This window comes from Triticum aestivum, chromosome 7A (assembly GCF_018294505.1).
Source record: "Triticum aestivum cultivar Chinese Spring chromosome 7A, IWGSC CS RefSeq v2.1, whole genome shotgun sequence".
Lineage (NCBI taxonomy): Eukaryota > Viridiplantae > Streptophyta > Magnoliopsida > Poales > Poaceae > Triticum > Triticum aestivum.
In genome coordinates, this window is record NC_057812.1 from 162,812,433 (window position 1) to 162,884,521 (window position 72,089).

The window sequence follows — 72,089 nt, forward strand, 5'->3', positions numbered from 1 at the left end:
AGATGGTTATGTTTCCTAACCATAGACATGAGTTGTCATTTGATTAACGGGGTCACATCATTAGGAGAATGATGTGATTGACATGACCCATTCCGTTAGCTTAGCACACGATCGTTTAGTGTTCTGCTATTGTTTTTCTTCATGACTTATACATGTTCCTATGACTATGAGATCATGCAACTCCCGTTTACCGGAGGAACACTTTGTGTGCTACCAAACATCACAACGTAACTGGGTGATTATAAAGGTGCTCTACAGGTGTCTCCAAAGGTACTTGTTGGGTTGGCGTATTTCGAGATTAGGATTTGTCACTCCGATTGTCGGAGAGGTATCTCTGGGCCCTCTCGGTAATGCACATCACTTAAGCCTTGCAAGCATTGCAACTAATGAGTTAGTTGTGGGATGATGTATTACGGAACAAGTAAAGAGACTTGCCGGTAATGATATGGAACTAGGTATTGATATACCGACGATCGAATCTCGGGCAAGTAACATACCGATGACAAAGGGAACAACGCATGTTGTTGTGCAGTTTGACCGATAAAGATCTTCGTAGAATATGTGGGAGCCAATATGAGCATCCAGGTTCCGCTATTGGTTCTTGACCGAAGACGTGTCTTGGCCATGTCTACATAGTTCTCAAACCCGTAGGGTCCGCACGCTTAATGTTACGATGACGGTTATATTATGAGTTTATATGTTATGATGTACCGAAGGTTGTTCAGAGTCCCGGATGTGATCAAGGACATGACGAGGAGTCTCGAAATGGTCGATACATGAAGATTGATATATTGGAAGCCTATGTTTGGATATGGAAGTGTTCCGGGTGAAATCGGGATTTTACCGGAGTACCGAGAGGTTACCGGAACCCCCGGGAGCTTAATGGGACTATATGGGCCTTAGTGGAAATAGAGGGAAGCAAGGGGAGTGTGGGGCGCGCCCCCAAGGCCCAAACCGAATTGGTTTAGGGCAAGGGGGGCCGGCCCCCTCTTTCCTTCTTCTCCTCTCTCTTTCCTTCTCCCGAATCCTATTCCAACTAGGAAAGGGGGGAGTCCTACTCCCGGTGGGAGTAGGACTCCTCCTGGCGCTCCCTCTCCTTGGCCGGCCGCACCCCCTTGCTCCATTATATACGGGGGCAGGGGGGCACCCCAGAGACACAACAATTGATTGTTTGATCCTTTAGCCGTGTGCGGTGCCCCCCTCCACCATAGTCCACCTCGATATTACTGTAGCGGTGCTTAGGCGAAGCCCTGTGTTGGTAGAACATCAACGTCGTCACCACGCCGTCGTGCTGACGAAACTCTCCCTCAACACTCAGCTGGATCGGAGTTCGAGGGACGTCATCGGGCTGAACGTGTGCTAAACTCGGAGGTGCCGTGCGTTTGGTACTTGATCGGTCGGATCATGAAGACGTACGACTACATCAACTGTGTTGTGCTAACGCTTCCGCTTTCGGTTTACGAGGGTACGTATACAACACTCTCCCCTCTCGTTGCTATGCATCACCATGATCTTGCGTGTGCATAGGAATTTTTTTGAAATTACTACGTTCCCCAACAATGGCATCCGAGCCAGGTTTTATGCGTTGATGTAATATGCACGAGTAGAGCACAAGTGAGTTGTCGGCGATATAAGTCATACTGCTTACCAGCATGTCATACTTTGGTTCGGCGGTATTGTTGGATGAAGCGGCCCGGACCGACATTACGCGTACGCTTACGCGAGACTGGTTCTACTAACGTCCTTTGCACACAGGTGGCTGGCGGGTGTCAGTTTCTCCAACTTTAGTTGAACCGAGTGTGGCTACGCCCGGTCCTTGCGAAGGTTAAAACAACACTAACTTGACAAACTATCATTGTGGTTTTGATGCATATGTAAGAACGGTTCTTGCTAAAGCCCGTAGCAGCCACGTAAAACTTGCAAACAACAAAGTAGAGGACGTCTAACTTGTTTTTGCAGGGCATGTTGTGATGTGATATGGTCAAGACATGATGCTAAATTTTATTGTATGAGATGATCATGTTTTGTAACCAAGTTATCGGCAACTCGCAGGAGCCATATAGTTGTCACTTTATTGTATGCAATGCAATCGCCCTGTAATGCTTTACTTTATCACTAAGCGGTAGCGATAGTCGTGGAAGCATAAGATTGGCGAGACGACAACGATGCTACGATGGAGATCAAGGTGTCGCACCGGTGACGATGGTGATCATGACGGTGCTTCGGAGATGGAGATCACAAGCACAAGATGATGATGGCCATATCATATCATTTATATTGATTACATGTGATGTTTATCTTTTATGCATCTTATCTTGCTTTGTTTGACGGTAGCATTATAAGATGATCTCTCACTAAATTTCAAGATAAAAGTGTTCTCCCTGAGTATGCACCGTTGCCAAAGTTCGTCGTGCCCAGACACCACGTGATGATCGGGTGTGATAAGCTCTACGTCCATCTACAGCAGGTGCAAGCCAGTTTTGCACACACAGAATACTCAGGTTCAACTTGACGAGCCTAGCATATGCAGATATGGCCTCGGAACACTGAGACCGAAAGGTCGAGCGTGAATCATATAGTAGATATGATCAACATAGTGATGTTCACCATTGAAAAGTACTCCATTTCACATGATGATCGGTTATGGTTTAGTTGATTTGGATGACGTGATCACTTAGAAGATTAGAGGGATGTCTTTCTAAGTGGGAGTTCTTAAGTAATATGATTAATTGAACTTAAATTTATCATGAACTTAGTACCTGATAGTATCTTGCTTGTCAATGTTTGATTGTAGATAGATGGCCCATGATGTTGTTCCATTGAATTTTAATGCGTTCCTTGAGAAAGCGAAGTTGAAAGATGATGGTAGAAATTACACGGACTGGGTCCGTAACTTGAGGATTATCCTCATTGCTGCTCAGAAGAATTACGTCATGGAAGCACCGCTGAGTGCCAGGCCTGCTGCTGATGCAACTGCAGACGTTAAGAACGCCTTGTAGAGCGAAGCTGATGACTACTCGATAGTTCAGTGTGCCATGCTTTACGGCTTAGAACCGGGACTTCAACGATGTTTTGAACGTCATGGAGCATATGGGATGTTCTAGGAGTTGAAGTTAATATTTCAAGCAAATGCCCGGATTGAGTGATATGAACTCTCCAATAAGTTCTACAGCTGCAAGATGGAGGAGAATAGTTCTGTCAGTGAGCATATACTCAGAATGTCTGGGTACCATAATCACTTGACTCAGCCGGGAGTTAATCTTCTGGTTGATATGTCATTGACAGAGTTCTTCATTCACTGCCACCAAGCTACAAAAGCTTCGTGATGAACTATAATATGCAAGGGATGAATAAAACAATTCCTGAGCTCTTCGCAATTCTAAAAGCTGCGGAGGTAGAAATCAAGAAGGAGCATCAAGTGTCGATGGTCAATAAGACCACCAGTTTCAAGAAAAAGGGTAAAGGGAAGAAGAAGGGGAACTTCAAGAAGAACAGCAAGCAAGTTGCTGCTTAGGAGAAGAAACCCAAGTCGGGACCTAAGCCTGAGACTGAGTGCTTCTACTGCAAGCAGACTGGTCACTGGAAGCGAAACTACCCCAAGTATTTGGCGGATAAGAAGGATGGCAAGGTGAACAAAGGTATATGTGATATACATGTTATTGATGTGTACCTTACTAGAGCTCAAAGTAGCACCTGGGTATTTGATACTAGTTCTTTTGCTAATATTTGCAACTCGAAACAGGGACTACAGATTAAGCGAACAGTAGCAAAGGACGAGGTGACAGTGCGCGTGGGAAGTGGTTCCAAAGTCGATGTGATCGCGGTCGGCACGCTACCTCTACATCTACCTTCGGGATTAGTATTAGACCTAAATAATTGTTATTTGGTGCCAGCATTGAGCATGAACATTATATCTGGATCTTGTTTAATGCAAGACGGTTATTCATTTAAATCAGAGAATAATGGTTGTTCTATTTATATGAGTAATATATCTGTTATGGTCATGCACCCTTGAAGAGTGGTCTATTTTTGATGAATCTCGATAGTAGTGATACACATATTCATAATGTTGAAGCCAAAAGATGCAGAGTTGATAATGATAGTGCAACTTATTTGTGGCACTGCCGTTTAGGTCATATCGGTATAAAGCGCATGAAGAAACTCCATACTGATGGACTTTTGGAACCACTTGAATATGAATCACTTGGTACTTGCGAACCGTGCCTCATGGGCAAGATGACTAAAACGTCGTTCTTCGGTACTATGGAGAGAGCAACAGGTTTGTTGGAAATCATACATACATATGTATGTGGTCCGATGAATGTCGAGGCTTGTGGCAGATATCGTTATTTTCTCACCTTCACAGATGATTTCAGCAGATATGGGTATATCTACTTAATGAAGCATAAATCTGAAACATTTGAAAAGTTCAAAGAATTTCAGAGTGAAGTTGAAAATCATCATAACAAGAAGATAAAGTTTCTACGATTTGATCATGGAGGAGAATATTTGAGTTACGAGTTTGGTCTACATTTGAAACAATGCGGAATAGTTTCACAACTCACGCCACCCGGAACACCACAGCGTAATGGTGTGTCCGAACGTCGTAATCGTACTTTACTAGATATGGTGTGATCTATGATGTCTCTTACAGATTTACCGCTATCATTTTGGGGTTATGCTTTAGATATGGCCGCATTCACGTTAAATAGGGCACCATCGAAATCCGTTGAGACGACGCCTTATGAACTGTGATTTGGCAAGAAACCAAAGTTGTCATTTCTGAAAGTTTGGGGCTGCGATGCTTATGTGAAAAAGCTTCAACCTGATAAGCTCGAACCCAAATCGGAGAAATGTGTCTTCATAGGATACCCAAAGGAGACTGTTGGGTATACCTTCTATCACAGATCCGAAGGCAAGACATTCGTTGCTAAGAATGGATCCTTTCTAGAGAATGAGTTTCTCTCGAAAGAAGTGAGCGGGAGGAAAGTGGAACTTGATGAGGTAACTATACCTGCTCCTCTATTGGAAAGTAGTTCATCATAGAAACCGGTTTCTGTGACGCCTACACCAATTAGTGAGGAAGTTAATGATGATGATCATGGAACTTCAGATCAAGTTACTACTGAACCTCGTAGAACAACCAGAGTAAGATCCGCACCAGAGTGGTACGGTAATCCTGTTCTGGAAGTCATGCTACTAGATCATGATGAACCTACGAACTATGAAGAAATGATGGTGAGCCCAGATTCCGCAAAATGGCTTGAGGCCATGAAATCTGAGATGGGATCCATGTATGAGAACAAAGTATGGACTTTGGTTGACTTGCCCGATGATCGGCAAGCAATTGAGAATAAATGGATCTTCAAGAAGAAGACTGACGCTGACGGTAATGTTACTATCTACAAAGCTCGACTTGTTGCGAAAGGTTTTCGACAAGTTCAAGGGATTGACTACGATGAGACTTTCTCACCCGTAGCGATGCTTAAGTCTGTCCGAATCATGTTAGCAATTGCCGCATTTTATGATTATGAAATTTGGCAAATGGATGTCAAAACTGCATTCCTGAATGGATTTCTGGAAGAAGAGTTGTATATGATGCAACCAGAAGGTTTTGTCGATCCAAAGGAAGCTAACAAAGTGTGCAAGCTCCAGCGATCCATTTATGGACTGGTGCAAGCCTCTCGGAGTTGGAATAAACGCTTTGATAGTGTGATCAAAGCATTTGGTTTTATACAGACTTTTGGAGAAGCCTGTATTTACAAGAAAGTGAGTGGGAGCTCTGTAGCATTTCTGATATTATATGTGGATGACATATTGCTGATTGGAAATGATATAGAATTTCTGGATAGCATAAAGGGATACTTGAATAAGAGTTTTTCAATGAAAGACCTCGGTGAAGCTGCTTACATATTGGGCATCAAGATCTATAGAGATAGATCAAGACGCTTAATTGGACTTTCACAAAGCACATACCTTGACAAAGTTTTGAAGAAGTTCAAAATGGATCAAGCAAAGAAAGGGTTCTTGCCTGTGTTACAAGGTGTGAAGTTGAGTAAGACTCAATGCCCGACCACTGCAGAAGATAGAGAGAAAATGAAAGATGTTCCCTATGCTTCAGCCATAGGCTCTATCATGTATGCAATGCTGTGTACCAGACCTGATGTGTGCCTTGCTATAAGTCTAGCAGGGAGGTACCAAAGTAATCCAGGAGTGGATCACTGGACACGGTCAAGAACATCCTGAAATACCTGAAAAGGACTAAGGATATGTTTCTCGTATATGGAGGTGACAAAGAGCTCATCGTAAACGGTTACGTTGATGCAAGCTTTGACACTGATCCGGACGATTCTAAATCGCAAACCGGATACGTGTTTACATTAAACGGTGGAGCTGTCAGTTGGTGCAGTTCTAAACAAAGCGTTGTGGCGGGATCTACATGTGAAGCGGAGTACATAGCTGCTTCGGAAGCAGCAAATGAAGGAGTCTGGATGAAGGAGTTCATATCCGATCTAGGTGTCATACCTAGTGCATCGGGTCCAATGAAAATCTTTTGTGACAATACTGGTGCAATTGCCTTGGCGAAGGAATCCAGATTTCACAAGAGAACCAAACACATCAAGAGACGCTTCAATTCCATCCGGGATTTAGTCCAGGTGGGAGACATAGAAATTTGCAAGATACATACGGATCTGAATGTTGCAGACCCGTTGACTAAGCCTCTTCCACGAGCAAAACATGATCACACCAAGGCTCCATGGGTGTTAGAATCATTACTGTGTAATCTAGATTATTGACTCTAGTGCAAGTGGGAGACTGAAGGAAATATGCCCTAGAGGCAATAATAAAGTTATTATTTATTTCCTTATATCATGATAAATGTTTATTATTCATGCTAGAATTGTATTAACCGGAAACATAATACATGTGTGAATACATAGACAAACAGATTGTCACTAGTATGCCTCTACTTGACTAGCTCGTTGATCAAAGATGGTTATGTTTCCTAACCATAGACATGAGTTGTCATTTGATTAACGGGGTCACATCATTAGGAGAATGATGTGATTGACATGACCCATTCCGTTAGCTTAGCACACGATCGTTTAGTATTCTGCTATTGCTTTCTTCATGACTTATACATGTTCCTATGACTATGAGATTATGCAACTCCCATTTACCGGAGGAACACCTTGTGTGCTACCAAATGTCACAACGTAACTGGGTGATTATAAAGGTGCTCTACAGGTGTCTCCAAAGGTACTTGTTGGGTTGGCGTATTTCGAGATTAGGATTTGTCACTCCGATTGTCGGAGAGGTATCTCTGGGCCCTCTCGGTAATGCACATCACTTAAGCCTTGCAAGCATTGCAACTAATAAGTTAGTTGCGGGATGATGTATTACGGAATGAGTAAAGAGACTTGCCGGTAACGAGATTGAACTAGGTATTGAGATACCGACGACCGAATCTCGGGCAAGTAACATACCGATGACAAAGGGAACAACGTATGTTGTTGTGTGGTTTGACCGATAAAGATCTTCGCAGAATATGTGGGAGCCAATATGAGCATCCAGGTTCCGCTATTGGTTATTGACCGGAGACATGTCTCGGTCATATCTACATAGTTCTCAAACCCGTAGGGTCCACACGCTTAACGTTACGATGACGGTTATATTATGAGTTTATATGTTTTGATGTACCAAAGGTTGTTCGGAGTCCCGGATGTGATCAAGGACATGAAGAGGAGTCTCGAAATGGTCGAGACATGAAGATTGATATATTGGAAGCCTATGTTTGGATATCGGTAGCGTTCCGGGTGAAATCGGGATTTTACTGGAGTACCGGGAGGCTACCGGAACCCCCTGGGAGCTTAATGGGCCTATATGGGCCTTAGCGGAAATAGAGGGAAGCAAGGGGAGTGTGGGGCGCGCCCCCAAGGCCCAAACCGAATTGGTTTAGGGCAAGGGGGGCCGGCCCCCTCTTTCCTTCTTCTCCTCTCTCTTTCCTTCTCCCGAATCCTATTCCAACTAGGAAAGGGTGGGAGTAGGACTCCTCCTGGCGCGCCCTCAACCTGGCCGGCCGCACCCCCCTTGCTCGTGTATATACGGGGGCAGGGGGCACCCCAGAGACACAACAATTCATCTTTGATCCTTTAGCCGTGTGTGGTGCCCCCTCCACTATAGTCCACCTCGATATTACTGTAGCGGTGCTTGGGCGAAGCCCTGCGTCGGTAGAACATCAACATCGTCACCACACTGTCGTGCTGACGAAACTCTCCCTCAACACTCGGCTGGATCGGAGTTCGAGGGACGTCATCGAGCTGAACGTGTGCTGAACTCGGAGGTGCCGTGCGTTCCGTACTTCATCAGTCGGATCGTGAAGACGTACGACTACATCAACCGCGTTGTGCTAACGCTTCCGCTTTCGGTCTACGAGGGTACGTAGACAACACTCTCCCCTCTCGTTGCTATGCATCACCATGATCTTGCGTGTGCGTAGGAATTTTTTTGAAATTACTACGTTCCCCAACACATACTTAGTGCAAAATGAAGGCTAGCAAAAGATTGAGAAGCGACCAACCAAGAAATGAATAATCTCATAAGCGAGCATTAAGCATAATTAACACAGAATAATGCACCACAAGTAGGATGTAATTTCATTGCATTACTATTGACTTTCGTGCTTGCATAGGGAATCACAAACCTTAACACCAATATTCTTACTAAAGAAAAATTACTCACATATCACATCATCATATCTCAAAACTATTACAAGGAATCAAGTTTATTTTGTCTAGTGTTCTTCATGGAAGTTTTTATTATATCCTTCTTGGATATCTATCACTTTGGGACTAATTTTCATGTGTTGCTTTTGATAGCTCAAACAAATATAAGTAAATATCATGAGCATAATATTTCTTTCTCTCAAATTAATTCAAGTGAAGCAAGAGAGAATTTCTTCAAAATTTACTAACTCTCAAATTAATCTTAGTGAAGCATGAGAGCATTTCTTCAAAAAATACTAAAGCACACCGTGCTAAAAAAGATATAAGTGAAGCACTAGAGCAAGTCCATAGCTCATAAAGATTTAAGTGAAGCATAGAGAGAAATTCAAACAAGTCATGGCATAATTTTGGCTCTCTCAAATAGGTGTGTCCATCAAGGATTCATGACTTAGAACACAAAGCAAAACAATCAAAGAATCATATCATACAAGATGCTCCAACCAAAACTCCTAGTATGTGACGAATAAAAATATAGCTTCAAGTAAGATACCAATGGTCGTTAGAAGAAAGAGGGATGCCACTCGGGGGCATCCCCAAGCTTAGTTGCTTGCTTCTTTTTGGATAATAGCTTGGGATGCCATGGTAATCCTCAAGCTTAAGCTCTTCTTACTCCTTATTCCTTCATCCATCGTAACATCACCCAAAACTTGAAAACTTCAATCACACAAAACTCAACAAAACCTTCACGAGATCCGTTAGTATAAGAAAGCAGATCACTACTATAAGTACTGTTGCAAACCAATTCATATTTTATTCTTGCATTATATCTATTGTATTCCAACTTTTCTATGGCGATACTCATTAAAGAAAACTATAGAATCATCAAAACAAGCACACAACGCAAAGAAAATAGAATTTGTCAAAAACAGAACAATCCGTAGCAATCTCCAAACTTTCAATACTTCTGTAACTCCAAAAGTTCTAAAAAATTAGGACGTCCTAGGTAATTTGTATATCAAACTTGTGTAAAAAATTCAGGATTTTATCGCGCCTCTGTGATTTTAAATAATTATGTGACTGTCGCACAAAGTTTCTGTTTTTCAGCAAGATCAAACAACTATCAACCAAGAAGATCCTAAAGGCTTTGCTTGGCACAAACAGCAATTAAAACACACAAAACACAATCATAATAGTAGCATGTGCAAACACTCAAGAACAGAAAGCAAAAAGAAAAAATAAATTTTATTCATTGGGTTGCCTCCCAACAAGCGCTATTATTTCACGCCCCTAGCTAGGCATAAAGCAAGGACCTGAGTTTTGTCATCTTTCTTCTTAGTTTCTTTAGAGGTATTTTTGTCATGAGGTTTTGTAAAGACAACATAACACATATTGTCCATAGAAACTTTGGCACTATTAAGTTGCTTATCATGATAACCTGTTTGATTTCCGGTAACAATCCAAGAATAATGTTCATTAACATTATTAAAAACCTGATCGATTATACCTAAAATAGGGACTTCATTTTTAAGATTGTTATCAAATATTTTATTATATCCAAGCAAATGTCTTTACACATAATCGCTATTGTAAAGAATTTCATCTATCGCCAATTTTTCACGATTCATACCATAAAAATCAAAGATTTCCCTAGGTTCCCGTATTATATAGTCAAACTCATTCATAAGGACAAGAGTGGCTAACTTTTTGCTTTGGTTTTTTTTATAATGGGTAGCTGACAAAACAATCTTTGCAAGGTAGGATGAGTACGGATAAATTTAGTTTCAAGCTTCAGAACTAGCGCTGAAATAGCATCCGCATAAGATCTGGTAGTTCTAAGTATAGGAGCATCATCAAGACTTAGATTTCCAACACAATTGAAAAATTCTCGGATATGTTCCTTTCCCATAATAGTCCCTTGCCCCAAAATAAATGTTCTAGCATCCAGATTTCCCGTACATCCCATCTTAGGAATTAGGCCATAATATTTTGGTGCCACGTCGAAATCACTCATGATTGCGAGCAAATGATAGATCTGACGAGAAAACGGCGTGCGAAAAAGAGGGCGAATAAAACAACAATTTTTTGTGAAGTGGGGGAGAGGAAAATGAGAGGCAAATAGTGTAAATTGCAAGGAGATGAGATTTGTGATTAGGAACCTGGTATATGTTGAAGATCCTCCCCGGCCACGGCGCCAGAAAATCCTTTTGATGCGGCTCGAAGCAACGTCGGTATTTCGCCAAAGAGGAAGGGATGATGCAGCACAACGGCGGTAGGTATTTCCCTCAGTGATATAACCAAGGTTATCGAACCAGTAGGAGAACCAAGCAACACAACGTAAGCATCACCTGCACACAGATAACAAATACTCGCAACCCGACGTGTTAAAGGGGTTGTCAATCCCTTTCGGGTAATGGCGCAGAAATTGCGCGGAGCTAGGAGAAAGTTGTAAATATTGATAGATCGAACGCCAAATAAAATAAAAGTGCAGCAAGGTATTTTTGTATTTTTGCTTTAATATATCTGAAAATAAAAGCAAAGGAAAATAGATCACAAAGGCAAATATATTAAAGAAGAGACCCGGGGGTCGTAGGTTTCAGTAGTTGCTTCTCTCGAGAAAAATAGCAAACAGTGGGTGAACAAATTACTGTTGGGCAATTGATAGAACTTCAAATAATCATGACGATGTCTAGGCAATGATCATTATATAGGCATCACGTCCAAGATTAGTAGACCGACTCCTGCCTGCATCTACTACTATTACTCCACACATCGACCGCTCTCCAGCATGCATCTAGTGTATTAAGTTCATGGAGAAACAGAGTAATGCGATAAGAACGATGACATGATGTAGACAAGATCTATTTATGTAGAAATAGACCCCATCATTTTACCCTTAGTAGCAACGATACATACGCGTCGGTTCCCCTTCTGTCACTGGGATCAAGCACCGTAAGATCGAATCCACTACAAAGCACATCTTCCCATTGCAAGATAAATAGATCGAGTTGGCCAAACAAAACCCAAATATCAGTGAAGAAATATGAGGCTATAAGCAATCATGCATATAAGAGATCAAAGAAGACTCAAATAACTTTCATGGATATAAAAAGATAGATCTGATCATAAACTCAAAGTTCATCGGATCCCAACAAACACACCGCAAAAGGACTTACATCATATGGATCTCCAAGAGACCATTATATTGAGAATCAAAAGAGAGAGAGAGAGAGAGAGGAAGCCATCTAGCTACTAACTACGGACCCGTAGGTCTACAAAGAACTACTCACGCATCATCGGAGAGGCACCGATGGAAGTGGTGAACCCCTCCGCGATGGTGTTTAGATTGGATCTCGTGGTTCTACACTCTGCGGCGGCTGCAATTGATTTTCATCAAGTCCCCTAGTTTTTCTGGAATATTGTGGTATTTATAGAGCAAAGAGGCGTTTCGGAGGGGCACCCGAGGTGGGCACAACCCGCCAGGGTGCGCCTCGGCCCCCAGGCACGCCATGGTGGGTTGTGCTCCCCTCTGAGCACCCCCAGGCGCTTCTCCGGCCCACTGGATGTCTTCTGGTCCAAAAAAATCCTCAAAAAGTTTCGTTGCGTTTGGACTCAGTATGGTATTGATTTCCTGCGATGTAAAAAACATGCAAAAAACAGCAACTAGCACTTGGCACTATGTCAATAGGTTAGTACCAGAAAATGATATAAAATGATTGTAAAACATCCAAGAATGATAATATAACAACATGGAACAATCAAAAATTATAGATATGTTGGAGACGTATCAACATCTCCAAGCTTAATTCCTGCTCGTCCTCGAGTAGGTAAATGATAAAAATAGAATTTTCGATGTGGAATGCTGCCTAACATGTCATCTCATATTCTTTTCTTTATAGCATGGACATTTGGACTTTTATATGGTTCAAAGAAATTGTCTAGTTTTGACATGACGACTTAAATACTCAAGCATATCAACAACCATGTCTTTCAAAATATCATCGCTAAAATAAGTTATTTCTAGCCCACCATGCTCAAACATTGATCCATTCATGAAACACACTCGCATATTAACTACATCCAATACTCAAGTACGATCATAATACCTCCTAGTTGGTGCTTTTATAAGAGAAGATGGAGACTCAAATTAAAAATTGCATAAAGTAAAAAGAAAGGCCCTTCACAGAGGGAAGTAGGGATTTGTAGAGGTGCTAGAGCTCAAAGCGAAAAAACTTAGAGATAAAAAACATTTTGGGAGGTCTGCTTTTCCCACCAACGAAAACGACTTAGAGTTCCGAACACTTTCCATGCTAGATATGTCATAGGCGGTTCCCAAATAGAAAATAAGGTTTATTCCTTTTCCACCATACTTTCACTTTCCATGGCTAACCGTATCCACGGGTGCCCTCCATACTAACACTTTCCAAGGAATTTATTATTTGACAACATAAAGTAAATTCATTTTTTATTTCAGAACTAGGCATCCCTAATACCTTTGCCTTACTCTCGTGCAATGACAAGTGAATAAACACTCATCGTGAGAATAACACATCTACCATGGAAAATATTACCCACCCGTAATGCCCTCGATGCGGCTATATCTCCCACGTGTCGAAGCACGACTTAGAGGCATAACCGCATTGAAAGCAATGTCGCAAGTGAGGTAATCGTCACACAACCCATGTAATACATAAGGGAAAGAGATACATAGTTGGCTTACAATCGCCACTTCACACAATACATGAATAAAGCATTACATCATCCAGATACACTCAAGGTCCGACTATGGAACCAAAATAAAAGAAGACTACCCCAAATGCAACACAGATCCTCGATCGTCCCAACTGGGCTCCACTACTGATCATCTGGAAATGGAACAACATAGCAAACACAATCTTCATAGAGCTCCTCCTTGAGCATCAGTTGCGTCACCTGCACGGTATCATCGGCACCTGCAAACTGGTTTTTGGAAGTATCTGTGAGTCACGGGGACTCAGCAATCTCACACCCTTGCGATCAAGACTATTTAAGCTTATAGGTAGGGTAAAAGGTATGAGGTGGAGCTGCAGCAAGCGACTAGCATATATGGTGGCTAACAAACGCAAATGAGAGCGAGAAGAGAAGGCAAAGCACGGTCAAGAAACTATGATCAAGAAGTGATCCTAGAACAACCTACGTCAAGCATAACTCCAACACCGTGTTCACTTCCCGGACACCGCCGGAAAGAGACCAACACGGTTACACACGCGGTTGATGTATTTTAAATTAAGATCAACTTCAGGTTTTCTACAACCGGACATTAACAAATTCCCATCTGCCCATAACCGCGGGCACGGCTTTCGAAAGTTCAAAACCCTGCAGGGGTGTCCCAACTTAGCCCATCACAAGCTCTCACGGTCAACGAAGGATATTCCTTCTCCCAAGACAATCCGATCAGACTCGGCATCCCAGTTACAAGACATCCTCGACAATGGTAAAACAAGTCCAGCAAGACCACCTACTGTGCCGACAAATCCCGATAGGAGCTGCACATATCTCGTTCTCAGGGCACACCGGATAAGCTAAGCGTACGGGAGCCAACGTAACCCGAGTTGCCAAGGGACGGCCCCGCACGGTGCTCTGGGTTGGACCAACACTTAGACAAGCACTGGCCCGGGGGTTTAAAAATAAAGATGACCCTTGGGCTGGCCTAACCCAAGGGAAAAAAGAGGCTAGGTGGCGAATGGTAAAACCAATATTGGGCCTTGCTGGAGGAGTTTTATTCAAGGCGTGTCAAGGTGTTCCCATTATAACCCAATCATGTAAGGGACGCAAATCCGGGAACATAACACCGATATGACGGAAACTAGGGCGGCAAGAGTGGAACAAAACACCATTCATAAGGCCGAGCCTTCCACCCTTTACCAAGTATATAGATGCATTAATTAAATAAGAGATATTGTGATATCCCAACAAAAAAACCATGTTCCAAACATGGAACAAGCTCCAATCTTCACCTGCAACTAACAACGCTATAAGAGGGGCTGAGCAAAGCGGTAACATAGCCAAACAACAGTTTGCTAGGACAAGGTGGTTAGAGGCTTGGCTTAACAATATGGAAGGCATGATAAGCAAGTGGTAGGTATCGCAGCATAGGCATAGCAAAAGAGCGAGCAACTAGCAAGCAAAGATAGAAGTGATTTCGAGGGTATGGTCATCTTGCCTGAGATCCCGCAAGGAAGAAGAACGAGTCCATGAAGAAGACAAACGGATGAAGTAGAACGGATCCTCACAAACGCGACGTTATCGGAACTAACCCGAAGAAGCAACACCAGAAAGAAGCAAACAACATAGTAAACAACCACCACATAAACATGGCATGATGCACATTCAAGTATGATGCATGTCCGGTTTAACGAGGCATGGCATGGCAAAGTGCACAAACAATCCTACAAATTAAGTGGAGCTCAACATGCAATGGAGTTGCATATTGAAGAAAACACCACATGACTTATTTAGTTCTCTCTCGTTTATGTACTCAACAATATTAAATGTTGTTAAGCATGTCAAGAGGTGAAACATAAAGGAATTATCTATCTAAACAATTTTAAATGGGGCTGGATATAACAAACAACAAATCCGATAAGTTCCCATATGCCTTAGTAATTTATTGCAACAACATTTTAAACATTTTAATTGTTGATATCATGATGCGGATGACATGGACAAGTTTATGCAATTTTTATTAAAGTTGACAAGAGCAATATGAAGCATTTGTCACCGTCGTGGAAAGGAAAAGGTGTGCCACGGCAACGATAATGAAATGGTGCCACACAACGTTCCGGTTCCGGCAACTCATTGAGACGTTGGTGCAAAAGAAAGTGTGGCGGGAGCGTGCAAAAGATGGAAGGTGGGGTGCTCCCGGTTACCGGGTTCCCACATGATGGTGACAAGGTAAAAGAGGGCAACGTGCACCGACAAATCGAGCATGGTGCAAGCACGAGCAACTCATACATCGCAAGCATTCGCTCAAGGACGTCGTCTCGGGGTTATACCTTCGAAGCGTGCAAGCAGGACAGTTCTCGTTCGGTGCAAAGTAGAGGAAGTAGACGTTCTCGCGATGGCGGTAGTGGAAGTAGTCGTTCTTGCACGCTCTAGGGTCGACGGTAGAGGTTCTCGCGACCTCAGCGGCGGTAGTGGAACATGTTTATCGTTGCACGAGTTTCCATAGACGTTCATGTCATCGGTGTCGTGGTACTTGTGGCCTTCAGACTTTCCGGTCCCGTTCTTGCGACGGTAGTCGTTCACGTTCGTTTCGGAGAGGTACTTGATGACTCCAACGTCTTTCGGGGCGACGATAGTTGTACACACGAAGGTAGTCGAACTTGATGGATCCGAGGGCTCCGGCCATCGGGGTACTTGGCGCAACATCGGTCCTCGAGGTCGTCGTGTACACGTTCACATAGTAGTCGTACACATCGACGGTAGTGGTACATGTCAACGGTCATCATGGTACTTCGTTCTGGTCCTATAGTCGTACTAGGCATCGGTGGACCTTCGAGTGTCACGACCGGTTTTCCAATAAAACACTTATTGAAAGGCCGACCCTTGTATTGACCAGTACAGAAGAATCCTTCTTACCGGTAGACAAATCCTTGATACAAAAATCCAGAAGTACTAAATATTATACAAGGTTGAGTGGAGGCTGCTCAACAATTTATTACAAGTACACCGATATTACACATAAAGGCGGATATGACACAAAGGCATGGTGGCATAACTACTGACTCATAATAAAAGTGGTGGTGGGTATGTCACAGTCAAGTGGGTGACATGACTCCTGTAGCGACCAGACCTCTAACGGTCCAATCTCTGTGCTCCGGTGTCATCCCTGGATCAGTAATGCTGACACCACACAGTACTTGAAGGATTTATAACAGAGTAGCAATCACACACTTATTACATTGAGTGTCTCAATAGAGAACTTATTACAAAAATATGGCTTAAGGCCATCTAATAACGATAACAGCGGAAGGCTTGGAAGATAAGTGAGTCCATCAACTCCAACGACATCACTGAGTATAGAACCACGACCTAAAACTCCTTAATCATCGTCTGAAAAGTCTGCAACATTAACGTTGCAGCCCGAAAATGGGTCAGCACATGGAATATGCTGGCAAGGTAACACATAGAGAATAATGGAAAGACACAGCTATTCTACATGCATATTTGGCTGGTGGAAAGCTCTATGGTTACAATTTTGCGTAAAGCCAATTTTTCCCTACTGCAAAGGAATAAATTTGTTTAACTATTATGGTGGTTGTTAAACATTGAGAATGGTTGACAGCATTCTCAATCCCAATTAAGTAACATCATTAAACAAACCCATCAAATTAAATTTATAGTAACATGTTGAGATTCACATGATAATCCAGGTTCTAGATACTCAAGATGTCCATAACCGGGGACACGGCTAACCATGATTAGTTTATACACTCTGCAGAGGTTTGCGCACTTTTCCCCACAAGACTCGATCGCCTCCGTTTGGTTTCTCGCACTACACGGTGTTTGAGAAACGGATGACCGAGACATAGTCTTTCAGAAGCACTAGCACCTTACGATGGGTAGACCGTACCACCTACATCCCCTACATCTGCTAGTCTACCACTGTAAGAGTTCGTACGACTTAGTCAACTATGCTAGAGCCCATAATAGCTTGTGGCTGCACACGGAAGTTTCTAGCATGAATAATCTCATGATCCCTTTGAGCCTGGGTGGCGGTCCAAAAGAAAACAGGCAATCCTGGAATACCCAGGTGCCTCAATCCACCCAGATGTGTATTTAAGTTGCCACCTTAGATAAACCATTGATTTAAACATCTCACATCTGTCATGGATATCACTCACCCAATCCACGTCTACTAGCATAGCATAGCAATAATAAGCAAACGTAGAAGTAACTCCCAAAGGTTTGATAATAAATAGGTAATAGGTACTACCTCAACTACTTCCCAAACCCACAATTAATTAGATCCTAATCATGCAATGTGTAAGGATTGATCTAATGCAATAAAACTGGGTAGTAGAAGGTATGATCAAAGTGTTACTTGCCTTGCTGATGATCCGGGAAACCTAGCGATTCGAAGTAACAAGCGGCGCACTCCGGGAACTCTATCGTAAACAAACAAGCATACAATAAGTACTCAACTAATGCATAGGTAAAACTCAAATAAGAGATCTAACCAGAAGGTTCAACTTAAGAACTCCGGTTGGCAAAAAGAATCAAATCGAACGAAGCAACGAAAAACAAACGGCAAAAGAAACAGGCTCCATTTACTATTCTTGATCTAAGGCAATTTTTTACAAAAGCAAAAACTTGTTTAAGTTGGTTAAACGGAAAGAGGGTTTCGAGACAAAACTCCAGGCGCTTGAATCGCCTGATTCCGATAAACAAGCGAAAAGATAAACTAAAACGAAAATCGGATCAGAAATCGTGATCAGAAAAAATCGCGGATTTAATCCGAGAAAAAGAAAAATGACAAACAGTTTAACGAACAAACGTTCATTAACTAAATCTAAATGAAGAACGCGTTCGTTAAAATGAACGAACGAGCGAACGCTCGCTAATTAGCCTAAACCGGAAAAAAACCGATCTAAGGAAAAAAACGAAACAAACAAAAAAACCGACGAAAACCGAACGGTTTTTCCGAGAAAACCGGCAGCGGGATCGAGGTATACCTCGGGCGGCGGGACGGCGGCGACGGCTCCGTCGAGGCGGCGGCGGGGTCCGGCGGGGCGGCGGCGGGCGGCGTCGGGCGCGGCGGCGGGGTCCGGCAGGGCGGCAGCGGCGGGCGCGGGGTTCGTGGCGGGGCGGCTAGGGTTTCGGCCTGGGGTGGGCCGGCGGCTTATAAAGGCTGGGTCCGGGGAGTCCGGGCCTAGCACGGCCTGTAGGTCGGTTCGGACGTTTTTTCAAAAAAAACTTACGCTCGGAAAAAAACAAAATGACTACTAAACGGACTCCAAAAATCCCGAAATAAATTTTTCCCTGGCTTCTAAAATCAAGCCGCACAGGATGAACATTTATTTGGGGCCTAAATGTAATTTTGAAAAATGCGCATTTTTCCTAAATTCAAATAAAATAGCAAATAAAACCAAATAAAATCTTATTTGATTTTTTTATTAAAATCCTCAATATTTCTTTATTTTGGGAAAGTCATTTTATTCCCTCTCTCATATTTTTGTAATAGAAATAATTGAAGATAAAATAAATAAAATCAAATGATCCTATTTTCAAAATTTGAGACAACTCAAATATGAAAATAACGAAATCCCCAACTCTCTCCGAGGGTCCTTGAGTTGCGAAAAATTTCTAGGATCAACCAAAATGCAATAAATATGATATGCAATGATGATCTAGTGTATAACATTCCAAATTCAAAATTTGGGATGTTACAAACCTACCCCCCTTAAGATGAATCTCGCCCTCGAGATTTGGGTTGGCTAGAAAATAGGTGAGGGTGGTCCTTCAGCAAATCTTCCTCTCGTTCCCAGGTGGCTTCATCCTCCGTGTGGTGGCTCCACTGAACCTTGCAAAACTTGATAACCTTGCTGCGGGTGACTCGACTGGCATACTCTAGAATCTTAACTGGTTTCTCCTCATAGGTCAAATCACTGTCCAACTGAATTGCTTCCAGTGGTACCGTATCTCTCAGCGGTATGTCGGCCATCTCTGCATGGCACTTCTTCAACTGGGATACATGGAACACGTCGTGAACTCCTGACAATCCTTCGGGCAATTCCAACTTATAGGCAACTTCTCCCATACGCTCCAAAACTTGGTATGGGCCTACAAAACGTGGTGCTAACTTTCCCTTAACTCCAAAGCGCTCAACTCCTCGAAGTGGTGATACTCGAAGATAGACTCGGTCTCCGACTTCGTAAACTGTCTCCTTGCGTTTAGAATCTGCATAACTCTTCTGCCTGGATTGAGCTACCTTCAGCCTGTCGCGAATTAATTTCACTTTCTATTCAGACTCCTTTATTAGATCCGGTCCAAACAACTGGCGATCTCCAACTTCATCCCAGGACAATGGGTTCCTGCACCTCCTTCCGTACAAGGCTTCGATAGGGGCCATCTTCAAACTGGAGTGATAGCTATTGTTGTAAGAGAATTCTGCATACGGCAAATTCTCGTCCCAAGTAGATCCGTAATCTAGCGCACAAGCTCTTAGCATATCCTCCAAGATCTAGTTGACTCTCTCAGTCTGTCCATCTGTCTGCGGGTGGAAAGCTGTGCTAAACTCCAGTCTGGTTCCCAAAGTCTCATGCAACTGATTCCAGAACTTTGAAGTAAACTGGGTTCCTCTATCTGATACAATGCTCCTTGGAACTCCATGCAGTCATACGATCCTGGTCATGTATATCTTTGCCAACTTTACACTGGTATAGGTAGTCTTCACTGGAATGAAATGAGCTACCTTTGTCAAACGATCGACTACAACCCATATCGAGTCATAGCCTGAACGTGTTCTGGGCAATCCTATAATAAAATCCATGCCTAGCTTATCCCACTTCTATTCGGGTATCGGCAGTGGTTGTGGCAATCCTGCTGGCTTCTGATGCTCTGCCTTCACTCTCTGACATACATCACAAACTGCTACGTACTCCGCAATATCCTTCTTCATTCCGGTCCACCAGAAAATATCCTTCAAATCCAAATACATTTTGGTATTTCCTGGGTGAATCGAATATGGTGAATCATGGGCCTCTTGCAGAATTAGCTTCCTAATCTCCGGATCATTTGGTACATAGACACGGTCTTCAAACCATAAGGTATCGTGCTCGTCCTCACGAAATCCCTTAGCTTTTCCTTTGCTAATTTTCTCCTTAAGAGAAGCAATCTCCTTGTCAGTCCTTTGGGCTTCTCTAATTTTATCCATCAATGTAGACTGAATCTCCAATGCTGCTACATAGCCTCTTGGAACTATTTCTAAACATAACTCTCGAAGATTTTCGGCTAACTCCCTTGGTAATTCTCCCGTCATTAGGGTGTTGACATGGCTCTTACGGCTTAATGCGTCAGCTACTACGTTGGCCTTTCCAGGGTGATAATGCAATTTCATATCATAATCCTTGATGAGCTCCAACCATCTCCTTTGTCTGAGGTTTAACTCATTCTGTGTGAAAATATACTTCAAACTCTTGTGATCCGTATACACTTCGCAATGGTTTCCAATCAGAAAATGTCTCCAAGTCTTCAGTGCATGCACTACGGCTGCTAACTCCAAATCATGTGTAGCATAATTCAACTCATGAGGCTTAAGCTGTCGTGAGGCATATGAAACAACTCTCCCTTCCTGCATAAGCACTGCTCCAAGTCCTCGATGTGAAGCGTCGCAATACAACTCATAATCCTTGGTCTGGTATGGCAAAATCAACACTGGTGAAGTAACCAAATGTTTCTTCAACTCCTGAAAACTAGCCTCACATTCCTCCATCCGTATGAACTTGGTATCCTTCTTCAACAACTCAGTCATAGGCTTCGCAATCTTTGAGAAATTCTCAATAAACCTCCGGTAGTATCATGCGAGTCCAAGAAAACTCCAGATCTCTCCCACGGTGGTTGGTGCTTCCCACTTGGTCACGATATCAACTTTAGTGGGATCTACTACTATACCTTCTCCGGATATAACGTGTCCGAGAAATCAAACTTTCTTCAACCAAAACTCACATTTGCTGAATTTGGCATATAATTGATGTTCTCTAAGCTTTCCAAGAACCAAACGCAAATGTTCCTTATGCTCCTCTTCATTCTTTGAGTAAACCAGGATATCATCAATGAACACTACGACGAACTTATCCAAGAACTCCATAAACACCTTGTTCATCATGTTCATAAAATATGCAGGTGCGTTAGTCAGACCAAATGACATAACGGTATACTCGTACAGCCCATACCTGGTGGTAAAAGCCGTCTTGGGTATATCCTGTTCCCGAATCTTCAACTGGTGGTATCCTGATCGCAGATCGATCTTGGAAAATACCTTAGCTCCTTGCAATCGATCAAACAGATCATTGATCATCGGTAGTGGGTACTTGTTCTTGATGGTTACTTCATTCAATCCTCGATAATCGACAACCATCCTTAACGATCCATCCTTCTTCTCCACTAGAAGTACTGGCGATCCCCAAGGTGAAGAACTTGGGCGAATATAACCTTTATCCAGTAACTCCTTAATTTGCTTCTTAATTTCCACCAAATCCTTTGCAGGCATCCTATATGGTCTCTTTGATATTGGCCCTGTGCCTGGCAATAGCTCAATCAAAAACTCAATATCTCTATCCGGCAGCATGCCTGGCAACTCTTCTGGAAATACTTCGGGGAAATCCTTCACTACTGGTACTTCCTCCTGCACAAGTCCGGTTAAACAATTTACTTGAGTCCTCTTTGGCACATGTCGGGATACATACTTGATCCTTCTCCCTTCTAGGGTGGTAAGCAAAATTGACTTACTAGCACATTCAATATTCCCTTCATACTTTGATAACCAATCCATGCCTAATATCACATCCAATCCTTGGGATTCCAATACTATTAGGTCCGAGGGAAAAACATAGTTACCAATCCTTAATGGTAACCGATCACACCATAGACTAGCCATATATTCTGCTCCAGGCGAGGTTACTAACATGGGTGACCTAAGGGCTTGGGTTGGCAGTTTATACTTATCCACAAATCCCCTTGATATGTATGAATGCGATGCACCAGTATCGAAAAGAACGAGTGCAGTAAATGACTTAACCAAAAACTTACCGATTACTGCATCCGGCTGCTCTTCAACCTCCTCCACATTAACGTGGTTCACCTGTCCCCTGTTGAAAGGGTTCGGCTTCTTCCCAGAGCTTCCATTGCGATTCCCATTCTGTGATTCAGGACATTCATTGGCATAATGTCCGGTCTTCTGGCACTTAAAGCAAGTGACTTGGCTCAGGTCTTTCTTGGCTGGGGTTGATGGGTTGGTGCGGTTCTGGCCGTTGCTTCCTCCATTCCCATTACCATTCTTGGGGCCATTGTGATTGTGTGAGCTACCTCCTCCATGGGTATGCTGAAAATGTCCTCCCGGTCTAGGGGTAAAACGTGGCTTCTGCTGAGCTCCTGAATTGTACTTTCCATGTGCATACTTCCTCTTGCGACTTTCAATTTACTGCTGCTTCCCTTCAATCATAAGAGCACGATCTACCAACTCCTGGTAGTTGTTGAAGGTTGCTACCATCAACTGCATGCTCAACTCATCATTCAGTCCTTCCAGAAACTTCTCCTGCTTTGCTGCATCCGTAGCAACGTCATCTGGGGCATAACGTGCTAATTTACTAAAGTCCTCCACATACTGGCCAACTGTCCGTCCTCCTTGGCGCAAGTTGCGAAACTCTCGCTTCTTCATGGCCATAGCTCCTGCTGAAACATGGGCAGTTCGAAAAGCCTGCTGAAACTGGTCCCATGTGATAGTATCGACAGGGAAAGTGGCTGTGAAATTCTCCCACCATGATGCTGCGGGTCCTTCAAGCTGATGTGCGGCAAACTTCACCTTCTCCGCATCAGTGCATCCTGCTGTGGTCAACTCTCTAGCTGTCTTGCGGAGCCAATCATCTGCTACTATCGGCTCGGTGCTACTGGAAAACACCGGCGGATTCAGCCTAAGAAAACGGGCTAAGTGATCAACAGGTGGTGGTGGTGGTGGGTTGTTGTTGTTGTTCCCCTGATTCTGATTCTGGACTAGCAACTGCATCAATGTGTTCTGCTGCTGGATCAACTGGGTGAGCTCCGGTGGAAAGGTAAATCCGGGGTCACGTCTCGGAGGCATCTGAGGGTTTAGAAAAGATGAGATTTAAGAATAGAGGGGGTCTAAAGAGAAAACACTACCCATATGCACATGAGGCAAAAGCAAACAATTCACTTCATTCAATCAAACAAGGGCATACAATCGATCTAACTATCGCAAAAGTGCTCGGACTACTATATTTACATGGTGGACTACTACTACTGATGAGGTGGTCTACTAGAAATATTCTTTGGTTGCAGACTCCATGATATCTGCTCCAGCTTCATCAACATAGTCATCATCGCTATCATCTGGATCCGAGTCGGTGTCGTCGATGATGATGTAGTCTTCCGGGCGAATCTCCTTGGGTTCTTCGTCTTCTTCTACTGGTGTAGGGCCTCCCATAAATATTCCGATCTTCTTGATCAGATCGTCATTCTTCCCCACTAATACTTCGATTTCCTCTTCATAATCTTCACGTGTAGCCTTGAGTTCTTCCTCCAGTTCCTTGATTCTTGTCCTTGCCTTCTTCAGGTCTATCATGTCGGCGCACATCTGGTTCTCCTGACGTCGAATGTGCTGGTTTAACTCCTGGATAAAAGCTGCAATTGATCTATCCTTTCTGGTGCTGATCATCTCCCAGTGCTCATCTCGGCGCCCACAAATCTGGTAGATAGTATCCTTGAGATCATTTCGGTAGACTTCTCCAATGCGTCCCATGGCGATGTGAGCTGCCATGCTCTTTCCTAGACTCCAAGTTGGTGCATCAAAGAAAACTCTATGGGCTCAGTGACTGGCATGAACGTCCTTCCTGGAACTTGAACTTGAATCATCCAGCGCTCTTCTTCAGGTAAAGTGGCGTTGTAGGTTCCGGTGAAGCTTGGTACTCCTATGTTCAGATATCTAGTGACTTCCTTCAAGTGACGTCCAAAGGGTGTATCTTCATCCGGTTGCATGAACTTGTTCCTTGCATCCACCATCCTAAAGAGTAGAAAAGATGAGAGGTCACAAGAGAAGAGAGTGAGTAGTGATCTAGGTCTTTAGCTTAGTGGTCGTGTCCTACAGTCAGCGTGTGCTCTGATACCATCTTGTAGCGACCAGACCTCAAACGGTCCAATCTCTGTGCTCCGGTGTCATCCCTGGATCAGTAATGCTGACACCACACAGTACTTGAAGGATTTATAACAGAGTAGCAATCACACACTTATTACATCGACTGTCTCAATAGAGAACTTATTACAAAAAAATATGGCTTAAGGCCATCTAATAACGATAACAGTGGAAGGCTTGGAAGATAAGTGAGTCCATCAACTCCAACGGCATCACTGAGTATAGAACCACGACCTAAAACTCCTTAATCGTCGTCTGAAAAGTCTGCAACATTAATGTTGCAGCCTGAAAACGGGTCAGCACATGGAATATGCTGGCAAGGTAACACATAGAGAATAATGGAAAGACACAGCTATTCTACATGCATATTTGGCTGGTGGAAAGCTCTATGGTTACAGTTTTGCGTAAAGCCAATTTTTCCCTACTGCAAAGGAATAAATTTGTTTAACTATTATGGTGGTTGTTAAACATTGAGAATGGTTGACAGCATTCTCAATCCCAATTAAGTAACATCATTAAACAAACCCATCAAATTAAATTTATAGTAACATGTTGAGATTCACATGATAATCCAGGTACTAGATACTCAAGATGTCCATAACCGGGGACACGGCTAACCATGATTAGTTTATACACTCTGCAGAGGTTTGCGCACTTTTCCCCACAAGACTCGATCTCCTCCGTTGGTTTCTCGCACTACACGGTGTTTGAGAAACGGATGACCGAGACATAGTCTTTCAGAAGCGCTAGCACCTTACGATGGGTAGACCGTACCACCTACATCCCCTACATCTGCTAGTCTACCACTGTAAGAGTTTGCACAACTTAGTCAACTATGCTAGAGCCCATAATAGCTTGTGGCTGCACACGGAAGTTTCTAGCATGAATAATCTCATGATCCCTTTGAGCCTGGGTGGCGGTCCAAAAGAAAACAGGCAATCCTGGAATACCCAGGTACCTCAATCCACCCAGATGTGTATTTAAGTTGCCACCTTAGATAAACCATTGATTTAAAAATCTCACATCTGTCATGGATATCACTCACCCAATCCACGTCTACTAGCATAGCATAGCAATAATAAGCAAACGTAGAAGTAACTCCCAAAGGTTTGATAATAAACAGGTAATAGGTACTACCTCAACTACTTCCCAAACCCACAATTTAATTAGATCCTAATCATGCAATGTGTAAGGATTGATCTAATGCAATAAAACTGGGTAGTAGAAGGTATGATCAAAGTGTTACTTGCCTTGCTGATGATCCGGGAAACCTAACGATTCGAATTAACAAGTGGCGCACTCCGGCTACTCTATCGCAAACAAACAAGCATACAATAAGTACTCAACTAATGCACATGTAAAACTCAAATAAGAGATCTAACCAGAAGGTTCAACTTAAGAACTCTGGTTGGCAAAAAGAATCAAATCGAATGAAGCAACGAAAAAACAAACGGCAAAAGAAACAGGCTTCGTTTACTATTCTGGATCTAAGGCAATTTTTACAGAAGCAAAAACTTGTTTAAGTTGGTTAAACTGAAAGAGGGTTTCGAGACGAAACTCCAGGCGCTTGAATTGCCTGATTCCGATAAACGAGCGAAAAGATAAACTAAAACGAAAATCAGATCAGAAATCGCGATCAGAAAAAATCATGGATTTAATCCGAGAAAAAGAAAAACGACGAACAGTTTAACGAACGAATGTTCGTTAACTGAATCTAAACGAAGAACGTGCTCGTTAAAACGAACGAACGAGCGAACGCTTGCTAATTAGCCTAAACTGGAAAAAAACCGATCTAAGGAAAAAATGAAACAAACAAAAAAACCGATGAAAACCGAACGGTTTTTCCGGGAAAACCGGCGGCGGGATCGAGGTAAACTCGGGCGGCGGGACGGCGGCGGCGGCGGGCGGCGGCGGCGGGGTCCGGCGGGGCAGCGGCGGGCGCGGGGTTCGTGGCGGGGTGGCTAGGGTTTCGGCCCGGGGTGGGCCGGTGGCTTATAAAGGCTGGGTCCGGGGAGTCCGGGCCTAGCACGGCCCGTAGGTCGGTTCGGACGTTTTTTTAACTTACGCTCAAAAAAAAACAAAAGGACTACTAAACGGACTCCAAAAATCCCGAAATAAATTTTCCCCGGCTTCTAAAATCAAGCCGCACAGGATGAACATTTATTTGGGGCCTAAATGCAATTTTGAAAAACGCGCATTTTTCCTAAATTCAATTAAAATATCAAATAAAACCAAATAAAATCTTATTTGATTTTTTATTAAATCCTCAATATTTCTTTATTTTGGGAAAGTCATTTTATTCCCTCTCTCATATTTTTGTAATAGAAATAATTGAAGATAAAATAAATAAAATCAAATGATCCTATTTTCAAAATTTGAGACAACTCAAATATGAAAGTAACGAAATCCCCAACTCTCTCCGAGGGTCCTTGAGTTGCGAAAAATTTCTAGGATCAACTCAAATGCAATAAATATGACATGCAATGATGATCTAGTGTATAACATTCCAAATTGAAAATTTGGGATGTTACAACTCCTAAATCTTACAGCTCATCAAGCGTCGGAGTGAGGCTCGATGATTTTATTTGGGTAGCAGAAGCGTATATAATACAAGTGATCAACTCCAAGATCGCACGGGACTGATTGGGACTCCTCTAGGTGTCTGGCTCGCAATCGAACTCTTCATCCATAAGATCGCCTTCGTCAACATCTGGCCAAATCAACAAGCCAGGTGAGTACTTTGAATGTACTTGGAAGACAGTTTGAACTTAAGATATAACAAATGCAAACATGATGCACATGAGCAGATTAGTAATACACATTCAGATAATAAATTTGCACTGCACGATAAATAAAAGGAAGTCAGGCGGTAGTCCTCCCGAAATCCCAATAAAATAACTGAAGACCGATCGGGTGTCTGAAAACGACGCCTCGAAAGGTAAAAATAAATTAACATGCCGCAGTCGGGCGTTGGGGCGACACCACATAAAGGGCTTATATTAAATAGTAAATAATAGTGCGTGCAACAGTCGGACGTCTAAGCGACATCCCGAAAAGGTATTATAATGAAAGTAAATAACAAGGGTTCCACAGTCGGACGTCTGAGCGACATCACATAAAGGGCTTATATCGAAAGTAAACAACAAGAATGCCACAGTCAGACGTCTGAGCGACATCTCGAAAAGGTATTATAATGAAAGTAAACAAAAAGAATGCCACAGTCGCACGTCTGAGCGACATCACATAAAGGGCTTATATCAAAAGTAAATAACAAGAATGCCACAGTCGGACGTCTGAGAGACATCACATAAAGGGATTATATTGAAAGTAAACAACAAGAATGCCACAGTCGGACGTCTGAGCGACATCACATAAAGGGCTTATAGTTCATCATTCGAATTCAAGTAGTTCATGAATTTAAACCATCACAAGGAAACACTCAGCGCATAATGATAAACTGGTTAGTCCGTTCACAGGAATAACATTCAGCCGAGTTTACCACTCTCAGTTTCATGCTTATTCTCCAGAGACTGACACTGAGACGGATACTGAGATAGACACGGAGACTGACACTAATATGTTGATCAAAGTCCTTGACCATGGACACGGTTACTCGGATGGTTATGAGTCTGCAGAGTGTGCACTATTATTCCACAGCCAACGGATTTCAGTAGTCATGAAGGACTAGTTCCGTTTATGGTATTTTAGAAGAAACACACCTGACCAGTACACACCCATTTCACATTCTGCTGCCAGGGGTCACCCTAGGCAACGTTCAAGAAAAACTTTGAGACAGGGAGGCTACAACCTCGAATAGCATGGGATCAAATTTATATTCGCGCGCTCTAAGGGGTGCCCCCCTCTCGGTCCCAACCAGAAACACCCATGCCCCCTGGCCGGATGACAGGCTTTAATCCAGGGCCATGGAACCCTCATCACGGCCCCTCTATTTGGTGTGTACAAGGAGAGAGGTTTACAACTTACTAAACCGCATTCCTTGCAGAAAGCATGTGGTAACACGGACGGGGACGAACGGGAACAAAACTTGTTCCATGTTAACACTGGAGTTACGCGGTTGACAAAAGACTGGCATGCTTCAACAATACCAGCTTACAACCTATCATGCCACCACATGATCAGCTTATCTCACCACCATATGAATACATCAAACTTCGAAGCTCACCTGTAGCTTGCCTTGCATGCAATATAAGATTCACAATATGCTCATATAACCATGCCATGAGAAAAATTACTCGAGCAAACATGCAAAACACTCATCATATCAAAGGTTCAAACATGCTTGCCTGGTTCGGAGTAGTCGGAGTCTAGCTCGCGAAGTTCGCTGTTCCGTCACCTCCTCCGGTATCTACGGTATAAAGAAATCGCACACTAACATAAATACCGTGTGTGCATAAAAATTGTTCCAAAAATTTATCAAATAAATATGATAAAACACTAGACAGAAAGATAAAGATGACAGAAAAAGAATCAATTCAAAATCATCTTTTGTTAAAAAGTTATAAGGGTTTTATTCTAGGGACTCGTCTGTAATGAAACAGAAAGTTTCCAGGGGTTAGTTTATAAAAACTGAAAAGAATTCAGTTAGCAATAAGCCAACCCAATGGGAATGCGTACTTTGCCCGAAGGCGTTTTTCCAGGAAAACGGTTCGAATAGAAAAGGAGAGGCTGACGAGGGGGTCCCACCCGTCAGGTTTAAATTTTGAAATAGAGCCCACCGGCGTCCGAAGGCCGCGGTGGTCGCCGGCGTCGATCCACGGCGAGGTAGGGGGAAAAGCAGGTACCTACGGGTTCAGGGGGCTCTTCCGCACCCGAGGGTGGTGGAGTTGGTCGACGGCGAGCACCACATCGATGGCGGCTTCTACTCCGGCGGATGGTGGTTCGGGCGGTAGTGGATCTCGCCGGGGAGGGCTGCAGATGTCAAATTGAGGCTCGGGTTAGAGGAGTGGGTGCACTAGGAGGCGACTGGCACGGTCTGGGAGGCGGGGGTGGTCTCACCAAAGGGAATCGTGCCGGAGTCCGAAGCGGATCGGGGCGGCCGGAGTCGGGGAAGAAGGCCTCCCCGAGGTATCCCTAGTAGCTAGGCGGGGCTCTGGTGAGGTGGAGGTGTGGTGCAGCGTCGAAGGCGAGCTCGAGGGCTCCTTTAATTTATAGCAGATCCGAGGCGGTTGCCGTGAACGGGATAACTCCAGTGGCGATTACGGTGAGGCATTGGCCGAACGGGGGTTTTAGGTGATTGGGCATCAACGTGTTGGTCTACTGGTTCCATCCAGAGGCTAAACTGGGCAAGACTTGGGCGACACTCCAAGCCCTCGACGGAACAACTCACTGGCATGTCGGCAGCAGAGAGCGTGCTCTACGCTTCTGTGGCCACGGCGATGGTGCTGCAGCATGCACAGGGAAGGAGACAGCCACACGGAGGCCTCTGGTGGTGTGGGCGGTGCCGGACGGCTCCGTTCTGCAGGGCTGGCCCCTGTTGGCCGCCAGGGGTGGCTCTGCCACCGCGGAAGACGCCGGCGTTGGCGGGACACATCGCCACTGACGCTTGTGCCCGTCCAAACGACCGTGCGACACTCTGGATAAGGAGGGGGAACAGGGAGCAAGGCGCCACTGCAGTTACTGGCGAGATCGACGCCGTGCTCTGAAGAAAATGACGCTGTCGACAGAACCCAACACCGAAACTCTGAATTCTTCTGAATTTGAATAGCACTAATGCATGCCAACTGTTCGATGAAATGACTTTGGCATGTGGAAAATTTTTCTGGAGCTGATCTTTGGTGAGGTGGTCTCTTGATGCATCTAGGGGCTGCCTGAATTATCTCAGATTTTTAGGAAGAGAAAACAAATTAATTTCACCAAAAATGGCAAATCTGGTCCAAACTTGCAGTGGGCAAATTTTGAAAAATTTGAACTATGGACCAGTGGATCTTGATGGATCTTGGTTGAGGGTGCTAAGGACTAGTCAGAGGAGTTTAATTGGAGTCAAAACTCAAAGGGAAAATGGCAGTTCCTTTGTAAACCACCAAAGTCCAAATAAATGACAGAAAATGATTTTGAGGGCAAAATAAATAGAAATAAAATTTAAAAGGGGTTGAGACTTGCTGGAATAGGATGCTTGGCTTCACTCAAAGTGGGTAGATAGTTTTGGAAGAAAATTTTCTTCAAAGGCCATGGCAAGAGGATACCTTTTGAAGGGGAAAGAATAAATCAAAAAATTTATTGGAATCCTTTTTAATGAAAAGTATTGCAAAAACCTTCCAATGTTATTTGGGTTGAGCTAACACAAGATGAAAAATCCTTCAAGACCAAAAATCAAGGTTGAGAAGAACACCAAAAATATTTGCCATAAATTTTTTGAGAAGGAGAGGTTTTTAGAAAATAATTTAAATAACCCCCTTCGAAATTAGAGAACAAAATACTTGATAAAACCAAATCAAAATTTTTTGGAGTGTTACAACACCTACCCCCTTAGGAAAAATCTCGTCCCCGAGATTTCAGCTGATCCTCAAATAGGTGTGGGTACTCTGCCTGAAGAAAGTCCTCTCTTTCCCATGTCGCTTCATCCTCGGTGTGATTGCTCCACTGAACCTTGAAAAACTTGATTGTCTTCTGACTGTCCTCCTTTCAGACTCCTCTAATATTTTTATTGGACGTTCCCTATAGGTGAGGTTTGGTTGCATGTCAATGCTCTCATGTGATACATGCTTTTCTGGGTTGCTTACGCATTTCCTCAACTGTGAGACGTGGAACACGTCGTGGACGTCTGACAGCTCTTTGGGGAGGTCTAGCTGGTAGGCTACTGTGCCTCTTCGTGCGACCACACAGAAGGGTCCAATAAATCTTGGTGCTAGCTTTCCTTTAACTTTGAACCGTTGCAGGCCCCTCATAGGAGATACTCGTAGATACACATATTCACCGGGTTCAAAGCTGACTTCACGATGTTTTTGATCGTAATAACTCTTTTGTCGGCTCTGAGCTATCTTGAGTCAGTCCCTGATTAGTCTAACTTTCTCCTCAACCTCCTTGAGCATGTCTGGGCCGAAGATACGACTGTCTCCTGTTTTTGACCAATTTAATGGGGTATGACATCTCCGCCCGTACAAGGCTTCAAAAGGTGCCAGTTGTAGACTGGATTGGTAACTGTTGTTGTATGCGAACTTGGCGTATGGCAAGCTTTCTTCCCAACTGGTTCCATAGGTGAGAACACATGCTTTCAGCATGTCCTCTAAAATTTGGTTCACGCGTTCAGTTTGTCCATCAGTCTGGGGGTGGTATGCTGTACTGAATGCTAGTTGAGTTCCCAGAGCCTGTTGTAAATGATCCCAGAATTTTGAGACGAATTGAGTGCCTCTGTCGGATATTATAGTCTTTGGAACCCCATGCAGACAAACTATACGGGAGAGATAAAGCTTGGCAAGCTTCTGAGTGGTGTGGGTTGTCTTTACTGGGATGAAATGTGCCACCTTGGTTAATCTATCTGTGATGACCCGTATGGCATCATTTCTGTGTTGTGACCGAGGTAGTCCGACAATAAAATCCATTCCAATTTCTTCCCATTTCCACTCAGGTATCCTGTTTGGCTGTAATAGCCCTGTTGGTTTCTGATGCTCGGCTTTAATGCGTTGACAAGAATCGCAAGATGCAATGAAGGTGGATATATCCCTCTTCATACCGTGCCACCAAATTTTTTCCTGAATGTCCTTGTACATTTTGGTTCCTCCAGGGTGGATTGAATATGGAGTGGTGTGGCCTTCGGCTAGAATTTGCTGTTTGAGGTCCTTTATATTTGGCACGCAAAGTCTGTCTCCGTACCATAATATCCCCTCATCGTCTATGACAAATTCTGAAGCCTTGCCCAAACTCACTTTTCTTTTTATGCCTTCGATGCTGGGGTGCCTGTGTTGAGCCTTCTTAATCTGTTCCATTAGAGCGGGCTGTATTTCCAAATTTGACACAGTGCCTTCCGTGACCATCACTAAGTTGAGTTTGGCGAACTCCTGCTGAAATTCAGGTCTCAAGTTTTGTAGATTGTCGTTGCCCGAGCTGGGGTTTCGACTAAGAGCATCTGCCACTACATTTGCTTTTCCTGGATGGTAGTGGATGCCAACATCATAATCTTTCACTAATTCCAACTAGCGCCATTGCCGTAAATTGAGCTTTGGCTGTGTGAAAATATATTTGAGACTTTTGTGGTCCGTATATATTTCACAGCGATTTCCAAGCAAAAAGTGTCTCCACTCTTTGAGTGCATGAATGACGGCTGCCAATTCTAAGTTATGAGTGGGTAATTTTCTTCATGCTTTCGTAGTTGCCTGGAAGCGTATGCAACTACTTTGCCTTCTTGCATTAGTACGCATCCGAGGCCTTTCCGGGATGCGTCACAATATACTTCAAAACTCTTGTGTATGTCTGGTATGACCAATACCGGTGCTGTTGTTAATCTCCTCTTGAGTTCTTGGAAAATTTTCTCGCAAGCTTCAGTCCATACAAATTTCTTATCCTTCTTGAGTAACTATGTCATTGGTTTTGCTATGGTGGAGAATCCCTCAATAAACCTTCTATAATATCCAGCCATTCCTAGGAAGCTTCGTACATCTGTTACGTTGGTTGGTGGTTTCCAGCCGAGTACGGCCTTGACTTTTTCTGGGTCCACGGCAACACCTTCTTGGGTCAATATGTGGCCTAGAAAACCAACCTGTCTTAACCAAAATTCACATTTGATGAATTTGGCGTATAATTGATGTTTCCTTAATTCTCCCAGTACCATTCTGAGATGTTCTGCATGCTCTTCTGGTGTCTTAGAGTATACAAGAATATCATCAATGAACACCACAACAAATTTGTCCATAAATTTCATAAATACTTTGTTCATGAGATGGACAAAATATGCGGGGGCGTTTGTTAGTCCAAACGGCATTGCTATAAACTCATATAATCCGTATCTGGAGGTGAATGCTGTCTTAGGGATATCTTCCGTCCGTACTTTTAATTGATGATACCCTGACCTCAAATCAATTTTTGAGAAAACTTTGGCTTGTGCGAGCTGGTCAAATAAATCATTTATCCGTGGCATCGGATATTTATTTTTGATGGTGACCATGTTGAGTGCTCGATAGTCTATGCATAATCTCAGTGTCCCATCCTTTTTCTTGGCAAATAATACTGGTGAACCCCAAGGTGAGGAGCTGGCTCGTATAAATCCTTTGTCCAGTAATTCTTTTATTTGCTTCTTTAATTCTACCAACTCGGAGGGTGCCATCCTATAGGGTTTCTTGTAAATGGGGGTGGTTCCAGGTGCTAATTCAATGCTGAACTCTATTTCCCGGTCTGGCGGCATGCCTGGTAGTTCTTCGGGAAATACGTCCGGGAACTCACATACCACTGGAACTTTCCTTAGCTCTGAAATGTCCACTTTGTTCAACTTTGGTTGTCGTGATATTGGTCTTTCTTGAGCTGAAACTTTTATCGTCTTCCCATGATGATGAGTGAGAATTACAGTCCGATTGAAGCAATCGATAAATCCTTTGTTGGTGGTTAACCAATCCATTCCTAGGATAACATCCAGTCCTTTATTTTCCAATACAATGAGGTTTGCCCGAAACTTTAGTCCTTCAAACTCAATAACCACACCTTGGCAGTAACTCTGAGTGATTTGCTTATTCCCGGGGGACTTGATGATCATGGATTTTTCCAAAGGAAGCATCGAAAAATCATGTTGCAAAGCAAAACTCTTCGAAATGAACGAGTGAGAAGCTCCAGAATCAAACAAAACCATGGCAGGTATTGTGTTGACAGGGAATGTACCGAGTACGATATCCGGGGCATTCTGTGCTTCCTCCTTGGTCACATGGTTCAAGTGACCCTTCTTGTGATTGTTATTGGGGTTGAAGTTGTTACGCTTGGGTGCCGAATTGTTTCCATTATTGTTTGGCTTGGGGGTCGAGTTTCTTGGTTTTGGGCAATGTTTGGCATAGTGTCCTTCCTCTCCACAAGCGTAGCAAGTAACACCTGGGCGATATGTAAAATCCTTGTCCCTTGCGTGAATTTTTTTGTTTGGGCGTGGAACATTGGTTGTGGGTCTGTTCGCCCCAATCTTCTGAGGGTCAGTTTTGTTCCAGTTGTTACGAGCATGAGTAGTCTTGTCCCTTCTTCGTTTGCGAAAATCCTCCAAGCTGCGGCGCTCATTTTCCAATGTAATGGCCTTGTCCACAAGTGTTTTGAAATCCAGAAAGGTGTGTACGACCAGCTGGCATTTAAGTGCTGGTGCCAGACCGTCCAGAAATTTCTCCATCTTTTTGTTTTCCGTCATATGCTCTTCGTTGGCATAACGAGATAATTGAGTAAACTGACTATTGTACTCAGTCACTATCATGCTCCTCTGCTTGAGGTCATCAAATTCTATTTTCTTGATCTTCATAATGCTTCTGGGGATGTGCGCCCCACGAAAACCTTCTTTAAATTCTTCCCAGGTGATATTATTTTCATTGGGGTGCATGTGTAGGAAATTCTCCCACCATGATGCGGCTGCTCCTGTGAGGTAGTGAGGTGCATAAAGTACCTTCTCACGGTCTGAACATTGTGCAATAATTAACTTCCTTTCAATATCTCGAAGCCAATCATCAGCCTCAAGAGGTCTATCAGTATGAGAGAACATTGAGGGACGTGTCTTCTGTAGTTCAGACAATTTGGAGTGCTGCTGGTATGGTTCACGGTGATTTCCCATATTGATAACATGGTTCATCATTTCTTGATGCTGCTGCTGGCTTTGCTCATAAAGGCGGCATACTTGAGAAAATGTTGTTTCACTGCCTTGCTGACTTGACTGCCCCTGTGTGAAGTTGTTACTTGTCGGGGTACCATAATTTTCTTCCGACGGACTTGGCATGGAACGAGTCCAGGGACGAGGCATATTCCACTCTGGGGTATTTTTGCAAAACTCATGAGAAAAACTGAGTGGCAAAAATAAATAATTTTACAAAGGCGGAATTTAAAAGAAACTCCAACATTTTTCAAGAAAATACTTGATTGCGCATGGAGAAGGACCGCTCAGTACATATCTTACACGCAAGCCGTAATTATACAATACATCACTCAGGATGTGCGTACACATTCCTGACATGTTATTAAGGCTAGTGCACTTCTCCAAGTTCCTATATGATGCGCATACAAACTACTTCTCATCAAACCTATATACGTATAAACATATCATACAAGCTGGTACATCGCACAGCTGCCAGGCGCACTCAGTCGGAGATGGTGAGAACTTCCTTTGGCCTGCCGAGGGTAAGACCCTGTGGTGCTGGAGAATCCACCTCCTCCTCCCTAATAGGCTCCAGGCGCGAAGTACTGGTTTGTGGAACTGGTGCGGGCGCGATAGGTGGTGCAGCTCTGACTGGAGTAGGAGCAATGACTTGGTCAAACTCCTCAGTGGTAGGAAGGTGGCGTGCGGTAGCTAAGATGGCAGGTGCATAGGATGCTAAGGACAAGACGTAAGTCAGTGGTGGTGCTGTATGAAGGAGCTCCCTCCTGTTGGCGGAACAACCCTGAACGAAGTCCATACGAGCAGCCACAAGGTCGTCCACGAGGTTATCGAAAGCTACCTCAAGAGCCTTGAGATACTCAACCAACATTTCAATAGCCTCATCTCTCTCTCCCCTAGCGCAAGCGAATGCATAGTGACAAGTGTATGGCACGTGGCATGGGAGGTAGCGGTAGCGACGAGTCTTCATCGAAGGGAGCGCATCTCGGAGATGAGCTATCGCCTCACGGGCGGCCATCTGCATGGCATGCCTCTCCGTAGGCATGGCCCTTCCCACAAATCGGAAGCGGCGTGACTCAGAACGTCCTCCCTTGAATTGCACCGAGGCCTGGTGCATAGATACGCTGTCGCTGAGCTTGTGCTGGTAGAGTGTGAACTCCGGGCGAGCCGATGGCCCGATCGCGACCTTGGTGATGGCGACGAGAAGCTTGATGAACCCCTCAGGTACATTGGAGAACACCTGAGACTCACAGTCGCTGCCAGCCATCTACAAAAGTAGACAAAAATTCCGAATAGTCAAGTCATAAATTTATGATGACTAACAGAAAATTGCTACATTTGCAAAATGCTAAAAATAGCACTATTATGCTATTAGCCGATTAGCGATCGCACCTAGTGGCTTCCTACAGTCAGCCTGGCTCTGATACCAAGTTTGTCACAACCGGTTTTCTAGTAAAACACTTATTGAAAAGCCGACCCTTGTATTGACCAGTACAGAAGAATCCTTCTTACCGGTAGACAAATCCTTGATACAGAAATCCAGAAGTACTAAATATTATACAAGATTGAGCTGAGGCTGCTCAACAATTTATTACAAGTACGCCGATATTACACATAAAGGCGGATATGACACAAAGGCATGGAGGCATAACTACTGACTCGTAATAAAAGTGGTGGTGGGTATGTCACAGTGAAGTGGGTGACATGACTCCTAAATCTTACAGCTCATCAAGCGTCGGAGTGAGGCTCGATGATTTTATTTTGGTAGCGGAAGCGTATATAATACAAGTGATCAACTCCAGGATCGCACGGGACTGATGGGACTCCTCTAGGCGTCTGACTCGCTATCGAACTCTTCATCCATAAGATCGCCTTCGTCAACATCTGGCCAAATCAACAAGCCAGGTGAGTACTTTGAATGTACTCGCAAGACAGTTTGGACATAAGATATAACAAATGCAAACATGATGCACATGAGCAGATTAGTAATACACATTCAGATAATAAATTTGCACTGCACGATAAATAAAAGGAAGTCAGGCGGTAGTCCTCCTGAAATCCCAATAAAATAACTGAAGACCGATCGGGTGTCTGAAAACGACGCCTCGAAAGGTAAATAACAGTCGGGCGTCGGGGCGACACCACATAAAGGGCTTATATTGAATAGTAAATAACATTGCGTGCCACAGTCGGACGTCTAAGCGACATCTCGAAAAGGGCTTATAATGAAAGTAAATAACAAGGGTGCCACAGTCGGACGTCTGAGCGACATCACATAAAGGGCTTATATCGAAAGTAAACAACAAGAATGCCACAGTCAGACGTCTGAGCGACATCACATAAAGGGCTTATATCGAAAATAAACAACAAGAATGCCGCAGTCAGACGTTTGAGCGACATCACATAAAGGGCTTATATCGAAAGTAAATAACAAGAATGCCACAGTCGGACATCTGAGCGACATCACATAAAGGGCTTATATCGAAAGTAAATAACAAGAATGCCATAGTCGGACGTCTGAGCGACATCACATAAAGGGCTTATATCAAAAGTAAATAACAAGAATGCCACAGTCGGACGTCTCGGCGACATCACATAAAGGGCTTATATCGAAAGTAAATAACAAGAATGCCATAGTCGGACGTCTGAGCGACATCACATAAATGGCTTATAGTTCATCATTCGAATTCAAGTAGTTCATGAATTTAAACCATCACAAGGAAACACTCATCGCATAACGATAAACTGGTTAGTCCGTTCACAGGAATAACATTCAGCCGAGTTTACCACTCTCAGTTTCATGCTTATTCTCCGGAGACTGTCACTGAGACGGCTACTGAGACAGACACGGAGACTGACACTAATATGTTGATCAAAGTCCTTGACCATGGACACGGTTACTCGGATGGTTATGAGTCTGCAGAGTGTGCACTGTTATTCCACAGCCAACGGATTTCAGTAGTCACGAAGGACTAGTTCCGTTTACGGTATTTTAGAAGAAACACATCTGAGCAGTACACACCCATTCCACATTCTGCTGCCAGGGGTCACCCTAGGCAATGTTCAAGAAAAACTTTGAGACGGGGAGGCTACAACCTCAAATAGCATGGGATCAAATTTATATTCGCGCGCTCTAAGGGGTGTCCCCCTCTCGGTCCCAACCGGAAACACCCATGCCCCCTGACCGGATGACGGGCTTTAATCTAGGGCCATGGAACCCTCATCACGGCCCCTCTATTTGGTGTGTACAAGGAGAGAGGGTTACAACTTACTAAACCGCATTCTTTGCAGAAAGCATGTGGTAGCATGGAAGGGGACGAACGGGAACAAAACTTGTTCCATGTTAACACTGGAGTTACGCGGTTGATAAAAGACTGGCATGCTTCAACAATACTAGCTTACAACCTATCATGCCACCACATGATCAGGTTATCTCACCACCATATGAATACATCAAACTTCGAAGCTCACCTGTAGCTTGCCTTGCATGCAATATAACATTCACAATATGCTCATATAACCATGCCATGAGAAAACTTACTCGAGCAAACATGCAAAACACTCATCATATCAAAGGTTCAAACGTGCTTGCCTGGTTCGGAGTAGTCGGAGTCTAGCTCGGCGAAGTTCGCGGTTCCGTCACCTCCTCCGGTATCTATGATATAAATAAATCGCATACTAACGTAAATACCGTGTGTGCCTAAAAATTGTTCCAAAAATTTATGAAATAAATATGATAAAAAACTAGACAGAAAGATAAAGATGACAGAAAAAGAATCAATTCAAAATCATCTTTCCTTAAAAATTTATAAGGGTTTTTATTCCAAGGACTCATGTGTAATGAAACAGAAAGTTTCCAGGGGTTAGTTTATAAAAACAGAAAACATTTCAGTTAGCAATACGACAACCCAACGGGAAAGCGTACTTTGCCCAAAGGCGTTTTTCCAGGAAAACGGTTCGAATAGAAAAAGAGAGGCTGACGAGGGGGTCCCACCCGTCAGGTTTAAATTTGAAAACAGAGCCCGCCAGCGTCCGAAGGCCGCGGTGGTCTCTGGCATCGATCCACGGTGAGGTAGGGGGCAAAGAGGGTACCTGCGGGTTCAGGGGGCTCTTCCGCACCCAAGGGTGGTGGAGTTGGTCGACGGCGAGCACCACGTCGACGGCGGCTTCTACTCCGGGGGACGGTGGTTCGGGCGGTGGTGGATCTCGCCGGGGAGGGCTGCAGATGTCAAATTGAGGCTCGGGTTAGAGGAGTAGGTGCACTAGGAGGCAACTGGCATGGTCTGGGAGGTGGGGGTGGTCTCACCAGAGGGAATCGTGCCGGAGTCCGAAGCGGATCTGGGCGACCGGAGCCGGGGAAGAAGGCCTCCCCGAGGTTTCCCTAGTAGCTAGGCGGGGCTCTGGTGAGGTGGAGGTGTGGTGCAGCGTCGAAGGCGAGCTCGAGGGCTCCTTTTATAGCAGATCCGAGGTGGTTGCCGTGAACGGGATAACTCCGGTGGCGATTACGGTGAGGCAGTGGCCGAACGGGGGTTTTAGGTGATTGGGCATCAACATGTTGGTCTACTGGTTCCATCCAGAGGCTAAACTGGGCAAGACTTGGGCGACACTCCAAGCCCTCGACGGAACAGCTCACGGGCACGTCGGCGGCAGAGCGCGCGCTCTACGCTTCTCTGGCCACGGTGACAGTGCTACAGCGTGCACAGGGAAGGAGACGGCCACGCGGAGGCCTCTGGTGGTGTGGGCGGTGCCGGATGGTTCCGTTCTGCAGGGATGGCCCCTGTTGGCCACCAGGGTGGCTCTGCCACCGCGGAAGACGCCGGCGTTGGCGGGACACGTCGCCACCGATGCTTGTGCCCGTCCAAACGACCGTGAGGCGCTCTGGATAAGAAGGGGGAACAGGGAGCAAGGCGCCACTGCAGTTACTGGCGAGATCGACGCTGTGCTCTGAAGAAAACGACACTATCGACAGGACCCAACACTGAAACTCTGAATTCTTCTGAATTTGAACATCAATAGTGCATGCCAACTGTTCGATGAAATGATTTTGGCATGTGGAAATTTTTTCTGGAGCTGATCTTTGGTGAGGTGGTCTCTTGATGCATCTAGGGGCTGCCTGAATTATCTCAGATTTTTAGGAAGAGAAAACAAATGAATTTCACCAAAAATGGCAAATCTGGTCCAAACTTGAAGTGGGCAAATTTTGAAAACTTTGAACTGTGGACCAGTGGATCTTGATGGATCTTGGTTGAGGGTGCTAAGGACTAGTCAGAGGAGTTTAATTGGAGTCAAAACTCAAAGGAAAAATGGCAGTTCCTTTGTAAACCACCAAAGTCCAAATAAATGACAGAAAATGATTTTGAGGGCAAAATAAATAGAAATAAAATTTAAAAGGGGTTGAGACTTGCTGGAATAGGATGCTTGGCTTGACTCAAAGTGGGTAGATATTTTTGGAAGAAAATTTTCTTCAAAGGCCATGGCAAGAGGATACCTTTTGAAGGGGAAAGAATAAATCAATTTTTTTTATTGGAATCCTTTTTAATGAAAAGTATTCCAAAAACCTTCCAATGTTATTTGGTTTGAGCTAACACAAGATGAAAAATCCTTCAAGACCAAAAATCAAGGTTGAGAAGAACACCAAAAATATTTGCCATAAAATTTTTGAGGAGAGGTTTTAAGAAAAAAAAATAAATAACCCCCTTCCAAATTAGAGAACAAAATATTTGATAAAATCAAATCAATTTTTTTTGGAGTGTTACATCAAGGGACTTGCGTATCCGAAGGAGTACTTGGCGATCGACGGATGTCGTGGTACTTGTCGGCCCGGGTCTTGACGTATCCGGGTTCTCTCAAAGCAGTTGTACAGTGCGGTGGCCTGGAGCGGCACCGATCCAGTCAACGCAATGGTTCTCCTCCCGTTCGTAGTACAGGAGGCCGTCCATGGAGGTTGAGGCCGTGATGTCGGCTAACGAACTGAAGGAGGCGACACCTCGACTCCTGCAGCAAAACGACGATGAGGCGGAGAAGGGGCCGGCAGGCAGCGGAGGTCACGGGGAACGCAGGGGCCACCGGCGAGCTCGCTCGGGGAGCTCCTCGGGCGCATCTGATCGGGGTCGAAGCTGACGCGCCGAGGGGCATCGGGCTTCGCAGGTGGAGCTAAGGTCGTGACGCAGCGACGGTCGTCTGAAGCGGGGACGCGAGGCCCTGCCGGCGGGATCCGGGCTGGAACGGGCGGGGCGGCAGAGGAGCTTGGGCGCCGGACCGCCGCTGTTGGTGACGCTGATAGAGCAGGCAAGGCACGGAGACGGCGCGGCGCTCGCCGGAGGGAGCAGCAAGGCAGCGCCATGGAGGGGCACGGCTGGCCAGGAGGAAGAGATGGGGAGCTAGCGAGGAGGCTAGGCTGACCGAGGGCGCTCGCTGGCGGCGTGAGGGAGGAGATCGAGAACGAGAGAGGAATCGGGTCGAGGGGAGATGCGGCGGCCTGGAGGGAGACGAGGGAGAGAGCGATAGGAGATGGAGGAGTCGGGCTTCGCTCCTCTGTGCGTGCATGGTGAGAGTGGCGTGGACAGGAACGAGAGGGAGTGATGTGGATCGAGCGGAGGGGATCGGGGCAGCTAGGGTTAAGGAGTTGGTGGGCTGCGGTGCCCATGGGCCTGCGCGGGAGGCCCGGTTGGTTAGGCCGCATACTAGGTGCAGCTGGGCCGAAGAAGGAGAATGGGCCTGCTGCTCTCTCTCACTCCCTCTATTTTCCTTTAACAGAAAAACAATTAGAAAGAAGAAAAAGAGAGAGAGGATTAAGGAAAAATTTGAGCAAGCAGATAATTTCCCTGGACTCATAAAAATGAGTTTGTTCCGAGAAAAAATAGAAAATACCAAGACTGAACGATGTAAATTCGAACTCATTTGAATTTAATTCGAATGGGTTTGAACTAGAACTTGGATTTAGCAGTGCCCAAAAATGTTCGTATTTTTGGAGGAACCTCGGAATATGATGAAAGAATAAATAGCAAAGTTAGAGGCCAAGAGTTGTGATAACAAAGGCATTGAGATTTTATTTTGCAAGTGTGTTCCGGTTAATTCCAACAAATGGAATATTTAATATAGCTCCCGAATATCGGGAGGATATGTTATAAAGAGAATCACCATGTGAATTCCCTCAGTTTAAATGGATCAAAGATCCATACAAATTATTTAGTTGAGATGCAAAAGACTTATGACATGATGACATGATGGAATGCACATGATGCAACGAACCAAAACGAATCACCCGAGAACACTCGGAAACATGGAAGGCATCTGAAGCTCCGGTCTTGGGGCGTTACAACACTCCAGCACTACGAGAGGATCTCGTCCCGAGATCTAGAATGGCACTAGAGGGAAAAAGGAAGAGGAAGATAAGAGGTAAAACTAAGTTGCTTCTTGGACAAACGAGTGAAACCACAAACCTTGAGAGGTTGAACAAATTGAAAGAAGGAATACAACGAAGATGAACAAAGTTGAAAAATCTCCGTTAGAAAAGAGGAACAAGGAAGAACCAATTCGAGAAGCACTCCGGTTGAAAAGTGATATGAAACTTGATCACATGACAAGAACTTGAGCAGAGGGCACAACACTCCGGATAAACAAGATAGAGAAGGAATAAGACTCATATAATTTGGACAGCACTTCGATTGTAAATGGAAGAAATTGAACATGATCTTGACAAACAAGATGATGGATTGAAGAGAGCAACATCACCGTGCCTCCGGAACAGAAGTAAGAATGGAAGATAGATCATTGGAATGACAGAATGGAGAAGAAAATGCCCACTTCTGCCACAAAAGAGCTTGACAAAGGCATCTTTAGGAGAAGGGTCAAGCGGAGTAGTTGGAAAACCAACAACGAAAAGAATAAGCTTGATATGGTCTTATGGAATACATCTCAAATTATGAGGTGATGACCTGCCACTCACGGGAAAAGATTGGATTGATACAAACAAGGAGACGAGAAACTTATTCACCGGAAGGATAAATGAAGAACTTGGGTCATTTATAAGCGCCATAAATAGCAATAATCCTTAGGGAAAGCTATAGATGAAATATAAACCAAGATACTCCAACAAAGAGATTGGTGGATTGAGAAGAGCTCATGCTCGAAGAAATTGATGGATTTAACTATTTCATTCCTGACAACTTGCAAATCATGAAGCACGAAGGGAAATTATCAAGAATGACATAACACCACCTCAAAAGATATGCGTGAAAGAATTGCACTCTGGTATTGCAAGATGAAGAAAGATAAAACTCCTCAAAACAAGACATGTGTTGAACACCATGTTTATTTGAGAGTATAGCTTGGCGGATCTTAACTTCGAGGGAAATCTTGAGGACAATTGAAGAATGGAAGAAATCCTTGATGAACCACCATGTAGAGCCTCCATGACGAACTCCGGTAATAAAAGAAATGATCAAATGAAATGAAAGAGAAGTTGAAAACACAAGGTGAAGACTTGCAATGATTAGATGGATCTTTACGATGAGAAAATTGAGAGAGCTTGGAACTCCGGGGAAAAGAAAAGATAAAGCATTTCGAACCATGAATGTGATATGAAGAACCTCCGGAATAAGGAATTGAATTTACTTGATGAAGCAAGAATAAGAACTACATTATGTGTATCCTTCACCATTTTAAATTGATGACAAGCAACGGATTTGGCATACTACTTATTCTCGTAGCGCAAACTTGAGAAGGTCTTCAACGGACCACCGGTAGGATTGGAAAGAACGAATGAATTGATATGATAATGATGACGAGAACTCTTGCACGAACCACCATAAGAATTAAAATGACCGAATGAAAGATAAAGGAACACCGGGAAGAATCATGAAATGAACGAGGATACTTGAGAGAATTTAGATACAAGTGAACGAAGAGATCATGAACTGATTAAAGGATATTTGATCGATGCACCGGTAAGATTGGAGAACGAGAGCTGAAAGCTGAGAATGAATAATTTTGAGATGATGGGCTCCGGAGAATCAAACTGAAAAGACTCCTTAATTGCTCCGGATGGGTGAGCTCCGGATGGGTGAAAAGAATTGTCACAATTGAAAACAATTATGAGAGGATAGCCTCGAACTAGAACCACGAATCTCTAAGGGAACGGATAAGATATGGAGGTAAAACTCTTCTTCGTTCTTCAAAATCCGAGCATGACGACGAGAAACACCACCAAGAATTGTTGAGATACTCCGGAATAAAGAAGAATGGAAAAGTTGAACCAACGATGAAAAGAATTTGAAAGATCTTGGAGAAAATACATATGACTGATGATGAATCATTCTTACGTCAAACTTCGAAAAGAATTTGGGAGTAACTTCGGGAAAATAAGAAGAGTCAGGTAAGATCCTGGAAAAAGACCTGTGGGTTAGGGCCCACTCAAAAGATACACCGTTAAACAATTTTGAAAAGAGATTGCACCGGTTGATTCAAATGGCTTGAATGGGATAACAACCTCGAAATAGGTTGAACGGATCTTGAATGACAAGACGAGCCTTTTGAGATATCTTGAGCACTCCAGAACAATTGAATAGCGAGAAATGACTGAATATGAGGTGCACCGGCATGAGAAGGTATTTGGAACGAGGAAAAGGATATGATCAACAAAGCTTGAATTTGATCCACCAGAGAAGAAAAAGAATGAAGAATGATGAACTTGTAGAGCATCTTCATGAGAATCACCGGATAAGGATATTGACGAAAAAGAATGGAGAGACTTCACATCAATAAGATGGATACTTGATTAAGAAATCCGAGTCCTCGAAGAAAAAGGGTGGGAGCGTGGGAAAACAAAGGCAACTTGGGACGGATGAAACAAACGCCGTTGAGAAGAAATGATAATTGATCTTGCTGATGTTGAAATGATCGGATCCACTTGAAGAGAAAACACGCCGGTTGAAAAAGGATTCACATGACAATCTCGATTATCATGAAGGATTAGTATTCACATAGAAATATGAGAACACCGTTTAGGAAAAGGCATGGAATCAACATTTGACTTCGAAGCAACTCGAATACCACAACTCAAAACAAAACAAAGGATTGGCTTGCAGAATAAGCCGGAACAAACATATGATAGAGATTTCGTCCAAAGTTTTCGTGTTGGGGCCCACACGGGCTCGATCGTACAGCACCATCATGTACAAGGCAGTGCACATGACATACGAAGTGTCCCTGAGTCGGCATAGCCAAGGACTCTTTAAGACACAACGAGACGACTATAAAACCAACCGTGGATAGGCGGAGCACTAGACGTCGAACCCCAATTTCATATCATACATCTGTCAGAAACATATCCTAAGAGCTACTTGAATTCCCACTTATAAACTCCCAAAATTTTCCGGTTATGCAATCAGGTGTTGGGGATACAGGGGAAGCATAATATCTCACCCAAAACTAGCAAATACTACATCCAGCTGTATCCATCCTTCAACACATAACCAAGAAACCTTCGGAAATCATTTACCTCAACCTTCGAAAAGCATCCGTTATATGAGTTATGGCAATACTCCCGAACTCCCGCCCCAGTACTGGGTGGCGTCGAGGTTATCTCACCAACAACTGCATAAAAGAGATTTTCGATGTCGGCAAACTCAGGTATTCCAGAATTGCAACGATAAAATTGTGACGACAACACCTCGGAGCTCAACTCCCCGGGACACTGCCACAACCCCTAAATGTCAGGAGGCACCAATGACAATGTTCTCGTCACAAAACCATTGGAACGATTCCAAGATACCTGCGTGATCCTAAAAAAAATTAGTGAAATCTGAGAAGAGAAGAGTCAAAACTCTACGTCAGGATGCCTCACCAGAGCGACGAAGAGACTGAGGAGTAAAAAGAAGTCCTACTCTCCGATATATATAATCCTATAAGACTCAAAACATTTTTTCTAGACTCAACAACGCTAGCGATTCGATCAAGCAGGGGGCTCCTAAGGTCGGGGAAGGCTCTGAATACTAACTTGTAATGCCCTCGATGCGGCTATATCTCCCACGTGTCGAAGCACGACTTAGATGCATAACCGCATTGAAAGCAATGTTGCAAGTGAGGTAATCTTCACACAACCCATGTAATACATAAGGGAAAGAGATACATAGTTGGCTTACAATCGCCACTTCACACAATACATCAATAAAGCATTACATCATCCAGATACACTCAAGGTCCGACTACGGAACCAAAATAAAAGAAAACTACCCCAAATGCTACACAGATCCCCGATCGTCCCAACTGGGCTCCACTACTGATCAACTGGAAACAGAACAACATAGCAAACACAATCTTCATAGAGATCCTCCTTGAGCATCAGTTGCATCACCTGCACAGTATCATCGGCACCTGCAAACTGGTTTTTGGAAGTATCTGTGAGTCACGGGGACTCAGCAATCTCACACCCTCGCGATCAAGACTATTTAAGCTTATAGGTAGGGTAAAAGGTATGAGGTGGAGCTGCAGCAAGCGACTAGCATATATGGTGGCTAACAAACGCAAATGAGAGCGAGAAGAGAAGGCAAAGCACGGTCAAGAAACTATGATCAAGAAGTGATCCTAGAACAACCTACGTCAAGCATAACTCCAACACCGTGTTCACTTCCCGGACACCGCCGGAAAGAGACCAACACGGTTACACACGCGGTTGATGTATTTTAAATTAAGATCAACTTTAGGTTTTCTACAACCGGACATTAACAAATTCCCTTCTGCCCATAACTGCGGGCACGGCTTTCGAAAGTTCAAAACCCTGCAGGGGTGTCCCAACTTAGCCCATCACAAGCTCTCACGGTCAACGAAGGATATTCCTTCTCCCAAGACAATCCGATCAGACTCGGCATCCCGGTTACAAGACATCCTCGACAATGGTAAAACAAGTCCAGCAAGACCACCTACTGTGCCGACAAATCCCGATAGGAGCTGCACATATCTCGTTCTCAGGGCACACCGGATAAGCTAAGCGTACGGGAGCCAACGTAACCCGAGTTGCCAAGGGACGGCCCCGCACGGTGCTCTGGGTTGTACCAACACTTAGACAAGCACTGGCCCGGGGGTTTAAAAATAAAGATGACCCTTGGGCTGGCCTAACCCAAGGGAAAAAAGAGGCTAGGTGGCGAATGGTAAAACCAATATTGGGCCTTGCTGGAGGAGTTTTATTCAAGGCGTGTCAAGGCGTTCCCATTATAACCCAATCATGTAAGGAACGCAAAATCCGGGAACATAACACCGATATGACGGAAACTAGGGCGGCAAGAGTGGAACAAAACACCATTCATAAGGCCGAGCCTTCCACCCTTTACCAAGTATATAGATGCATTAATTAAATAAGAGATATTGTGATATCCCAACAAAAAAACCATGTTCCAAACATGGAACAAGTTCCAATCTTCACCTGCAACTAACAACGCTATAAGAGGGGCTGAGCAAAGCGGTAACATAGCCAAACAACGGTTTGCTAGGACAAGGTGGTTAGAGGCTTGGCTTAACAATATGGGAGGCATGATAAGCAAGTGGTAGGTATCGCAACATAGGCATAGCAAAAGAGCGAGCAACTAGCAAGCAAAGATAGAAGTAATTTCGAGGGTATGGTCATATTTCCTTAGATCCCGCAAGGAAGAAGAACGAGTCCATGAAGAAGACAAACGGACGAAGTCGAACGGATCCTCACAAACGTGACGTTATCGGAACTAACCCGAAGAAGCAACACCGGAAAGAAGCAAACAACATAGTAAACAACCACCACATAAACATGGCATGATGCTGTGACACCCCAAAATTTTAACCTTGTTTTATTAATTAAAATTTTTCCAGGAAATTTAAACTTTTAATTTTCTGGATTTTCTTTTGATTTCAGAGCCATCCTTTTCCTTATTATGGAGTTTTTAACTCAAGTGAAAAACTTTCCAAAATATTATAGGACTTGTCTAACGTCTCAAGAAAACATTTCTATTATCAGTGGAATTGATTTGCACAATTATTTCTCTCTGAGCTTTATTCCTTAAAATGATTTTTCATTAGTTTTGGAGCTCTTTTTGAACTACAACCACTTGATATATTTATTTAAATTTTTTACCAAAATTTGGAGATGTCATGTGATGTTTTTAAATCACTTTTATGCAAAACAATATTTCATTCATTTAATATTTTGAGCTCTACCCCAATTTTTCAAATCTGGTCCAGTGGGCAATTTTGCACTGCAACCCATTTAAATATTTCTTTCTATCCTCCACCAAATTTTTGGGATGTTCATAGGAGTATATTATTCAACTTTATTCAACTTTATGACATGAGCTTTCTCCTGCTTGTAGTACACCATACCAAAACCCCTTAAGTCCACGAGAGTGGACCCATTGGAAGATTTTTGGGTCCTGAAACAATGCCTTTTTCCTTGTGCCCAGAACTGAAGTTTGGCAAAACTTACACTAACAAGTTCGAGCTTTTGGCAAACTAACCTCACCACTCTCTTATTCATCCAAAGAGACTCTGATCTGGAGATTTGGGCCACCCCAAGAATTGCCTAGGTTCCATAGGCATTCTGTCAAACACTTGGTGTGCATGTCCAATTTTGGCATGATTTTTTGTTTTGCACTGTGATCTTGCCCTTCTGTACATACTCGCATGTCCGCTAATCTCCTAAGGGACACTAGCCTAGACCTGCTAACCCCCAGCTTCACCCTCGCCGCCTAGCATGCTCTGGCATTTCACCGAACGCTTGGCGTGCATGCTTTGGGCGCGCCCAGAGCACGCGTTTTGCACGTGCATGCACCGAGCCGTCGCGTCCCGCTGCCGACGCCCCGCGCTCGCTCTGGCCCTTCCCCTCTCCCAGTCGACGCCCCGACCCTCCCCTCGCTGCAGAGCCGCCCCTGGAGCTCCACAGCGCCGCTGTCAGGTCGGCAGCGGCAGCTAGCGGGCGGCCACAGTGCGCCCTGCCATGGACGGTGCCGCCCAAGCCACCCCCGCATGCCAGCTGCCCTCTAGAGCAGTCTGAGCTCATCCACAAGCTTGTCCGCAAGCGCTCGTCGCCGCCACGTCCCCCTGCTGCAACAGAATGACGGTCGTCGGCATTCTTATCCATGGCCATCGTCGGAACCGACCCCGACCGCCTATTTAAGGAGCCCCGAGCCTCTCCGAAACCTCAGGCGACCTCAAGCCACCCCACCTAGCACCCCCGTAGCAGTCAATCGACCAGGGAAGGTCTTCTTCCCCATCTCCGGCCAGTACAACCGTCGCTGCCCTCCGGCCCATTCAGTAGCAACCCGAGCCCCTCCCGTCCAACCAGTGCCACCATGCGATTCCCCTCGACCGTGCGGAGCTGCCCAACCTCTCAAACGCAACCCAGAGCCACCATAGCCCAAACCCCCATTGCTCCCGAAGCTTCCTCCGCCGCAGAGCTCGTCGTCGGCAATTCCCTCCACCCCCGCCGACCCAACGACCACCGGGAGGACCGCCCCGGTCTTGCGGATCCATCCCAATCCTTTGGAGCCCGCGGGGAGCCGCCGTTCGCCGGCGTTGATCACCGGAGCCCTCACCTCTATTCGCCCAGAGGAGGACGAAGGCGGGGCGACCGGTCAAACCTGACCACTGGGCCCCCTGGACCCATTGTCAGCGACCCCGATCGAGTCCACGCTGGCGTAAGTGGAAGCGCAAACCCCCGAGTACGTCTCCTCTGCTTCGAAGACGTATTCTGCTCGAAACATTTTCCCTTTTTCTGTTTTATTTTAAAAAACAAAATTGACGGAAACTTTGACTGGCTATAACTTTTTAAATATAAATCCAAATGACTTGATTCTTTTTCTGTTGTTCCTCAAATATTGTCTAGTTTATTTTCATATTTATTTCAAAATTTTCCAAACAACCTTTTTGTACTGTTTTTAAAGTATGTGTCAATTCAAATTTATTTAAAATAGGATTTGTTGGAGAGAGGAGAAAACTTTCAAAAGTTTTGGAGAGCACCTCACCTCTCCACACCTTGAAGGCAAGCATTCTGAACCCTGGCATAATGTTTTGTGGGTTGTTCGATACGGTTATAACACCACCTCGACATGAAGCGTTGGTTATTTTTATGTGACGATATGATCATACACCTTAAGTGCATAAATGAAAATTCTTGCTGTTGGAAATGGATAAGCTTGTGATAGCAATCACCCTCATATGCCTCTCATGTCCACCGGGAAGGACCCGGGAAAGTCTCTGTCTTGTGTAGACACGAGCTTGTCCCTCATCGAGACGGTTATGGCCGGTAGGGCAGGGGGAGGTATGATAAGTGGTGGTTGTGTCTGATGGCTGTGAAATATAATCCTTGAGCTAACCATGCAGGAAATACTTAAGCCTCCTGAGTCGGCCGTAGATCGAGTCTTGTTCCAGTAACCCCCATACTTGTTTCGTGCTGCCACTTGCCCCTGCCGTAGGTAGGGTACGGTTCAGTAAGTTGTCAACCCCTGTCCTAGCACACACCATACAGAGAGGCCATGGTGGAAGATACCGGTTATAGCTGGTAGGCATGCCACCTGGTCCGGGGGCATGGGTGTTTCCGGTTGGGACCGAGAGGGGAGGCCACCCCTTAGAGCGCGCGATAAAAATTTGATCCCATGCTACGCGAGGTTGTAGCCTCCCCACTTAGAGTTTTGCTTAACAGGTGTCTGGGTGATTCCATACACGAGTAAAGTTAAGCTGGTGTGTGCAAGTCAGGCGTGTATTCGACTAAAAGACCGTAGACGGAATTAGTTCCGATGGACTAAAGAAATCCGTTACTCGTGGGTAAAGAGTACACCCTCTGCAGAGATATTGAACCTATTCGAATAGCCGTGTCCATGGTTAAGGACTATAGTCTGGGATGGGTCAAGCGTCGGTCTTAGTGTCGGTCTTTGGAGGAGAAACTACTAAACCAGAACATTGATTATGACCAGTGACGTATGATGATTATGATGATTATTATTATGGACTAATCATTTATGTATTTGAATTATTGAGTATCCCTGGGACGGTTCTACCTCCTGGATATTCACCGTGATTATTCTTATATAAGCCCTTTATGTGGTGTCGCCCAGACGCCCGACTGTGGCATGCATGTTATTTCATTTACTTATAAGCCCTTTATGTGGTGTCGCACAGACGCCCGACTGTGGCATGTCCATTATTTCATTTACTTATAAGCCCTTTATGTGGTGTCGCACCGACGCCCGATTGTGGCATGCTTGTTATTCCTTTTATATATAAGCCCTTTCTGTGGTGTCGCTCAGACGCCCGACTGAGGCATGCTTCATATTATTATCCTTTCGAGGCGTCGCTTCAGATACCCGATCGGTGCTTTATATTTTCACACCCTGATTGTTTACTCGTGATTTATTTAAATGATCTACTTGCGTGCATCATGAACCTTATTTCATAACCGACGAAGTGATCATAGAATATTTTAAAGCATGATTTTCAGTGGCTATATTATACCTGTGTTCTTAATGTTTGCGAGTACATTCAAAGTACTCACTGGCTTGTCCCTGGCTATTGTCTTGGCCAGATTTCTTGCGTGGAAAGGAGCGGTGCGATGAAAGCCCCGGAACCTACGTAATGGTGATAGCAGCCTCGCGAAGATAGGAGTTATCCTGGTCAGCTGTTCCTGTGGGAAATGGAGTCCCATAGACGCTGATGATCCGCAAACCGCTTCCGCCATCAACCTCTAGAAACAAATTGTTGTACCCATAGGCCAGAATGGTCTTGTACTTCATATTTTGTATTTTTATTGGAGTTTCTGTAACAAGTTGGTGTCTCATCAGCTAACAGTAATCCTAGGGCTGGTGAGCACAAGGGCCGCTTTTGGGAAATTAATATCCCAAAAATCCGGTCCTGACAAACTTGGTATCAGAGCCAGGCTGACCATTGGCTAATCCTATCTTAGCCAGGTCGAAAAACCTAGGTAAACCAACCCACCAGATCTTAACCAAGCCCCGGCCAAGCTTCTCGTGTAAGATAGCCTCACAGTGACCCGACACCTTTTGGCAGTCGGTGCCCAACCTATCAGCCTAAACTGTCAGTCACACACCAGTGACCGGCCCTTGAATAGTCTTTTTCGCAAGCGTGCGAAGGAAGACTCTGTCCCCTTTTTCTATAAAAAGGGCACGCTAGTCTCAACCCAGCACAGCACAACCTCTACCCCAAACCAAGCTATAATGCCAGGACCCATTGTTCACAATAAGACCACACCAACCAACCTTGGAGGTTTTGTGACCATGCTAGCAAACCTCACCCGCCGTGCCTTTGCATTAGAAGAGCCCCCAGAATATGTTGTGTACCAAGGGTCCATGAGCGATGAGAGCCGTCAATTTTGGGCCACTGTGTACGTCTATGGTAGGGGTCTATCGCCAGAACGCCCCTACAGGTTCACCGGAAGGACAACTTCCTTTGAGCCGCAAGCCATCCAACTAGCTGCTCGAGAAGCTATAGTTCAACTCCGGCACTTGTCGCCCAGAGTTAACTGTCGCTCCTTCTACTACTACCCCAGCTGTGACAGGTATGGTAGACCAGCACAAGTTGCCAACGGAGATCACGAGACGGATCCTACATTATTGCATCTAGTGCGCTATGTAAGTGCACTAGAGGGACTGTTCGATCAAATCACCCTAGATCTGATCGCAACTCGTGGAGAACTGATCCACCGACCCCCAGCAAGAAGAGAAGATGAGCCCGACGCCCACAATCCAGTCGTGCTGTTCGGACAACCGATCGAGACCTTGAGGTCAGCCCCGACCATCGACCAAGGTGCTTTGATGACCCCAGAAGTGCTCCGTCGCCTTTTGGGAACACACTCCAACGGGATTGTGGCCAACAATCCCCGCGATGGTCATCATCACTACCCCGGCCCTGCAGTTCCTCAACCCCCTCCAGCTAACCCCGACGGTGAAGCCAATGGAGAAGCCTCGACATCCACAAGGCACGCCCGCTTAGATATAAACGAGGTAGACTAAGTCACTCGAGTAGTACCGAGTCTCAGTATGTCCATAACCTGTAGTGGTGTGATCTTGTATTACCTCAGTGTTATCTGCATGTGCGTCCCTATTTTAAAAAGTAGCTGTGAATAAGTGTGTTGATGTACGGTTGCATTTTTAATTCTGGGCGTAGCTACCAAAACCAACCCTGACGGCACCCACAGTAATGCGTCGCTTTGGCGAGATGTGTGTATCTGTGGCTTTGACCCCGACCCCATAGGGCAGAACCGACAAACTAGTTGCCCTTCGCCGCGGTAAATAACCCAGCCCAGTTACTTTATAAAAGGGGCACCTCCTGACCTTGCCGAGTACCCCTCATCTTGTGTGCAACCCTCACAACCATTTCTTGCCATGCCGAGCCCTAGCATTTATCTGAGAACCCCGGATGCAACCCCAGTAGTTTTGTTAAAATATTGTGGGACTTTACCTGCAGTACCATGGGTTCTACCCAGCCACCCCAGTACGAGCTGCTCAAATCGAGGATCACCTCTTCCACCTCGAAATATTGGGCAGCAGTGCACATCCCTCCCGTAAACTCAAACCAGGACCCAACGTAAGTCTCCTTCCTAGGGAAATCTATGCCGACTCTGCAGATGGCCATAGAAGCGGCTGCACACGAAGCGATTGTTCGCCTTCGATTCGCGGTACCCTATGCCAGCGAACGAGGGTATTATTACTTTCCGAGCCGTGCAGCGCCCGGGGAAGTGACATCTTTTCCCGGTGGATGAATTGAGAGAGACCCAGTACTGGCCAACCTTGTCCAGTATGTCATCACTCAAGAGCGTTTGACCCAGCGAGTAATGGGTTATCTCCAGAGCCTCGCTGATTTAAATCCTCAGATCGCCATCGGCAGACCACTAAGGCCCGACCAGGAGAGTCACGTTCATCGACTGATCAATCCGCTTCCCCCGATAGAAGAAGAGTGCGCCCCAGTACCAGAGACGTTTTCTCGGGACCCCGTCCAGTTGCCATTTTCATTCTAGACGTCACTGCTATGTTCTTGTATTCTCGCATTTAGTTAAGTGTTGTAACTCATGCGTGTTATTCTAAACCTTGTGCGATGAGATGAACATTTGGTTTCAATTGTAATGAGTAATTTTTGCTGCTGTAAATTTTGATTAACTAATTTTTTCCTCGCGAGAAATCCTGGAGTGAGATTTCTTTTCCCTGAGTTGCTACAACATATGTCTCCTCACGACATGGAATTTTATTCACGCAGCACCACGGCAGCAGACTCACAACCGCAACCACTCGAACACATACACTACTTGCAACACCACGTAACCGTGTTGCATCTGGCTAATCATCTCCCTAACGCACCACAGTCTCTGAAAGAGAGATTAGTGGGTAATCATCCGGATACGAGTTACCTCCCGCACACCAACAACAGTTAGCACCCGAGACCACACCTACTCCTCGTGATCACCGCCACCACGGAGAGCCAACACTCGAGCGGCAGCATCACGACGATCATCGAGCATCATCGCACACAGGAGCACGGAGAGCCCCAGCTATGCCGCCAGCCCTCCGCACATCAGGATCACGTACCAATCCGGCATCGCCTCCGCCATTAAAACCTCGTCTCTAGCTTCTGTAAACAGAAATGGAGGAGGAAGGAAGGAGAAGCGAGGCCAGGTGTGAGGAAGAAGAGAGAAGCACCTCGACCGTTTTATAGCTCGAGCTCGGTGTACGGTGGGCGAAGTCCACCAGCGCCGCTCGTCACCCGATCGCCGGTGTTCGGAGGCGAATCCGCGAGCAGTGCCGACAGCACGCTGGCCCGCGAGGTGAGTGCACGCTGCACCGGCAGCTAGCACGCCACGCACTACCGCAGGTACGGCCTAGATGCCCTACGCGCTAGATGTCGCTAGTGGAGAAAGCGCGGGAAAGCGCGTGGGAGAGAGGAAGAAGAGAGAACCAGACGAAGAAGAAGAGACTGACAGTGGGCCCTGGGTCCACCTGTCAGCCAGAGAGAGCACTGTGCTCTCGGGTACGACCAGCGTATTTTAAATTTAGAATTTATTCTAAATTTACTGTATCCAACGTAGAAATCTCTCATTTTCCCCCTAACCGTAGATTTTCCCACGCAGTGCCAGTGTTCCACACTGTGGTTTTACACCACTTATTGCCCTCTCACTGTAGCCACATTTTATTGCTTATATTTTCTTAAAGCAACTTTTAGCAAATCTCGAGGACGAGATTTTTCTTAAGGGGGGAAGTGTTGTGACACCCCAAAATTTTAACCTTGTTTTATTAATTAAAAAATTTCCAGGAAATTTAAACTTTTAATTTTCTGGATTTTCTTTGATTTCAGAGCCATCCTTTTCCTTATTATGGAGTTTTTACCTCAAGTGAAAAACTTTCCAAAATATTATTGGACTTGTTACCCTCTCAAGAAAACATTTCTATTATCAGTGGAATTGATTTGCACAATTATTTCTCTCTGAGCTTTATTCCTAAAATGATTTTCCATTAGTTTTGGGTCCCTTTTATACTACAACCACTTGATATATTTATTTAAAATTTTCACCAAAATTTGGAGATGTCATGTGATGTTTTTAAATCACTTTTATGCAAAAATATATTTCATTCATTAATATTTTGAGCTCTACCCCAATTTTTCAAATCTGGTCCAGTGGGCAATTTTGCACTGCAACCCATTTAAATATTTTTTTCTATCCTCCACCAAAATTTTGGGATGTTCATAGGAGTATATTATTCAACTTTATGCAAAAACCCATTGATGTTCTTGGTAAAATTTGAGTGAATCAACCTCTTTTTGATTCTGGTCCAGCTTAGTGATTTGTACTGCATCCCTATTAAATTTTGCTCTAGTGGCCATGAGCTTTCTCCTGCTTGTAGTAAACCATACCAAACCCTTAAGTCCAGGACAGTGGACCCATTGGTAGATTTTTGGCTCCTGAAACAATGCCGTTTTCCTTCTGCCCAGAACTGAAGTTTGGCAAAACTTACACTAACAAGTTTGAGCTTTTGGCAAACTAACCTCACCACTCTCTTATTCATCCAAAGAGACTCTGATCTGGAGATTTGGGCCACCCCAAGAATTTCCTAGGTGCCATAGGCATTCTGTCAGACACCTGGTGTGCATGTCCAGTTTTGGCATGATTTTTTGTTTTGCACTGTGATCTTGCCCTTCTGTACATACTCGCATGTCCGCTAATCTCCTAAGGGACCCTAGCCTGGACCTGCTAACCCCCAGCTTCACCCTCGCCGCCTAGCATGCTCTGGCATTTCGCCAAACGCTTGGCGTGCACGCTCTGGGCGCGCCCAGAGCGCGCGTTTTGCACGTGCGTGCACCGAGCCGCCGCGTCCCGCTGCCGACGCCCCGCGCTCGCTCTGGCCCTTCCCCTCTCCCAGTCGACGCCCCGACCCCTGCCCTCGCTGTAGAGCCGCCCCTGGAGCTCCATCGCGCCGCCGTCAGGTCAGCAGCGGCAACTAGCGGGCGGCCACAGTGCGCCCTGCCATGGACGGGGCCGCCCAAGCCACCCCGCATGCCAGCTGCCCTCTAGAGCAGTCCGAGCTCATCCACAAGCTTGTCCGCAAGCGCTCGTTGCCGCCACATCCCCCTGCTGCAACAGAATGACGGTCGCCGGCGTTCTTATCCACGACCATCGTTGGAACCGACCCCGACCGCCTATTTAAGGAGCCCCGAGCCTCTCCGAAACCTCAGGCGACCTCAAGCCACCCCACCTAGCACCCCCGTAGCAGTCAATCGACTAGGGAAGGTCTTCTTCCCCATCTCCGGCCAGTACAGCCGCCGCCGCCCTCCGGCCCATTCAGTAGCAACCCGAGCCCCTCCCGTCCAACCAGTGCCACCATGTGATTCCCCTCGACCGTGCGGATCTGCCCAACCTCTCAAACGCAACCCAGAGCCACCGTAGCCCAAACCCCCATTGCTCCCGAAGCTTCCTCCGCCGCGGAGCTCGTCGCTGGCGATTCCCTCCACCCCCGCCGACCCAACGACCATCGGGAGGACCGCCCCGGTCTTGCGGATCCATCCCAACCCTCTGGAGCCTGCGGGGAGCCGCCGTTCGCTGGCGTTGATCGCCGGAGCCCTCACCTCTATTCGGCCAGAGGAGGACGAAGGCGGGGCGACCGGTCATACCTGACCAGTGGGCCCCCTGGACCCACTGTCAGCGACCCCCCATCGAGTCCACGCTGGCGTAAGTGGAAGCGCAAACCCCCGAGTACGTCTCCTCTGCTTCGAAGACGTATTCTGCCCGAAACGTTTTCCCTTTTTCTATTTTATTTTAAAAAACAGAATTGACTAAAACTTTGACTGGCTATAACTTTTTAAATATAAATCCAAATGACTTGATTCTTTTTCTGTTGTTCCTCAAATATTGTCTAGTTTATTTTCATATTTATTTCAAAATTTTCCAAACAACCTTTTTGTACTGTTTTTAAAGTATGTGTTAATTCAAATTTATTAAAATAGGATTTGTTGGAGAGAGGAGAAAACTTTCAAAAGTTTTGGAGAGCACCTCACCTCTCCACACCTTGAAGGCAAGCATTCTGAACCCTGGCATAATGTTTTGTGGGTCGTTCGATACGGTTATAACACCACCTCGACATGAAGCGTTGGTTATTTTTATGTGACGATATGATCATACACCTTAAGTGCATAAATGAAAATTCTTGCTGTTGGAAATGGATAAGCTTGTGATAGCAATCACCCTCATATGCCTCTCATGCCCACCGGGAAGGACCCGGGAAAGTCTCTGTCTTGTGTAGACACGAGCTTGTCCCTCGTCGAGACGGTTATGGCCGGTAGGGCAGGGGGAGGTATGATAAGTGGTGGTTGTGTCTGATGGCTGTGAAATATAATCCTTGAGCTAACCATGCAGGAAATACTTAAGCCTCCTGAGTCGGCTGTAGATCGAGTCTTGTTCCAGTAACCCCCATACTTGTTTTGTGCTGCCACTTGCCCCTGTCGTAGGTAGGGTACGGTTCAGTAAGTTGTCAACCCCTGTCCTAGCACACACCATACAGAGAGGCCATGGTGGAAGATACCGGTTGTAGCTGGTAGGCATGCCACTTGGTTCGGGGGCCTGGGTGTTTCCGGTTGGGACCGAGAGGGGAGGCCACCCCTTAGAGCGCGCGATAAAAATTTGATCCCATGCTACGCGAGGTTGTAGCCTCCCCACTTAGAGTTTTGCTTAACAGGTGTCTGGGTGATTCCATACACGAGTAAAGTTAAGCTGGTGTGTGCAAGTCAGGCGTGTTTTCGACTAAAAGACCGTAGACAGAATTAGTTCCGATGGACTAAAGAAATCTGTTACTCGTGGGTAAAGAGTACACCCTCTGCAGAGATATTGAACCTATTCGAATAGTCGTGTCCATGGTCAAGGACTACAGTCTGGGATGTGTCAAGCGTCGGTCTTAGTGTCAGTCTTCGGAGGAGAAACTACTAAACCAGAACATTGATTATGACCGGTGACATATGATGATTATGATTATTAATATTATGGACTAATCATTTATGTCTTTGAATTATTGAGTATCCCTGGGACGGTTCTACCTCCTGGATATTCACCGTGATTATTCTTATATAAGCCCTTTATATGGTGTCGCCCAGACGCCCGACTGTGGCATGCGTGTTATTTCATTTACTTATAAGCCCTTTATGTGGTGTCGCACAGACGCCCGACTGTGGCATGTCCGTTATTTCATTTACTTATAAGCCCCTTATGTGGTGTCGCACCGACGCCCGATTGTGGCATGCTTGTTATGCCTTTTATATATAAGCCCTTTCTGTGGTGTCGCTCAGACGCCCGACTGAGGCATGCTTCATATTATTATCCTTTCGAGGCGTCGCTTCAGATACCCGATCGGTGCTTTATATTTTCACACCCTGATTGTTTAATCGTGATTTATTTAAATGATCTACTTGCGTGCATCATGAACCTTATTCCATAACTGACGAAGTGATCATAGAATATTTTAAAGCATGATTTTCAGTGGCTATATTATACATGTGTTCTTAATGTTTGCGAGTACATTCAAAGTACTCACTGGCTTGTCCCTGGCTATTGTCTTGGCCAAATTTCTTGCGTGGAAAGGAGCGTTGCGATGAAAGCCCCGGAACCTACGTAATGGTGATAGCAGCCTCGCGAAGATAGGAGTTATCCTGGTCAGCTGTTCCTGTGGGAAATGGAGTCCCATAGACACTGATGATCCGCAAACCGCTTCCGCCATCAACCTCTAGAAACAAATTGTTGTACCAATAGGCCAGAATGGTCTTGTACTTCATATTTTGTATTTTGCTTGGAGTTGCTGTAACAAGTTGGTGTGTCATCAGCTAACAGTAATCCTGGGGCTGGTGAGCACAAGGGCCTCTTTGGGAAATTAATACCCCGAAAATCCGGTCCTGACAGATGCACATTCAAGTATGATGCATGTCCGTTTTAATGAGGCATGGCATGGCAAAGTGCACAAACAATCCTACAAATTAAGTGGAGCTCAACATGCAATGGAGTTGCATATTGAAGAAAACACCACATGACTTATTTAGTTCTCTCTCGTTTATGTACTCAACAATATTAAATGTTGTTAAGCATGTCAAGAGGTGAAACATAAAGGAATTATCTATCTAAACAATTTTAAATGGGGCTGGATATAACAAACAACAAATCCGATAAGTTCCCATATGCCTTAGTAATTTATTGCAACAACAATTTAAACATTTTAATTGTTGATATCATGATGCGGATGACATGGACAAGTTTATGCAATTTTTATTAAAGTTGACAAAAGCAATATGAAGCATTTGTCACCGTGGTGGAAAGGAAAAGGTGTGCCACGGCAACGATAACGAAATGGTGCCACACAACGTTCCGGTTCCGGCAACTCATTGAGACGTCGGTGTAAAAGAAAGTGTGGCGGGAGTGTGCAAAAGATGGAAGGTGGGGTGCTCCCGGTTACCGGGTTCCCACATGATGGTGACAAGGTAAAAGAGGGCAACGTGCACCGACAAATCGAGCATGGTGCAAGCACGAGCAACTCATACATCGCAAGCATTCGTTCAAGGACGTTGTCTCAGGGTTATACCTTCGAAGCGTGCAAGCGGGACAATTCTCGTTCGGTCAAAGTAGAGGAAGTAGACGTTCTCGCGACGGCGGTAGTGGAAGTAGTCGTTCTCGCACGCTCTAGGGTCGACGGTAGAGGTTCTCGCGACCTCGGCGGCGGTAGTGGAACATGTTTATCGTTGCACGAGTTTCCATAGACGTTCATGTCATCGGTGTCGTGGTACTTGTGGCCTTCGGACTTTCCGGTCCCGTTCTTGCGACGGTAGTCGTTCACGTTCGTTTCGGAGAGGTACTTGGTGACTCCAACGTCTTTCGGGGCGACGATAGTTGTACACACGAAGGTAGTCGAACTTGATGGATACGAGGGCTCCGGCCATCGGGGTACTTGGCGCAATATCGGTCGTCGGGTACACGTTCACATAGTATTTTTACACATCGACGGTAGTGGTACATGTCAACGATCATCGTGGTACTTCGTTCCGGTCCTGTAGTTGTACTAGGCATCGGTGGACCTTCGAGGGACATGCGTATCCGAAAGGGTACTTGGCAATCGACAGATGTCGTGGTACTTGTCGGCCCGGGTCTTGACGTATCCAGGTTCTCTCAAAGCAGTTGTACAGTGCGGTGGCCTGGAGCGACACCGGTCTAGTCAACGCAACGGTTCTCCTCCTGTTCGAAGTACAGGAGGCCGTCCATGGAGGTTGAGGCCGCGATGTCGGCTGACGAACTGAAGGAGGCGACACCTCGACTCCTGCAGCAAAACGACGGCGAGGCGGAGAAGGGGCCGGCAGGCAGCGGAGGTCACGGGGAACGCAGGGGCCGCCGGCGAGCTCGCTCGGGGAGCTCCTCGGGCACATCTGATCGGGGTCGAAGATGACACGCCGAGGGGCATCGGGCTTCGCAGGTGGAGGTGAGGTCATGACGCAGCGACGGTCGTCTGAAGCGGGGACGCGAGGCCCTGCCGGCGGGATCCGGCCGGGAACGGGCGAAGCGGCGGAGGAGCTTGGGCGCCGGACCGCCGCTGTTGGTGACGCCGATAGAGCAGGCAAGGCAGGGAGACGGCGCGGCGCTCGGCGGAGGGAGCAGCAAGGCAGCGCCATGGAGGGGCACGGCTGGCCAGGAGGAAGAGATGGGGAGCTAGCGAGGAGGCTGGGCTGAGCGAGGGCGCTCGCTGGCGGCGTGAGGGAGGAGATCGAGAGCGAGAGGGGAATCGGGTCGAGGGGAGATGCGGCGGCCTGGAGGGAGACGAGGGAGAGAGCGATCGAGGAGATGGAGGAGTCGGGCTTCGCTCCTCTGTGCGTGCGTGCGTGAGAGTGACGGCGGTGGACAGGAACGAGAGGGAGCGATGTGGATCGAGCGGAGGGGATCGGGGCAGCTAGGGTTAAGGAGTTGGTGGGCTACGGTGCCCATGGGCCTGCGCGGGAGGCCCGGTTGGTTAGGCCGCAGACTAGGTGCAGCTGGGCCGAAGAAGGAGAATGGGCCTGCTGCTCTCTCTCACTCCCTCTATTTTCCTTTAACAGAAAAACAATTAGAAAGAAGAAAAGGAAAGAGAGGATTAGGGAAAATTTTGAGCAAGCAGATAATTTCCCTGGACTCATAAAAATGAGTTTGTTCTGAGAAAAATAGAAAATACCAAGATTGAAGGATGTAAATTCGAACTCATTTGAATTTAATTCAAATGGGTTTGAACTAGAACTTGGATTTAGCAGTGCCCAAAAATGTTTGGATTTTTGGAGGAACCTCGGAATTTGATGAAGGAATAAATAGCAAAGTTAGAGGCGAAGAGTTGTGATAACAAAGGCATTGAGATTTTATTTTGCAAGTGTGTTCCGGTTAATTCCAACAAATGGAATATTTAATATAGCTCCCTAATATCGGGAGGATATGTTATAAAGAGAATCACCATGTGAATTCCCTCGGTTTAAATGGATCAAAGATCCATACAAATTATTTATTTGAGATGCAAAAGACTTATGACATGATGACATGATGCAATGCACATGATGCAACGAACCAAAACGAATCACCCGAGAACACTCGGAAACATGGAAGGCATCTGAAGCTCCGGTCTTGGGGGCGTTACACCACCCCTCACCGCCTCGCGAGCGGTACGAACACACAAAAGAGAAGTTTATTTTGAAAAGTAGAGATGGCACATACAAATTTGCTTAGAATGGCAAAAGAATACCGCATATAGGTAGATATAGTGGACTCATGTGGCAAAACTGGTTTAAAGGGTTTTGGATGCACAAGTGGTGATCATACTTAGTGCAAAATAAAGGCTAGCAAAAGATTTAGAAGTGACCAACCAGGAAACGAATAATCTCCTAAGCGATCATTAAGCATAATTAACACCGAATAATGCACCACAAGTAGGATGTAATTTCATTGCATGACTATTGACTTTCGTGCTTGCATAGGGAATCACAAACCTTAACACCAATATTCTTACTAAAGCAAAATTACTCATCAACATGACTCACATATCACATCATCATATCTCAAAACTATTACAAGGAATCAAGTTTATTTTGTCCAATTAAGAATCTTCACGGAAGTTTTTATTATATCCTTCTTGGATATCTTTCACTTTGGGACTAATTTTAATGTGTTGCTTTTGATAGCTCAAACAAATGTAAGTAAAGATCATGAGCATAATATTTCTTTCTCTCAAATTAATTCAAGTGAAGCAAGAGAGAATTTCTTCAAAATTTACTAACTCTCAAATAAATCTAAGTGAAGCATGAGAGCATTTCTTCAAAAAATACTAAAGCACACCGTGCTCAAAAAGATATAAGTGAAGCACTAGAGCAATTCCATAGCTCATAAAGATTAAAGTGAAGCATAGAGAGCAATTCAAACAAGTCATGGCATAATTTTGGCTCTCTCAAATAGGTGTGTCCAGCACGGATTCATGACTTAGAAAACAAAGCAAACCAAGCAAAGTCTCATATCATACAAGACGCTCCAAGCAAAACTCGTAGTATGTGACGAATAAAAATATAGCTTCAAGTAAGATACCGATGGTCGTTAGAAGAAAGAGGGGATGCCACCCGGGGGCATCCCCAAGCTTAGTTGCTTGCTTCTTTTTGGATAATAGCTTGGGATGCCATGGGAATCCTCAAGCTTAGGCTCTTCTTACTCCTTATTCTTTCATCCATCGTAACATCACCCAAAACTTGAAAACTTCAATCACACAAAACTCAACAAAACCTTCACGAGATCCGTTAGTATAAGAAAGCAAATCACTACTATAAGTACTATTGCAAACCAATTCATATTTTATTCTTGCATTATATCTACTGTATTCCAACTTTTCTATGGCAAAAACTCATTAAAGAAAACCATAGAATCATCAAAACAAGCACACAACGCAAAGAAAACAGAGTCTGTCAAAAACAGAATAGTCTGTAGCAATCTGTGAACTTTCAATACTTCTATAACTCCAAAGGTTCTGAAAATTAAGACATCCTAGGTAATTCATATATCAATCTTGTGTAAAAAAATCAGAATTTTATCGCGCTTCTGTGATTTTCAATAATTATGTGACTGGCGCACAAAGTTTCTGTTTTTTAGCAAGATCAAACAACCATCACCCAAGAAGATCCTAAAGGCTTTGCTTGGCATAAACACTAACTAAAACACAATCATAACAATATCATAATTGTGCAAACACTCAAGAACAGAAAGCAAAAAGCAAAAATAAATTTTATTCATTCGGTTGCCTCCCAACAAGTGCTATTGTTTCACGCCCCTAGCTAGACATAATGCAAGGATATGAGTTTTGTCATCTTTCTTCTTAGTTCCTTTAGAGGTATTTTTGTCATGAGGGTTTGTAAAGACAACATAAAACATATTGTCCATAGAAACTTTGGCACTATTAAGTTGCTTATCATCATAACCTCTTTGATTTCCGGCAGCAATCGAAGAATAATGTTCATTAACAATATTAGAAATTATATCTAAATTAGGGAATTCCTTTTTAAGATTGTTATCAAAGATTTGATTATCTCCAAGCAAATGTCTTTACACATAATCACTATCGTAAAGAATTTCATCTATCACCAGTTTTTCACGATTCATACCATAAAAATCAAAGATTTCCCTAGGTTCCCGTATTATATAGTCAAACTCATTCATAAGGACAAGAGTGGCTAACTTTTTAGCATTGGGGTTTTTTATAATGGGTAGCTGACAAAACAATCTTTGCAAGGTAGGATGAGTACGGATAAATTTAGTTTCAAGCTTCAGAACTAGCGCTGAAATAGCATCCGCATAAGATCTGGTAGTTCTAAGTATAGGAGCATCATCAACACTTATATTTCCAACACAATTGAAAAATTCTCAGATACCTTCCTTTCCCATAACATTCCCTTGCCTCAAAATAAAAGTTTTAGCATCCGGATTGCTCGTACGTCCCATCTTAGGAGTTAGGCCATAATCTGTTGGTGCCACACTGAAATCACTCATGATTGCGAGGAAATGATAGATCTGACGAGAAAACGGCGGGCGAAAAAGAGGGCGAATAAAACGGCAAATTTTTGTGAAGTGGTGTAGAGGAAAACGAGAGGCAAATAATGTAAATTGCAAGGAGATGACATTTGTGATTAGGAACCTGGTATATGTTGAAGACCCTCCCCGGCCACGGCGCTAAAAATTCCTTTTGATGTGGCTCGAAAAAAATAGCAAACAGTGGATGAACAACTTATTATTGGGCAATTGATATAACTTCATATAATCATGACGATATCCAGGCAATGATCATTATATAGGCATCACGTCCAAGATTAGTAGACCGACTCCTGACTGCATCTACTACTATTACTCCACACATCGACTGCTATCCAGCATGCATCTAGTGTATTTAGTTCATAGAGAAATAGAGTAATGCAATAAGAACGATGACATGATGTAGACAAGATCTATTTATGTAGAAATACACCCCATCATTTTATCCTTAGTAGTAGCGATACATACGTGTCGGTTCCCCTTCTGTCACTGGGATCAAGCACCGTAAGATCGAACCCACTACAAAGCACCTCTTTCCATTGCAAGATAAATAGATCAAGTTGGCCAAACAAAACCCAAATATCGGAGAAGAAATACAAGGCTATAAGCAATCATGCATATAAGAGATCAAAGAAGACTCAAATATCTTTCATGGATATAAAAAGATACATCTGATCATAAACTCGAAGTTCATCGGATCCCAACAAACACACCACAAAAGGACTTACATCATATGGATCTCCAAGAGACCATTGTATTGAGAATCAAGAGAGGGGGAGGAAGCCATCTAGCTACTAACTACGGACCCGTCGGTCTACAAAGAACTACTCACGCATCATCAGAGAGACACCAATGGAAGTGGTGAACCCCTCCGTGATGGTGTCTAGATTGGATCTCGTGGTTCTGTACTCGGCGGCGGCTGGAATTGATATTCATTGACTCCCCTAAGATTTATGGAATATTGAGGTTTTTATAGAGCAAAGAGGCGGTTCGGGGGGCACCCGAGGTGGGCACAACCCACCAGGGCACGCCTGGGCCCCCAGGCGCGCCCTGGTGGGTTGTGCTCCCCTCGGAGCACCCCCCAAGTGCTTCTCCGGCCCACTGGATGTCTTCTGGTCCACAAAAATCCTCAAAAAGTTTCGCTGCATTTGGACTCCGTTTGGTATTGACTTCCTGTGATGTAAAAAACATGCAAAAAGCAACAACTGGCACTTGGCACTATGTTAATAGGTTAGTACCAAAAAATGATATAAAATGACTGTAAAATGGTTATAAAACATCCAAGAATGATAATATAACAGCATGGAACATTCAAAAATTATAGATACGTTGGAGATGTATCAATTCTCAATACCATGTTGTCCTCGATGTTCTTGGGGATCTATCCGATGTAGTCTTGTTTTGCGGTGTGTTTGTCGAGATCCGATGAATTGTGGATTTATGATCAGCTTATCTATGAATATTATTTGAATCTCCTCTGAATTCTTATATGCATGATTTGATATCTTTGTAATTCTCTTCGACCTATCGGTTTAGTTTGGCCAACTAGATTGGTTTTTATTGCAATGGGAGAAGTGCTTAGCTTTGTGTTCAATCTTGTGGTGTCCTTTCCCATAGGGGCAGCAAGGCACGTATTGTATTGTTTCCATCGAGGATAAAAGGATGGGGTTTACATCATATTGTTGGAGTTTATTCCTCTATATCATGTCATCTTACTTAATGCCTTACTCTGTTTTTCATGAACTTAATACTCTAGATGCAGGCATGAGTCCGTCGATGTGTGGAGTAATAGTAGTAGATGAAGGCAGGAGTCGGTCTACTTGACACAAACGTGATGCCTATCTTTCATAATAGTTGCCTTAGATATCGTCATAACTTTGCGCTTTTCTATCAATTGCTCGACAGTAATTTGTTCACCCACCGTATTATTTGCTATCTTGAGAGAAGCCTCTAGTGAAACCTATGGCCCCGGGTCTATTTTCCATCATATAAGTTTCTGATCTATTACTTTGCAATCTTTCACTTTCCGTTACATAAACCAAAAAACCTAAACGTATTTACTTTATCATTTGTTTAGTTTCATCTATCTCTATCAGATCTCACTTTTGCAAGTGACCGTGAAGGGATTGACAACCCCTTTATCGCATTGGGTGCAAGTTGTTTGATTGTTTGGGCAGGTATTCGGTGATTTGTGCATTGTCTCCTACTGGATTAATACCTTGGATCTCTAACTGAGGGAAATACTTATCTCTACTTTGCTGCATCACCCTTTCCTCTTCAAGGGAAAAACCAACGCAAACTCAAGAAGTAGCAGGAAGAATTTCTAGCGCCGTTACCGGGGAGATTTACGCCAAGTCAAGATTTGCTTCCCGTGAACTTGCCAATTTGTGGCACCATTGCCGCGGAGATCTATGCCAAGTCAAGACATACCAAGTACCCATCATAAACTCTCATCTCTTGCATTATATTATTCACCATTTGCCTCTTGTTTTCCTACCCCCACTTCTAAAATGATGTTTGAAAAGATTTGCCTTTTCTTTGCCCCTCTTCCGTTCGTCTTCTTCATTTTCTTTTTGTGTGCTCGGGTGTTGGATTTGTTGCTTTATCATGATCGCTGAAGAGAATACAAAATTGTGTGATTTTTCCAACACTAATAACAATGATTTTATTAGTACTCTGATTGCTCCCGCAACTAGTGCGGAATCTTATGAAATTAATGCCGCTTTGCTGAATCTTGTTATGAAAGTTCAATTTTCCGGCTTTCCTAGTGAAGATGTTGCATCCCATCTGAATAATTTCATTGAGTTGTGTGATATGCAAAATAAGAAAGATCTGGATAATGATATTGTTAAATTAAAGCTATTTCCGCTCTCACTTTGAGATCGTGGTAAACTTGGTTTTCATCTTTGCCCAAAAATAGTATTGATTCATGGAATAAGTGTAAAGATGCTTTTATTTCCAAGTATTTTCCTCCCACTAAGATCATCTCCCTTAGGAACGATATTATGAATTTTAATCAACTTGATCATGAACATGTTGCACAATCTTGGGAGAGGATGAAATTGATGATATGAAATTGCCCTACTCATGGTTTGAATTTGTGGATGATTATACAAAAAAAATATGCCGGATTGAATTTTGCTTCTAGAAATCTTTTAGACTCCAACGCGGGAGGTACTTTTATGGAAATTACTCTAGGAGAAGCTATTAAACTTCTAGATAATATTATGGTTAATTATTGTCAATGGCATACCGAAAGATCTTCCACTAGTAAAAAAGTGCATGCGATTGAAGAGATTAATGTTTTCAGTGGAAAGATGGATGAAATTATGAAATTAGTTGCTAGCAAGAGTGCTTATATTGATCCTAATGATATGCCTTTGTCCACTTTTATTGATAATAATAATGAATCTATGGATGTGAATTTCGTTGGTTGGAACAATTTTGGTAATAACGTGTATAGAGGCAATTATAATCCTAGGCCGTTTCCTATTAATTCCTCTAATAATTATGGTAATTCCTACAACAATTCTTATGAAATTATAATAAGATGTCCTCTGATTTTGAGAATAGATTTAAATAATGTATGAGTCCGCAAAAGAATTTTAATGCCTTGATTGAAGAAAAATTGCTTAAGATCGATGATTTTCCTAGGAACATGGGTAGAATTTCTCTTGATGTTGATTCTTTGAAAATTAGATCTATTCCACCTAAGCATGATATAAATGAATCTCTAAATTCTATGAGAATCTCCATTGATGAGTGCAAATAATGAACCGCTAAGATGTGTGCTAAACGAGATTGGTTTGTAAAAACATGTTCTTCTAGTTTCCGTGAAAATAATGAAGAAGATATTAAAGTGATTGATGTGACTCCTATTGAATCTTTGTTTTACAATTTAAATCTTGATAAAGATGGGACTATAGATGATTCAACTTTAGTTAGAAGGCGTCCCAATGATTCAGAGTTTTTAGATCTTGATGCAAAAATTGATAAAAGTGGGATTGGAGAGGTCAAAACCTTAAGTAGTAATGAACCTACTCTTTTGGATTTCAAGGAATTTAATTATGATAACTGTTCTTTAATAGATTGTATTTCCTTGTTGCAATCCATGTTGAATTCTCCTCATGCTTGTAATCAAAATAAAGCTTTTACTAAACATATCGTTGATGCTATGATGAAATCTTTTGAAGAAAAGCTTGAATTGGAAGTTTCTATCCCTAGAAAACTTTATGATGAGTGGGAACCTACTATTGAGATTAAGATTAAAGTATATGAGTGCCATGCTTTGTGTGATTTGGGTGCTAGCGTTTCCATGATTCCAAAAACTTTATGTGATGTGTTAGGTTTTCGTGAATTTGATGATTGTTCTTTAAATTTGCATCTTGCGGATTCCACTATTAAGAAACCTATGGGAAGGATTAATGATGTTCTTATTGTTGCAAATAGGAATTATGTGCCAGTAGATTTCATTGTTCTTGATATAGATTGCAATCCTATATGTCCTATTATTCTTGTTGGACCTTTCCTTAGAACGATTGGTGCAATTATTGATATGAAAGAAGGAAACATTAGACTTCAATTTCCGTTAAGGAAGGGCATGGAACACTTTCCTAAAAATAAAATTAAGTTGCCATATGAATCTATTATGAGAGCTACCTATAGACTGCATACTGCTACCTCTTGAGCTTGCGTTGGTTTTTCCCTTGAAGATGAAAGGGTGATGCAGCAAAGTAGAGTAAGTATTTCCCTCAGCTTTTGAGAACCAAGGTATCAATCCAGTAGGATGCAACGCGCCAGTCACCGAATACCTGCACAAACAAATAACAACTTGCACCCAACATGATAAGGGGTTGTCAATCCCTTCACGGTTATTTGCAAAGTGAGATCTGATAGAGATGGATAAATGGTAAAGTAATATTTTTGGTATATGGAACGGAAAGTAAAGATTGCAAAATAATGGAATGGCGACAGAAATGGGCAAGTTGACGGGAAACTAATATGATGGAAAATAGAGACTTATATGATGGAAAATAGACCCGAGGGCCATGGGTTTCACTAGATGCTTCTCTCAAGATAGAAATTATTACAGTGAGTGAACAAATTACTGCCGAGCAATTGATAGAAACGCGCAAAGTTATGACGATATCTAAGGCAATGATCATGAATATAGGCATCACGTCCGTGTCAAGTAGACCGAAACAATTCTGCATCTAATACTATTACTCCACACATCGACCGCTATCCAGCATGCATCTAGAGTATTAAGTTCATAAAGAACGGAGTAACACCTTAAGCAAGCTGACATGACGTAGATGAATTAACTCAAGCATTGATAAAAACCCCATCTTTTTATCCTCGATGGCAACAATACAATACATGTCGTTCCCCTTTCTAACACTATGATCGAGCATCATAAGATTGAACCCAAAGCTAAGCACTTCTCACATTGCAAGAAAAACCAATCTAGTTGACCAAACCAAATCTATAGTTCGAAGATACTTGCAAAGATATCAAATCAAGCATATAAGAATTCAGAGAAGATTCAAATAATATTCATAGATAAGCTTATCATAAATCCACAATTCATCGGACCTCGGCAAACACACCGCAAAAGACTATTACATCGAATAGATCTCCAAGAACATTGAGGGAAACTTTGTATAGAGAATCAAAGAGAGAGAAGAAGCCCTCTAGCTACTAACTATAGACCCATAGGCCTGAGGTAAACGACTCACGCTTCATCAGGGAGGCAATGGTGTTGATGTAGAAGCCCTCCATGATCGAATCCCCCTCCGGCAGGATGCGGGAAAAGGCCCCTAGATGGGATCTCATGGGTACAAAAGGTTACGGTGATGTAAAAGTGGTTTCGTGGCTCCCCTGGAAGTTTTTGGGGGTATAAGAGTATATATAGGAGGAAGATCTAGGCTAGGAAGTCATCGAGGGGCCCACAAGGTCGGGGGGCGCGCCCTACCCACTGGGCCCGCCCTCCACCCTTGTGGCCGCCTCGTGGCTCTTGTGACTTGCACTCCAAGTCTCTTGGGTGTATTCTTGTAGCGACCCGACCTCAGACGGTCAAGTCTGTGTGCTTAAGTGTCATCCCTGGATCGGTATGCTGACACACACATTACTCGAGGATTTATAACATAGGTAAATCACATGTATAAAGTAACGTAAATACTATTACCTCAATCCATATAGCAGAAGTAACAACAAGGTTGTGGATTCCCATCAACACCAACGGCAGAGTTGAGTGTAGAAATCATAACCCTAACGTATCACTTACTCGTCGTAAGAAATCCTACAACATGAGATGTTGCAGCCACAAAGGGTTAGTACATTAAATGTACTGGAAAATTCACACCATAGAACAATGACGAATAAAGGCTATCACTACATGCATATTTGGTCGGTGGAGGCTGTATGGTTATAATGTTTTGCGAAAAGCCAATTTTTCCCTATTGCAAAGAAATATAAATTATTTAACTACAAAGTTGGTTGATAAATACTGAGAAGGTTCCTCTAACTCAATCCCAAAATAATAATCATTAACCCAATCAAATTAATTAAATAAAGTGTTGAGATCAATATGATAATCCAAGAACCAGATACTCAAGATATCCATAACCGGGGACACGACTAATCATGATTAGTTTGTACACTCTGCAGAGGTTTGCGCACTTTTCCCCACAAGACTCGATCTCCTCCGTTGGATTTCTCGCACTACATGGTGTTTGAGAAACGGATGATCAAGACACAGTCTTTTAGGAGCATTTACTCTCTACTCCGGGCGGACCGGTACACCTACAATCCCCCTACATCTGCTAGTCCACCTCTTCGAGAGCTCACACAACTTACTCAACTATGCCAGAGCCCATAATGGCTTGTGGCTGCACATGGAAGTTTCTAGCATGAATAATCTTATGATCCCTTTGAGCCTGGGTGGCATTCCATAGGGTGATCACACTGGTCCTCCGGGATCCCCTTGGGAAAGCACTGGGTTCTCCAGGTGCCCGAGCAAACCACTGGGTGCTCCAGGGTGCCCCTACCATTCCACCCAGATGTGTCTTAAAGTAGCCACCTTAAGTTAACCATTAATAATAACTCTCACATCTGTCA